The sequence below is a fragment of the Archocentrus centrarchus genome, chromosome 3, assembly GCF_007364275.1.
Source record: "Archocentrus centrarchus isolate MPI-CPG fArcCen1 chromosome 3, fArcCen1, whole genome shotgun sequence".
Taxonomy (NCBI): Eukaryota; Metazoa; Chordata; class Actinopteri; order Cichliformes; family Cichlidae; genus Archocentrus; species Archocentrus centrarchus.
Window position 1 is genome coordinate 259,272 of NC_044348.1, and position 62,950 is coordinate 322,221.

The following is a 62,950-nucleotide window of genomic DNA, read 5'->3' on the forward strand; positions in this document are numbered from 1 at the left end:
TACTGAAACTCATTTAAAATGGACTGTGGCAAAGTGGGAAACTGTTCTGTAGTCAGACAAAATGAAATGTGGGGGGGGGGGGGGGGGAGATAGACCCTGTGGCTTGTTCTCAGTGGTCAGATCAAAAAACCTGCTTGTATGGGGGTGCATTAGTGCCTGTGGAAATTGTCAGCTTATACAGCACTGAAAGGTATATAGAGGTTTTAGAGCTCCCGTCCAGACGTCTTTCTCAGGGAAGTTCCTGCACATTTGCTAAATCACATCCTGCAGCTGTTCCAACAGCACGGCTTCATAGTAGAAGAGTCGGGATGCTGAACTGGCCTGCCTGCGGTCCAGACCTTTCACTATCTGTAACATCTGGTGCATTATGAAATTAAAAATATGACAAAGAAGAATCTTGTAACAGACAAGAATGGGATGACATTCCTCTCCCTGAAGTCCAGCAGCTGCTCTCCTCAGTTCCCAGACGTTTCCAGACTGCTGTTAAAAGAAGAGTGGCTGGGACTCAGTGGTAAACAAGGCCCTGTCCCAGCTTTTTTTTGAGATGTGTTGCTGCCATCAAATTAAAAAAAAAAAAAAAAGATTTTCTTTACTTAAAATGGAACATTTTCTCAGTCTAAGCATTTGATGTGTTTTCTGTGTTCTGTTGTAAATAAGATTTTTTGTTTGTTTTATGAGATCTGTAAACCATTGCATTGTTTTTATTTACATGTTACACGACATCCCAGCGTGTTTGAAGTTGGGTTTGTAAATGTGTCATACTGTAATTTACTCATGAAAGTGTCCTCTTTCATATCTATCTCATTCAACATCCGTTATCAATTCAGAATGATTCTTTTGTAATTATAGGATGAGATATAAGGATCATGAACTACCATATTCAATACATATGAAACATAAATATCAATTATATGTTATGCTTTTTATTTTGCTTATGTGAATGAGGGAAATGGGACAAATTGAACAACTCAGTCTCAGCAGAGTTGCCATCATAATCTTGAATCCAGATCCATCCATCCATGTTTTTTTTCAGTTACTCTGAGCAAGCATTTCCACTTACACCAAACTTCAAAGCTTTCTTTTCTTTCTTTCTTTGTAACTGTGGAAATTGTTCATACATGTTTCAGAGCATGATTTACAGTACTAGTCAAAGGTTTGGGTCACAAGTATGTTTTACTCCAAAAACACATAATTTTACTACAGTTCTACAACAGAAATGTGAACGTTAATTGGGTAGATCATACACTATTTGCATATTTACGAAAACAGAAGTAATTTTCTTGACATACAGATTTATTTCTTCTTGTGGCGCCTGGATGAGGTAAGGTAGGCAGGACGCGGTGACTTTGTCGCCCCCCTGTGGACACCACAGGCATTATCTGCGTTTAACGAGGTAATGTTTTTCTCCCAGTAGTACGAGGATAACAAACCAGCCGATCTGAGTTGCTGTTACTAGCTCTCTCAACCGAGGGCGAATGAGCTAAAACCACGGGCAGCATTTTTTTTGCTGAGAAGACTCCTGGCTTATCAGTGACGAGGAAACATCTTTTTTTTCTGTCGGCGCTGTTTGTTTATCTTCGTGGAGTCGTCGGGCTGGAGTTTGTCTGAGGTCTCTGCTGTCCGTGGATTAACATAAGAGTCGACTCCGAAGCGCTGTCATATCAACTAAAGTGTCAAACTGTGGATTGTGATCCTTGCATCACTTGTGACTATTCAGCGGCTGATTGTTTCCTCGGTTTTTGTTGTTAACAAAGTTGAACTACAGCTAAGTCTATGCAAAACGAGCGGACACTTGTTGAAATACAATTTGGCGAGTAAACCTTTGCTCAACTGCGGGTCAGCTTTACTAGCGGTAGTGGAGAGATTTAGCTAACAAGGCTATCAACTTTCTCTAACCGCAGCTGTAAATATTTGGGTAGAAGGTTCCTTTAAAGGATACTGACAGAGGGCAAATGTCAAGCCGATAAAGTGCATTTGACGGAATTGAGATGGGACTGACAGCAGCTTAGCTAACTAGCTGTCGCCGTTGCTCTCCGTTCACTTCCAGCGTTATGTTAGCAGTGACAGCTAACGCTATGTTAACGATAGATTCAAACAAGTGGTTCGTTGGAACAGTGTCACTGTGAAGTTATATCTTGACTTTAACTTGTTATCACCACGACATTTGCCTCGAAAGTTAAAGCAAATATATACTTTGCAAAGTCTCTATTTGTCCGCATTATATTCACAAGCGAACAACTTTTATTAAAGGGAGCGTTGGACATTAGCCTAGCTGCGTTAGCTGTCCGCTCGTCTTGTAAAAACATTGAAACACTGCAGCCAGCCGAGCTGACTCTGAAAGTAACTTTGGTCAAGCAGTAACGTGGGGTCTGGTTTTAAAATACTGATGGGTTTGCTACAGCGCTTTCTGAGAGACTTTGAAAAATAGACCCCACCAGCACAGTCTTTCACTCCCCCACTCCCCCCCCCCCCAAAACAAGTAGCTGAAGTTGTTGAACTGCGGCCCGCACAATGTCCGGCTCCCCGGGCACAGGTGGCTCGAACCCCAGGAAGTTCAGCGAGAAGATCGCGCTTCACAATCAGAAGCAAGCAGAGGAGACGCGGGCCTTTGAACAGCTGATGACGGACCTCACTGTCTCAAGGGTAAATACACTTCACTTTCAGCTTGTTGACATTTATTATTTGTCTTCTACACGGATGTGGTCACTAATTACGGCCACGTCCCTCATTCACACTGGAGCTGTCAGACTTCATCTGCCCGCTGAGATTTCAGGTTTTCAACCAGCAACTTCTCGTTTCTCCTCTGCAGTGGTAAATCACATCCGCCGAAGACTTGGCTTATGTAATATACTCAAGAGCCAGATATTAAGCTGTAACACAACTGGCGATTTGGAGTGCAGCGCCCGACATGCTGTCTATCAAACTGCAGTCAGCTGTGGGAGAGGAATGGGGAAATTGGCTCCTAATATTTGCACCACCCGCCAAAAACTCATCCTGTTTGTCATGGGCGTTTCCAGGTTTTTTTTTCAATGGGGTTGCACAGGGGAGGGGGACTGCGAATAACAGAGGGGGGCCACTTGCACTATGAGAGCTGGGATAGAAAGAGGATGGATAGTATCAGAGATAAATAAAGTGCACAAAATTGGCATGGAAAACACTGGGCACAGCTTATGAGTAGCCCTGTGTCCTAATACAGATGCTATTATGTGAAAAGTGGAGATTTTGCAGTGCTTGCAGGCAGCAGCATGTTAATGAATGAAGGGCATTTCCCATCGAGCTACTCTCATTAATGACTGTACAAAATTCTCAGTGTGAATCTATTCAAAGTGCCAGCAGCACCAGCATTATAAGTGCAATAGTAGTGATACTGCAGTAAATCCAGTGTTACAGCATAAGTCAAAATGTAAGCACAAAAGTATCCTAGGTGGTGTTTCCCCTAGAACTTCTAAATAAAAGTATAACATAACTGCAAGAATAACACTTTAGTTTAACAGCAACTGAAGTAACCTAATTTCGTAACTCTTCAGCAGCCTATCAATATTGTCTCACAATAATACTGAAATTGACAGATATTTTCTGCCTGGGATGTTTTATGTTGGGTTGAGCTTTTTAACCAGTTGCTTACAGCCCTGTTTTCCACCATGTAATCGCTTCAGTAATTTCCATCCACTGTTTTCTCTTCCTGTCCTATGGAGTGTTAGCTGCATTCCATGTGACAGGAAATGCTCCAGCAATGCTCTGTTGAGTCATTCGTTTACATTTGGGCTGCTCATCACCAGCTGCTAGCATCTTCTTCTCCTTTGTAGCCCGGTTGTGCTCCATGGTGCTTTTGCCTCAAGTGGTGAAACATGTTTGTTTTTTCCACCTTTAGCTGGGACATTTTTCTTGCATATTTTGCAGAGTACTGTGCGTTGTTGGAGGTTGTTGAAATAACTCCCTTTTTACTAAATCATTATCGGAGGCTCTTGCTCTCAGACATTCCGGGGATTGCACTTGAAAATGCAAATGCACATACTTTTATATCATGTAAACATTAATACCAGTCATCACTAAACGTCTTAACATTTGTCGTTAGGCCAGTGGAAGTCAGCAAGCCTGGTGTTGGCTGATGTCTTTGTACATCCCAAATGTGACAGCCTCCTCTTGCATGTGAACATTTGCTAGATTGCTGAAAAGATGATCAGAAAATAACTTGTTGTAACTCAAAAAGTTGAGGGACAGTGATTCTCATGTGATGGCGCAAAAAATAAATGCTGTTATTTCTGGATCGATGCCAGAAGTTAATATTAGATGCTGATAATGGCGCTTGATTGTAGTGATCTTCGGCCAGTTGCTCTGTCTGGAAAATACATTTATATTGGTGCTTATTTAAGAAACATCTTTCAGTCTCAGACTGCCTCTTCTCTGAACCTTTCTCACTGTAAATGCTTAAAGGCAAATGTTGTCTTATATTGTAGTCTTTTTTTGTTTTTAATCCCTTAATTGTAAATAGGTTGTAACTAGCATTGTTTTTAGAGGAGTTATTTCTGTGTTTATTTTCTTCATTTTAAGATAATTTCCAGCCTTCAGATTGGGGGAAAAGATTCTGGGACAATATTCTGTAGACAGAAGTTAAAGTTTTAGCAGAAATGCACAGCTTGCTGTTTGAATGTTAAGTCACTACACACAAACACCAAAACCTCCCAGCTGTGAAGCATGAGGGTTTAGAGTGCTTTGCCACTCTAAGGCCTCCATGCTTTGCAGGAACAAGGAATTCAAAACTGAGATGGTATTTTCTTTTTTTTTATCTTAGACACTGAGGAGATGAAAAGTACAACTGTTTGTGTATTATTTGCTATAGACCCAATGCAGTCCATGTCATAAAAATAGTGTCTCCTGGGATGATATAAAGGCCTTTTCACATTATTCTCATTCCATCGGTTGACAGTGGGCCCTTTTTATGAGAGAGAATCCTGAATGGCCAGTCAAAGAGGATGCGGTTTTGAGGCGAGTTAAGTTTGCCATAAGGTATGAACTGTAAGTGACCTTTGTGACATAGAAAAGGCTTGTCAGTGAGGCTGAAGTTGGCCAGGCCAAAGGACAAACTTAAAGCAAACAGCTGGAATTAGAAATAGCTGCTTCAGCATTTACACCAGCAACCAAAAGACTTACTATAAACCCCAGAGAGGCTCCACAGAACTGTGTGTTTTACTGGAGTACACAAACAGACTCGAGCTTCTTCTCAGTGATTTTTGCTGCAGGGAGTTTGCATTTTCCAAATCCATAAATGTGTGAAGATGTTACATAAAGGCTGACAGACACTCAAATAAGAGAGTGAAATTTTTTTTTTCATATGTCCTACATTGAAAATCAGTGTTACTGAAATTTGGAACTAGAACCCGGTTGCTATAAAATATCAGTTGTTAGGCAGTAAAAAATTAGATTTGCATTGCGACATAATGGTTAGATCTTTGTGTACCAGCTTTTCAGCAATGTGTATCACAGACTTTTTGGCTGCTTCCTACCTATACCTATTTACTCCATGGTCAGCTCTAATGTATGCTGTGCTCCACGTGCTGAATCAGAACAGATTTTTGCCACAGTTACTGAACATAAACTGATACATTTGGTGCTAAAAGATAAGGTTTTTAGGCACATCATGGTCTTAGCTTGTCCCTAATTTCTTGCCAGCTTCACAATTTCTTTGTAAATCTTTTGATACAATCAAATTAGGCCAGTCTTTCAGATTAAAATTTTGCCCTTTCAGTGGTCTAAGGAAGACTTGCCCCTCTGATTTGCCTATCCCTGATCACAGCTAAGGACCGGCTCTGTTTACCTTGGCAGAATAAGCTGCCTTCTGCTTTCTGCGAAGTAATCATTGTGGCATCTTTGTAGTAGGCTGCTAGTGTGGAAGCCAAGCTGCCTATTTCCTAGAATGTGTCCCCTGTGTTCAGTGGATTGCACATATAGTTGCCTTTTAATCAGACTAATTGTTTTTTAATACATTTATGCATTACTCCCATGTCTCTGCTCACTTCTAAAATGCAGTTGGAAAAATCAGAGGGAATAATAAGAGCAATAAGAGCACAGTTGTTCTAAAGCAGCTGGAGTAGCTGCTTGCACTACAATATTGCTTCACAGTGACTGAAAAATATAAATCCATTTTCCTCTAAATCCATTTGAGGAGGCACGCAAAGAAGAAATGAAAAATGCCATTTGAGGAGCAATGACAGTATTACAGCAGTGGCACCCAAGTGACCTTTCAGACGTTCAACGGGAAATTGCAGAAATGGAAGTACAATATGTAGTTTTACTTCTGTTCTTGTAAGAAATAATATGATTAGTTAGCACAAATTTATTTTTCATTCTGAACTTGGTCTCTGTACTTACAAATGCTACATGCCCACACTTTCAAAACTCTCACATTCATTCATTTGTTTTTGTCCCCGTTTTCACCGGCAGGTTCAGTTTCAGAAGATTCAGCAGCTTCGTTTGTCTCAGTCAAGGGCGCAGTACTACGGAGGCTCTCTGCCCAACGTCAATCAAATCGGCAACACCAGCACTGAATTTCAGGTGGGAACTCATCACGATCAGAATATACAGCACCCACACAGTCTGCAAATTCAAAATGTAATAACACCTCTCTTAGACTGTAAGCAAAATGAAATATCTTGGACTTGTTAAGCCTAGCACCAGGCAGTTTTTACAGCTTCAGTAAATAATCAATTCCAAATGTTGTTTGAGTCCAGGGGCAGGCATAAGATCTGTCTGGGAAACCAGCCCATAGATTTTTACAAAAAAAAAAATACTGCTTATTTCAGGGTTAGTGCAGTCACACCCTGTCTCATTTCTTACAGCCTTTTATTTATTTACCGGGTTTCAAACCATTAACTTCAGTGTATTAAATAAATGCAATGTGCTGCTCAGGCATGATGCTGTTGGTAAGAGTAAAATCATAAAATACATTTTAGGAAGGCTTTCATTTTGCCAGAATTTTATAAAACAGATTTTTTTTTTTTTTTCTGGTGCAGGTCTCTGTATTAGCACTCCAGCTGTATCACTGCAGTGTTGCTGTTCAAGCTATTGAGTTTCTTGCAGTGCTAACATCAGTCTGAACATGGTCTTCAGATATACTGGTACAGAAATGGGGAGATTTTAGTTAGTCTGAAGTTAAGCTAAAGAAGATTTGTTGTTTAAAAAAAAAGAGAACTCAGCTTTCCTTGAAATTGCAGTCCAGCGTGTTTGAGGGGTTTTTCAAGGCCAGTTGTTTCTGATGCCCAGGTTTGATGTGTAATTCAACTGCAAAAGCAGCAAGACTGTGTACTGGATCTTTAGAAGTGCAAACAAGCTTCTCTCAAGAGCATTAAATATTCACAAGTATCTGCAGATTGGAAGAAAACTGGAATAAAATATCAATGCATCAGTTCTCAGCACTGCTTCAAGCAGTTCACTGCTGTGTGTGATCTAACAGAGCTTTTCTGTCGCACTGGGCCCTCAGTTCTCCAAGGAGTATGTTGTTCTGAGATACATAAGGTGTCCTTGTTACCTGAAAGAATAGCCTTTTGATGTGGAGCAGTCATTGCAACGCTTTGCCCACACTGATGGATAAAGCCTCCCTCACTCGCTGAGTGCATTCATCTTCTCTACTGGGAACAAAATGCCACAAACTAAATGGGTTCTAGATCTCTCTAGATTATAAGCATTTGTTAGCCCTAATTCAATTAAATGAGTGCGGAGTGCTTAATGTAATGCTCACCAAACCTTACGAAAGGCTTACTTCAGTCAGACATAATTAACCCATGTAATCCCAAATGTTTCCTGAACATGAAAATATTAAGATCATGTGTGATTAGGAAACCACTGAAATAATCAGTAACTTTTTTTTTTTTAATTTAATGGAAAATGGGTGAAAAGATGTTTTGTTGACATGTTACATTACACATATTTCACTGCAGCACTGCATTTGCTTAAAATTGATCCTTAATGGTCTATGACAGTGTTTGTGGACTTTTAAACGGAATCTAATTTCCTTATTTTCTGTCACATGTTACAGTTGTAGGTACAACGTTGGACAAACATGGCTAAAGTGTCAAATAATTAAATCAGTGTGATCCAGAACTAAACTCTGCAAGACAAAAGTTCAAGCTGCAGACTGCTCCAGATGTTCAGTTTCATCAGTTTTTCCTACTCTCATTCATAAGATGTCTTAGAGAGGGGCTGTCCCCAGTTTGGTCATCTCAGGCACACAGTGCACAAACCCCGCCCATCAGGTGCTTAAAACCTTCAGTTTGTGAAGGGCATCCAATCTGAAGAAAGTTGGCTTAAAAGTGGGGAGAAGGGAGATGATGAATCTTTCCATTTAACAGTAATTTTTTCCCCTCCTCTGTACTTCTAGTCTGTCCTATTAAACAAAACACATACTTTTTGTGCCAGACCTTAAAAAACAAAAAAACTTACACAGATCTTTTTTCTATTTCCCTTTTGAGGTAAAAACAGGTTTTAGTAGTCCCATTCAGACTATTTAATTAATTACTGTGATTAGAAACACCTGATGTGAAACAGGTCATTTCAGTTAAACAGCTCCTTTGACCAAGTATCAGAAGCCCTTCCTACCTTTTAGGAAACTGCTGTTTTATGTGTGTGATGTGAACAGTGCTTTTCCTGTCTCCTTTACAGGGTGGCTTCCCTCCAGGCTTGGACTCAGTGAGAGGGACACGCCACCATGGCCTAGTTGAGAGGGTCCACAGGGACCGCAATCGGATCAACTCTCCCCATCGCCGACCCCTTGACAAGCACGGCCGGCAGATATCCTTTCAAGCCTGAACGGCCGGTAGTAGGAGATCTCAGTAGTACATTTCTGTGTGATGCAGATGTTGTCGTCATCATGAAAGGTTAATTGACGATGGGGAAGTGGGTGTTGTGGCTTCCAGGTGGTTAGTCTTCTTGTTTTCCCCCTTTTTTTTTATTGGTTTGTGTTTATGGTGTGCTTTAATGTGACGACGCTTACCAGTGTAGGCAGCTGTTTTGTAGCCTCAGGAACAGAATTAGTCATTATGCTAATTTAAAGTGTGACGCAGAGACAGTGTGCATTGCTTTTGCCTAATGGACATTGACAGTAGGAGATTCTCAGGATAGTCTGAAAGCATGCTGAAGTTGTGTGTATTTTGCATGCATGTGTAGCAGCAGATGAGACTTTTATGAGGAAGATGCAGGAAAATAATTGTTCCAGTGTGAGGACTAGAGCAGTGCGTGCCTGACTCTTAGCGGCACCCTTCATAATCTATTTTCCCAGAGTCTCATCACTCCGTGAGAGGAGAAAAGAAGAGAAATCTTTTTCTTTTATATTTTTGTTGTAATTTTCATGCTCTGCGGTGATATAATTCAGGACATGTAAGATTTGACAATGCACAGCTAATTACTGTTTTTAGCAGTCAGCTAAATGCATGTGTGATGTTTGTCAGGATGTATAACAGCTGCGTAGGCTGTTCATGTATAATATAAACCAGTGGTTGAATTTAACTCATGAATCATTAGCAACCAGTTTAAGGGATCAGAAAATGAAAACCTTCTGTAACTTAGATAGACTGTCCTGAAAATGAATTTGCAGTGCAGGAAAGAAGGGCCCTAATGTCTTTTCACAGGGAGCCTGTGATATGCTGTCACTGTTATAATCTTAGATGCAATCACCCAAAAGCAGTAACATCTTCTAAATGATCATTGGAACAGTTAAATTAGTGGAAACACTTCACATGATTTTCTTGATTTGGATTAATTCATACCCAGTATTTTACATTTACCTTTACATCTATCAGCACGGCCATACCTCAAAGCATTTGAATGAACTGATCTTTTTTTTTTTCTTTCTTTCTTTCTTTCCCTGCCTCTGGACAGATGATTCAGTGACCTGTCACTGTGGTGCATGATAGCTGGAGAGAAACTTGTCCTCTGTCTCAGCATGCGAAGTCTTTAGGATTGCGCACCTGTTGGTGAAAACAAATCCAAAACAAGTGCATATTCATTTACCTTTCATTGATGCTTGTTTGGTTCTATAATTCATGCTCAGCTACATTGCAAAGATGACCCAATACTGTTTTTTTTATCAATACATGTAGATGTTTTCAGTGTTTCCCACACATACGTTTTATTTGGACGGGCCACCCATTTATATTAGCCCAAGCACATTTGGTGAGTTATTTGTATCTGAGAGAACCATGCTATAATAGTTATTGATTTATTAGTAGAAAATGCTCTCATTCTTATTTTGAACCTTTTAGTCAGTGCTAACCAGCTAGCACCAGTCCTTCCCATCCTGTGTTTCTCTACTAGCTGATGAGCAGCTTCTCTAGAAGGTCTCTTCTTTTCCTGTTCTGGACCAAATGATCCACAGTTGTCCATCTGCTCTGGAGTGAGCTGGGCCCTCTGTCCAGAACCTGCAGATGGAGAGCTCATTGTGGCCCCAGTGAGCTCACTGAGGTTGCAGAGCAGAACAAAGACTAGCACTGCCAGACACAGCCCAAGAAGTTATACTTGGAGTCTGCCCACTCACTGGAGAGACAGTTGAAATTTTTTTCCTTGTTTATTGTCACTAAGTAAATATAGCTTAGCTCATAGTTCATTCAAGAAAGCATGTATGCTCTTCCTCTCCCTCTCTCTCACACACCCCATGCACATGCAAGCTTGTTACCCCTGCCTTCTGCCACAAATAGAATCAAATTCTATGAGAAACACAGTGTGGTGTGGGGTGGTGTTACGTTACCCACACAGTGGGTTTCCATCCACTCAACCCGATCCTCGCGTTCCATTTTCCCAAACCTCGCAGTTGTTCACAGGTTCTGTAACATGAAAGAAAAGCTAGCTGGGGCATGACCGTTTACTGTTTGCAGTGTGGTCTCTCTTTCTGTCTCTCCATCTCCTCCACTCTGTAGTATCACAGTGCCGCACATGCACAGAACAAACAGCACTGTTCTTTCTACTTGTGCTGCTGCTATTATTGCTTTTATAAGATCAAATGAGTTGCAAAACCATGTCATAAACAGGTTGAATTGAAGAGTGGAAGCACATCACAGCACCTCAGTGTTTGTTTTTCAGGCATACAGGTGCTGATCATAAAATTAGAATATCATGAAAAAGTTGATTTTATTTCAGTAATTCCATTCAAAAAGTTCAACTTGTATATTATATTCATCCATTACACATAGACTGATATATTTCAAATGTTCATTTCTTTTAATTTTGATGATTATAACTGATAACTAATGAAAACCCCAAATTCAGCATGTCAGAAAATTAGAATATTGTGAAAAGGTTCAATATTGAAGACACCTGGTGCCACACTCTAATCAGCTAATTAACTCATGACACCTGCAAAGGCCTTTAAATGGTCTCTCAGTCTAGTTCTGTAGGCCACACAATCATGGGGAAGACTGCTGACTTGACAGTTGTCCAAAAGACAACCTTTGACACTTTGCACAAGGAGGGCAAGACACAAAAGGTCATTGCTAAAGAGGCTGGCTGTTCACAGAGCTCTGTGTCCAAGCACATTAATAGAGAGGTGAAGGGAAGGAGACGATATGGTAGAAAAAAGTATACAAACAATAGGGATAACTGCACCCTGAAGAGGACTGTGAAACAAAACCCATTCAAAAATGTGGGGGAGATTCACAAAGAGTGGACTGCAGCTGGAGTCAGTGCTTCAAGAACCACCATGCACAGACGTATGCAAGACATGGGTTTGAGCTATTGCAGTCCTTGTGTCAAGCCACTCTTGAACAAGAGACAGCGTCAGAAGTGTCTCGCCTGGGCTAAAGCCAAAAAGGACTGGACTGCTGCTGAGTGCTCCAAAGTTATGTTCTCTGATCAAAGTCAATTTTACATTTCCTTTGGAAATCAAGGTCCCAGAGCCTGGAGGAAGAGAGGAGAGGCACAGAATCCACATTGCTTGTTACCCCTGCCTTCTGCCTTCTGCCACAAAGAGTAAAGTTTCCACAGTCAGTGATGGTTTGGGGTGCCATGTCATCTTCTGGTGTTGGTCCACTGTGTTTTCTGAGGTCCAAGGTCAACGCAGCCGTCTACCAGGAAGTTTTAGAGCACTTCATGCTTCCTGCTGCTGACCAACTTTATGGAGATGCAGATTTCATTTTCCAACAGGACTTGGCACCTGCACACAGTGCCAAAGCTACCAGCACCTGCTTTAAGGACCATGGTATCCCTGTTCTTAAATGTCCAGCAAACTCGCCTGACCTTAACCCCATAGAAAATCTATGGGGAAAGGAAGAGACGATACGCCAGACCCAACAATTCAGAAGAGCTGAAGGCCACTGTCAGAACTATCGACTCCATGCCACGCCGCATTGCTGCAGTAATCCAGGCAAAAGGAGCCCCAACTAAGTATTGAGTGCTGTACATGCTCATACTTTTCATGCTCATACTTTTCAGTTGGTCAACATTTTTAAAAATAATTTTTTTTATTGGTCTTAAGTAATATTCAAATTTTCTGAGATACTGAATTTGGGGTTTTCATTAGTTATCAGTTATAATCATCAAAATTAAAAGAAATGACCATTTGAAATATATCAGTCTGTGTGTAATGAATGAATATAATATACAAGTTTCACTTTTTGAATGGAATTACTGAAATAAATCAACTTTTTCATGATATTCTAATTTTATGACCAGCACCTGTATATTTACAAATGGAAGCAAAGCCTGTGCTTGCTTTTTATTTTGGTTACTTTCGTTTGAATAAAAAATGCTTGTAGCATTGACATAAAACAGTGGTTCACATCATGGAGTAGTAGAATAGGAAATGAGAATATAGACTGCTGAGACTGTACAGTTTCTTTTTGTTCAGATTATATGTATACTGTAATGTAGATCATACTGCATTATATTTAACCTGGGTGGAGGCCCCCTGTCTTGATGTCCAGTCTTGTTAGTGTCAAAACAAAAGCAGTTGTTCCATTTGTTTTCAGGTAGATAGCCTCAGTTTCATAGATGTGTACTGCACATTCATGTGGTCTGTACAGGTCTTGAACAGTGCAAAGGTCAGTACAGAGGTTTTCCTGGCTCAGAATGTGCCGTTCGGGTAATGGGTTGACTATGTACATAAGCACAATTGGTTCATGGACAGTAAGGCAATGAAATTGTATTACTTTGTTTAACAGTATTATATGTGTTTTCCTGTTAATATCTGGCTATTTGAATAGCAAAAACGTATAGGGCAGGGTAGAGAAAACTCCAATCAGCACTGGTCAGAACTGGTGCTTCTTTGGTTCTTTGCCAAAAACAATACTATTGTACATAAAAAAAACAAGTACACTTTGAAAAAATTAGATGGGTGAATTAATATTTTAATTCACCCATCTCTTGTCAGCTGATGTGCATGTGTTTGAGGTGGTGCAGTCTCACTGAGACTAAGAGCTGGGAAAGCAGAATTTAGCGTGACTGTAAATGACAGCAGAATGAATAAAAACTCTAACGCCGAGGCTGGAGCAAAAGGATTAGTTAAACAACATAAAAACATTTTCTCAATATTCACTTATTTATCTTGTCATCTGATGAGCATTTTGTATCAAAGGACACCTGAAGCCAAGATATTTGTATCAGATTGAAACTGGGAAATGTTTAATCAGTGCATCCCTGCTCAGGCTGTTTTTCACTCTGGTTTACTGCAGTGCTATATTTTTAGTTTTATTTTTTGAATGATATTCCTATTTCATGCTCGCCACTCTTGTAGAGTGAGATTGTTCATTAATTTTTGTTTTAAATTTTTTTTTCTTTTCAACATATCAGAAATGAGAGACGTGTGGCATGTACACTCTGGGGTTTGCTCCACCATTGTGGTTGTTAAAAGGTGTTGATCCAGTTTGACTAGATTATGGCCTCTCTTCTCCTGTGTCTGGAGAAACTATAATAGTGTCCTTTCCCCTTTTTAAACATACCCAAACTTGTGTTTGGCTATAGGATAAATAGAAAAAAGGGGATAGGATAACACAGGGCTTGACCTATGTTTTGTGTGAGAATTGATGAATGACAGGAGGTATCCAATTTCTAGTATAAATCTGCCCCACTGCTATTAGTAATTTGTCCAAGGCCCACACAGATAGTTATGGAACAGCAGTCAGCCTTGTGTGGATTTGCTTGAATTTGTTTAAACCCTCCTCCTAAGCAGCTACCCAGTATTTCCAGAGCAGAAAATCTCGACTTGCAAACACTGAAAGAGTAACTGTTGGCAAGACAAAAAACGCCACCCTTCAGAAGTCCTGCCCTCTCACAGACAAAGCCAGGAACTCTGCATCAGCATTCAGTAGTAAATCAAATAATGCTGTCATTGTTTTGTGCTGACCCAATAGTAGAGTTGTTAGGCAGCATGTCACAGCAGGGAGTCATTCCCCTGCTCTCTTTCCCCACTCATGTTGTGTCTACATTACACTACACTATCTGTACAAAGGTAAAAACTCATAAAAGAAAAGACCTTTTTAAAATGTTCCATTGAGTGTCTCTTCTTTCATTCTTTACTGTTGACTGTATGCTTAAAGCTATAGAAAGAACACATCCGTGTCCATTTTTAAGTAAAATCTAATTAGGCAATTTAATTCCAACTAAAAATGTATTGTCGTCTTTTAATTCTGTGTTGATGTGTCTTTCTTTGAGTCGGTCATTTTCTTGACAAAAACCTACGTAGAGAGCTCTCCATATGGAACGGTGTACCTGTCACCACCTCCGGACAACAACTGGAGAAGGTGAGTAGTGCCTCTGAGCTGCTGACAGAATGCTTATTGTCTTCTCTTCTTCCTCTAACTAGATTATTTTACAACAGGAACTGTTTCCTCCTGCCAGTGTATTTCCTGCATCAAGCCTCTCCCTGCTGTTATTGCTGTTATTTTCTTTTAAAATCCAGACCCCAGCTATCTCAATTAAACACAAATCAGAGATGTGAGTAATCGCTGAATGTCTGAGGGAAGCACTGGAGCAGGCTGCTGGGTGGAGTTGTTGGCCTTGACTGTTTCTGCACAAATGTTTCAAGTGTGAAAGTGCTGTGTTGGACCTTAGAAGGCTACGTCTAACTAAAGGTGTTTGACAGATAGCCTTTTGTTTTAAAGGTCATGCCCAGCAGCAGTCATCCTACTGTTAAGGGACTTGTGTTGTCACTGCCCTGTGGTGCAGAATCTCCAACTTAGCTGAAATTCAATCTCAGTATCTGCTGGAAAACTATGCTAGACTGGGTGCCTGTGATCTGAGCTGCAAGATCTTTTTTTCCTGCTCTGATTGAGCCTACGTAGAGCAGTCGATGTGTTGGTAGACAGCTTTTCCTCAGTGTTTACAAGGCAGTGAATTATGGGCCTGTGATAAAAAAGCTCAGCCAAGCTCCTCCCTTCTCACTCTTTCAGTCTTGCTGTGTCTCCACACTTTGTGTTTTGTATGCTTGCTTGGCCAGCTGCCAATCATCCTGCCTAGTTTTCTTCCACAGCGCAGACATTGGCCAGGCTCTGCATTTGAGTGTACTATAACAGCTTGTGCTGAAGAACTGAATAAGGCCCACGCCCTTGCGTCATTGTTGATAGCACAAAACAGGTTGGCTGACAAACGTCCTCACGGAGCAGCCAGACGTCAGTGCACTCGGAGTGGGTGTGTTTCTTAGAGAGCCATGTGGCACGAAGAACTAAAAAGCGACTTTCACATTTAATTGAGGCAACACTGCTTTGTCCCAGACTTCTTCGGGGTGAATGATTGAGCTTCTTAATTTAGTGTATGAGCAAACGTGACAATAAATTTTACTTGATTCAGTTATTGCACCTTCTGTCGTGAAGGCACACACAGAACAAAAGGTGAAGTGATTGGATGGACCTTTCTGTATGACAAACCTGTTTTTCTGTAGCTTTTAAATTGACTGAAGCAATTTTTCATTATTTTTTTTAATACACATTCTCTGTTTTTTTTTAGGTGCACAGTGCTCAGTCTTTTTGATTGCTGCTCTTCTTCAAAATAAATTAAAACTATTTATATGTAAACCTGTGAAATGGCAAAGAATGTCGTCGCTTCCCACATTCCTCATGGCTATTTTTTCCTTTGATCTTCTTTTGTCATTGCCTCTTCATAACCGTGCTGCATATGATTTGCCTCAACTCTGTCAAGTCTCTGCAGGCCAAATTGAGCCTCTTGCTCCAACCTGCAGCAGATTGTTGTCACAGTGTGCAGCAGGGATAAGCTTCCCCCTCAGCAGTGGATTTTGGCCTACTTTACTGTCACAGGCAGAGGAACTGCAAGTACCATAATGCTGGTTTTAGCTCGTAACAAATTTGGAACCACATTGGGCAAATTCTTCTGTCCAGTTTGTCTGAGCAATCAAGAGTTTGAAAGCTCAGAGTACATCCCAGTCATTCTGCTCGATATCGGCATATCCACCTGCCATCAAACAGTTTTATACAAGTGTTAGTTTAAATGTATTTCCATTTCTATTTGAGTAAATTCTAATACTCTGTGATTAGTGATGTGAGGCCACTTTTTGACTAATACTGAGATTTATATCTGGCTTGCTCAGCCAAGACAAACAGTACTGTGTAGCCAAAAAAGCTAATTAGCATCCTGAATTGTACTTATCAACGTTTCCAGATTCTGGATTTTAAAAAAGCTGAGAAGAAGTCATTGTATAAACCTTGACTTAATCCATCAGTGTCCACTGTGGAATTTTAAAATTTCCTCTGCAGCACCCGAAGTACTAACTGAGGTTAAAACACATAATCCCTATTTAAAAACAAAAAAACTGTTCAGAATTTGCAGTGTGATATTATAATAAGAGTGAATTAATTTAAGACAAAAACTCTGAAGACGCTCATCACACCACAACAAAGTGTAGTCCACGTATGACTCAGAATAGAGGTTAATGCAAGAGCTTTTAAGAATTAACCTACAAAGATCCAATTTAAAATCCCTTTAAGGGTCAGGGTCATGGTCATAGACACAGTAGCACAGTGGAATGTGATTGCCACTGTTGAGAAATGAAAAACAGTAACATAATAAGATATTTGGAATTGAAATGAGTTCCTCTCAATGCTTTTTATAATTTAAGATTGAAATACGTGAAATAGAGTAAGTTATTTCTGGTGCTACTCTTCTTGATGACTATGTGATATTAGTGTTTTCATTCAGAGTTAGATTTTTGAAAGCCATAAATGAAGACCATGGGTATGCATTGCACACTCATATTTTTATTTTTTTCTTAATAAAACAAATGTATATTTCTAGTTACATTATGGAGAAATGCTTTTCTTTTTTTGACTGTATAATTCAACAGTGCACAGTGATAATCCATGTTGTTATAGAAGGAATTTGTGTGTGTTAGTGTTTGAGACGCCTCGAAAAGCAACAGAGGTCATCAATTAATGATAATACAGGCATAGCCATTTTACAAATTAGGTCATGGTCGTTGGACTGGCAGCATTTGGCAAGTGTCCTTGTACTGTAAGCTGTCTGTGTGGGCAAAATGAATGAGCAGAACACAATCTCTCTTTTGCACAATCTGTGTTATGTTTTTCTTCTCAGCCTGCTGACGGATCTTGTAGCTTAGATGAAGACATAACACACTGTTGGAGGGGAAATGGGAAATCTGTTTGGGCTGAACTCTTGTCAGATTTGGGAAGCTCTTCTTCGGATAGTCTGCCAGGATGTCCCATTGATGAAAATTCTGTTGTTGCAATCCATTGCAAGAGGCTATTGTTAATATAGTTTATATATTTAAAACCACTCACACTCTCGTCCAAAGAACACATCAGTGGCTAAGGTTAGTAACCATTCAAGGAAATAGTGTGAGGCCTTGTGTTGTTACAGTTAGAAGCAGATCCTCTCGCTTGACTGTCTCAGGGGAGAGTGAGGTGGTAAGTATTTACAGCGCCAGCTACATCTGCACTGCATTACTGTTAGTCAGTTGTGGAGAAGAGCCACTGAATATTTTAACTGTTTCACTGCATTAACTATCTCCGTGTGCTCACTTTTACTTCTTAAATACTCTCTGAACCACTCAGAAATGGCATAGAGCAAACATCTGTAAATTTGCTCAAATCATCTCAGGAGAGCAAGGGAAAGATGTCAAGTAGGCATGCATATTTTAAAAGGCACCATTTGTTAAAGTGTTATGTCATATTTGGCACTGGCCATGTTTTAGTGAATTGAGAAGTTAAGACCATTATCCTTTGTACCTCATCAGTCCCAAATTAATTTTGCATTATGATGACAGGCCCAAACATATTGGCAGAGTAATAAAGAACAATATTTGGGAACAAGAAGAGCAAGAAGTCCATTGAGAGATGATATTATAGACATTCTGCATCTTGGTCCCATCCACATCAAAAGTCAAGATGGTTCTTTTCAGTTCAATTCCAATTCAGGTTTATATATGTAGTCCTAAATAGCAAGAACAGTTGCCTGAAGGTGCTTTATATTGCAAGGTAAAGATACAACAATGAATAATGACTTTATGAATAAGCATTAGGTGACAGTGGGAAGGAAAAACTCTCTTTTAACAGGAAGAAACTTCCAGCAAAACTACACTCAGGGAGGGACTGTGACCTCAACTGGTCAGGGGTGAGGGGAAAGAGAAAAGAAAAAGGACAGCATAGGGAGGCAAAACAAAACAGACTATGGAAGAGGGTAGATGACATTTAATGACATGCTGTGGTTGTAAACACCTGGGGAGTGAAAAGAGGTGTATGGAGACCAAACGAACAGTGTATAACAGGAAGTCCTCCAGCAGTCTGAGCCTATAGCATAACTAAAGAATGATTCAAGGTCACCTGATTCAGCTTTAACTATAAGCTTTATCAAAAAGGAGAGTTTTAAATCTAATCTTAAAACTAGAGAGGGTGATTGTATCCCAAAATGGGTAGAGGTCAGTCAGTCAGAAAAAAATACTATACTGAGGTCTTTAAGATATGATGGAGCCTGGTTATTCTAGACTTTGTATGTGAGGAGAAGAATTTTAAGTTCAATTCTGGATTTAACAGGGAGCCAATATGGGAGAAAAATGATCTCTTTAATGTCCCTCTTTATTGTACTCTCGCTGCAGCATTTTGGATCAGCTGAAGGCTTTTCAGGGAACTCTTAGAGCAATCTGATAATGATTTGCAGTAGTTCAGTGTTCACTGATCTGTGTTGAGCAGATGCCCCCTCGTTCTGGCTTGCTATCAAAAGTTGGCTAAAAGCTCCTTTGTGGTGGGATGTACTGCTAAAAGTCTTAGCAACCTTTTTTAAAAAAAAAAAAAAAAAAAAAAAAAAAGCATAAAACAAACAAACAAAAAAACTTGTATATTAACAAACAGGGACATCAGATTTATCCAGTATCGAAGATGGAGACAGAAACCATAAATGAATGGCTCACATCAGTATGCAAAAGGTCTGTGTTCAACATGTATTTTTTTTTTGGCGGGGGGGGGGATCAGAAAGTCCTCACAAGTTATGTCCAAAGATAGGCCTCTCCCGAAGGCGAGGGAACCTGATATGCTTATCCAGAAACCAGCTGCCATAATGAACAAACAGGCAAAACTGACGATGGTGACACCTTTCATAATTTGAGGAGTGAATCTATTGAAGTGCCAGCAGCAGCATTATAGTGCAATATTAGTGATGCAGCAGAAATCAAATGTAAGCACAAAAGTAGCCTAGATAGTGTTTTCCTGGAAATTTTAAGTAAAAGTATAACACAACTGCTTAACACTTTGACAATAACTAAAGAAACGTAACTTCGTAACTCTACAGGAGTCTGCACAATACTGCTGCATTATAAAACTCAAGAACATTTTCTTCCAGGGATGTTGGGTCTTTAACCTGCTTAAAGCCCTGTTTTTCCACCACTCTGTGCTCCTCCTGTCATATGAAGTGCAGCTAGCGAGTGCTCCATTGATGCTTGGTGGAGTAATTTGTTTACATGTGGGTCGCACGCCCCCAGCTGCAATTCCTCATTTGTAGCCTGGTTGTACTCAACAGTGTGTTTTTGTGTGTTTGTTGAAGTAACTCTCTTTTTAGGTACTAAATTGTCCCTGGAGGCTGACACACTCTTGCTCTCAGACATGCCTGGGCTTGTCTCATTGTTGCGTATAAGTGGAAGAGAATGATGGATGGATGGATCTGTGCTGTTTTATGAGTTCTGGTGGCAAGTTCCCCAAATAAATAACACTAAAATCAATGTTAATCTGTGGGTGATTATTGATCTTATCTCTGTTATTACATCCAACCAGTAAGAAGAATACCTGACAATGTTCAGGTATTTTACTCTGTGGTTGTTTTATTTTTGGAGTTATAAAAGTGTTTTTCCATGAGAATTCCCACCACAATCCTGAGCTTGTGATGGTAGAGATTGTGGAGAGACCTCTATTATCTTAGGTTACATGAAGAAATGGAAGACATTGTAAATCTGCACGTGAACTTTGGCAGGTCTGGAAAAAAGGTGTACCCAGCAGTGTGCACACTTTGTCTAGCCACTGTTATCAATAAAATATTTGAATAAAAACTGCTTTTTATAAAGGTGATTGGAAAATACACATTTGCACACATTAACACATCTGTGAATTTGTAAAAAGATGACTGATATTGAGGTTTACAGGCACTGTTACATAAGCTAAGGGATCGCCAGGCATGAGAGAAATGCAGGGGAACAGAGCTGTTCTCATAGCCTTTAACCGCCCAATGACCAACAGTCTGGCCAGCAGAATATTTTATCATCTCCCTGGATTTATTTATTTATTTATTTTTTGAGGATTTTTTTTTCTTTGAGAAAAAAAGGAGTTGTATCTCAACATGTCCATCTGTAGTGAGTTGAGCCAGGATTATTGATATCAACCATCTGTTCTTCCTACACACTAACACCTTTCTAGACAGTCCAGTGTTAGAAAGGTGTAGTGTTTGTTTATTTATCTCTTTTTCTTTTGACTATATGCTGATGTGTGGGAAGAAGGTTCTTATAGGGAATAAGTTCCTAAAGATGCTTGAGGCATAAAACCTGAGTACAGCTACGGGTCCCTTTGGAGAGACCATCTGCTTCAGGGTCAGAGCCTCAATCCAATCCCACGCTCTCCTTCTCTTCCATTCACCCATCTTTGGCCTGCTGTTCCTGTACCAGCTTCTCTTGGGATGAAATCTCAGCCCAGGCTCCCAGGAGACTGCAATGTAGAAAAGCCTTCCAGAGAAGAGGTCTTAAATTTTTCCACACAGCTTCTTTAGATGATGTTTTGTGATGATTTCTAAGCGATTCTGCCCTCTATTGAGTTGACCTGATGGTATCTTTTTATATGAAAAATCTTATATTTGTATTTGCAAAAAAACAACTATTCTCTCACCATGAATTTGGTGCACCTGCAAATTGTGAACTCCAGGATGCTGCTTAAAACAAAAACATTGGTTGGTATTCAGATATACAAAGCTGCATAAACATAACCAGTCCTGGATAAAATTAGACTGGTCTGCCCTTTTTAACAATCACATGTATTTGTGCGAGTTGAATATTTGTTGTGGGATGGGTGGGTGCCACAACTAATCTGCATTCCATAGCCTATGTCATATCTAAATATAGGTATCAGTACATACTGCAGTAACAAGCATTATCAACCAGGTAATGTTACACATATTGTCGGGCAGGCGAATGGGTGGTTGTCCGGGTGGCATCCAGTGACATGTCCACTCAATAACTCGAGAGCCATTTGATCCACACTTACCAAACTTCATGGGTAGATAGCTTATGACAAAAGCAAGGTTGGGATTGTATATGAGGTCTCTGAGGTCAAGATCAAGGTCACTGTTACTAAAAATAGAAAAACGGTGTCCACTCAATAACTGGGAGACAATGAACAGGGTTAATACAGTGTGACGGACGTATTTTGCCTCGCTGGGTAGTGCTCTTGTTAGTTGTTGGGTTTTTTTGTTTTTTTTTACACTGATCATCAGTTGCATGAAATGACTGTACCATGTCAGATATGCTCCCCTGTGGTATGACTGCAAATTTGCAGGCTTTCAAACTCAGAAAGCGTAATAATAATACTGATCATGTTTATAGTGTGACACCCCCTGTATTATTCTGGGTATTAGTTTTTTGAGAGGCTTCTGTGACTAATAATTCAAGGTTACAGGTCTTAATTTTCAATTTAAATTTTCGATTGTCTTAAATTTCCAGTATTGCTAACATGGATAATTTGGCCTCAGATAACTGTAGGCTAAACATTTGTGGTAAGCTGATTAATGAAATCATGCTTCCGGCTTACATCAATTGCATGAAATGACAATCCCAGGTGAGGTGCAGCCTGGACAAGTTGCCAGACAGTAACAAGCATAGACTGTATATAAAAGGTGGGTGTAGCTTCTGGATCTGAAAAATAAAGACAATGCATTTCTGCAAGTTGCAAAAGGAAGTCTGATCATAGAGAGTCAGTCTCTTGTCTGTGACCTCAGTAAAGACTTCCTGATCAGTTTATGATCTCAGCGCTAGTTTCAAGTCTTACAGAACACATATTAGTGTTCACTGCCTAAGTTATAGCCCCCATTATAGTTGGAAAGGACAGTAAAGCAGGTGTGCCTTACCATGTAATGGGCAAGTCACTAGCCTATGAACATGCAGTGTCACTTCATTTGCTTCCAGTCAAATAGACCCCTGGTTTTTCATGTCCGCTTCATGTCCACAGCAAGATTGCAATGGTGAAAACACTTCACATAAGAGCTTTACTACACATTGAATGTTGTCACAACACTATGTTGTACGGTGGTGCCTTGTAAGAACCAGCCCACATTTTGTCAGGGTTGGGAAATGATAATTATGGAGCCCCACTGGCAGAGGTCGGGGGAATTTCTGTGAGAAGAAAGTCATGGTGGGCACATTCTATAGGCTACATCTGAGAGCCATTGTTGAACTTGATAGCCTGTCCTGTAACAGCTTATGTGTTTCCAGCTTTGAGCCCAGAAATGCATGGATCTTTCTCTGCATTGGTGGGAAAAGGGATAGGAGAGAACCAGGTGCACTCACACAATTTAAAGTTGTCAGTAACCATAACTTGGACTGTAAGAGGAACCTTCAGCACTCAGAGAAAGCCCAGACAGGCTTGGCGAGAACATACAAACTCCACTCAGAAAGAACCTAGCCACCCAGCAGATTCGAACCCAGAACTTGCTGCTTGGCAAATGAGAAAAAGGAAGTTGCAAAATAGGCTCAAGGCTCATTTTTTGCACCATGGGGGCCCTAGCTGGTTAGATCTGCCCTGTTGTCTAACATTGCTGAGAATATAAAATGTTTTTCTCTCTACACAAAAGGGAAGATTTGGCTAAACAGCTTGGGTTTCTTTCCTCATCTGCTTTAATTTTACAGGTAGCATTGAGTTTCTAGATCATGACTGTTGCACGCATCTTTCTTCTTTGACAGTTTGGTTTTCCAAGGAATGGCAGCAGAAAAACTGGAGCATTTCGCTGGTATATACCAATAAAGCATTCTACAAACGTGACTGCCAGCCTGACTGAAAAGATGTTGGTCTAGTTTTTGAAAAGAAGTCTGTTTTATTTCTTTGCATCATAATTTCATATTTTAAGAAGACTAGATGTGCCAGTTAGAGGAAAAACAAACATATTCGATGTACTTTCACTCTAGGGAAGAGTCAAGATTCTCTTTTTTGAAAAACCATCCATCCATCCATCCATCCATCCATCCATCCATCCATCCATTTTTTGAAAAACGCTTCAGAAAAATCCACTTAGTCACTGTTCCCACTCCATTGTTTCAGGCTTGGACAATGACTCTCCACATTAAGTTGTTTACATTGTTTCTCACTGTTTTTGTCAGAGTGTTGCTGAAGTCACACATTTCTCTCTGCATTAGATAGAAGAGAGCAGCTCATAATTCAGCTGCAGGTTTATAAACCTGGCTTGCTTCTTGTTAGCTCTCCTCTGTCTTGATTTTTTTTCCTTCCCCTCAGTCTTCACCCTTTTTTTTAATATATTCTCTTTCCATTTTCCTCAGAAATAAAACACTGTGTTGTGGTGCGTCTTGAGTATTTTCCATGGTCTTTCTTCTTTCCACACGTATGCCAATGCAAACGTCATTTTTTTTACAGGGATATTTTCTCCTCTTCCAGAACTTAAAGGCTGGAGCCAAGGGTTTCTGCTTTTACCCATTAAATTTATCTGTCATGCTTTTCCTCTGTCTGTCTTTGAAGGGAACAACAGCCATGGACTGAGGAAAAGCGGCCGGGGTTTAGATTAATATCACAACTCAACAGGTGACCCCTTGACCCCATCCCTCTCTTTCTCGGTCTCTTTTTTTTTCCTCTGTCTGTCATTACTGCTTTATCCCTTGCTTAGAGTGGCAAACAATTCTGTTCTTTGTATTTTTGCAATCTCTCTTGGCCAGATAACGTCCTGATTTCTGTCTGTTGTAAATCTCTTCCTGATTTGTAACATCTCAATAATCCTCTTCTTTCTTCCTTTGAAGCACTGAGATAGAGGACCACAGAGTCTCAGCTACAGACTCTTATCACTAATTTATTTTTCTCTTTGTAGCTTTTCACTCATGTTTTCTGTCCGTAACATTAATCAGTACTTCTCTTACTAACCCAGCTGTAGGACTCACGGCTTTTTTGCAGTTTAACATCAAGGTTCCTTACTCACATCTTCTTACTTTCAGCCTTTTTACGTCAACCCTGAAATGTTACGTTATTTCTGAAAAAGTTTCTCTTTGGTTTCTCTGATTTTTCTGAAATCAGTGCAAGTCCAGTTTGTATTGGTGGCAGTTGCAGGAAAAGGTTTGTGAACATTTTGGAATTTAAAAAAAAAAAAAGAGTTTTTTACTCATTACTCATAAAATGTGGTCTGATCTTAATCTCAGTGTGGTCACAAATCTGGACAAACAGGATGTGACCACACTGATAACACACAAACAGTTGTACTTTACCTTTTTTATGGAAAACAGTGGTTTCCTTTACAATGTCTTTTTCTTAACACCATTCTTCTTCAGTTTTTTCTTATTGTGGACACAGAAGTGGAGATTTTCGCAAGGTGCAGAGATTTCTGCAGGTGTTACTCTGTTACCCTTGGGCTCATTTCTTTTCACCTCTTTCAAGATTGCACAGTTTGCTCTTAGTTTGGACATCTGCTCCTAGAGAGAGAGAGACAACAGTTTTGTCTATTTGTCAAAAGTGGAAAATCTTTTTTGGTTATCTATAATGATTCTCCCAGGACTTTTCTTTAGAAGAACAGGCTTTATCAGTAACCACATTTTGTATGGCTTTATGTAAAAGGAGGGTTACCTTTACAATATGCACTTCCAGCCGTTTCTTCTTAATTGGAACACCTGAGTGCTTTAAAAAAAAACAAAAAACCCACGGTTTGTGTTATTATTGGTATTTGCATGAAAAAACACTGTGTTCCTCCCAGCTGATCCCCTGAGAATCAGCTGGGGGGTGTTAAAATATAGTAATTTTTGCATATTCATTGAAGTCATACAAAATTCTAGGCTTTCTACTGTTTTTAAGTTCCGTCGCTTCAAAGTATAGGGTGGTTGAAATTTAGTGCACAATCAATTTTATATCAGTTCCAAGTATCACAATCTCTGTTTTTATTCAGCATGATTTTTTTTCCCATAACCAACTTTGAGCATCACCATTTAGGCTAGGTGGTTGAAACTTTACCCAGATGCATGTTTTTGTTTCTTTGTTTGTTTTAAACACTGATCAGAAAACAAATAAAACATCCCGGGTAACAATGCTTGTTTCTGTTACTACTTCAACAACACTAAATTGCTGCAGTGTTGCTATCAAAACTACGGTATATCACATGAGATTGATACTCAAAGCTTTAGTGGGTTTTTAGTACCAGTCTTAGGTTTTACTTTATTTCTAAAACGGAGGGTATTTGTCAAGGGTAGGATTTGAGAAGTTCTGGACAAGTGTTGCAATCATAATACAGTAATGTTACAGTCAGAGAAAAGAGTGATTGGGGACCGTGCACAACCAAAATTATTTGAACTCCGTGTAGCGAACTTGTGATCTTGTTGCCTTTGAAATGGCTGCTCCTAAGATGGGGACGGGGTCAGCGATCAAGCTCAGTTGCTGTCTTCAAAGCGACTTTAGTGCTTTGATGGAGTCAGTTTGCAAGTGAATGGGAGCAAGTTGGCTCTTACATTCAGTCTGTTTGTAATATTATGGCAATTACCTGTGATAAATCAGTGAAAATCACAAATCTGTTGTTTATACAGAACTTCAAACAGAAACTTCACATTAACAACTTGCATACAGAGTCCAGTCAGAACCTCATAGATTTGAAACAAAATCGGAAATTCCTTCACAAATAATGACGTAGTTACGGCAGGACTGTGATTTAACTGCAAAATGATACAACCTCAGCAACCTTGATTTTATATAGGAATATAGCCAGAATACCACCAGTTGGCAACCATTGGAGTTGAGTCCCCTGTTGTAAAAAGACACATCACAGACGGGTTGCGCTCATTGGCACAGACTGACAGATTGATTGCAATGTTTTGCCTCTCATTTACAAACTGCATTCAAGGATGATCGCAGTTAGTTCAAGCCGGACAGCAATTGTTGGGAGACAGGTTGCATCCCATCAGGCAACTTGTGCAGTCGTCCTGCAAATGAAAGTGGTAGTCCACAGGTTGACAGTGTTGCATATTCAACCTTTGGGCAACCGGTTGGTCTGAGCTACTTCCAATTGGTCGCCGAATGTGAAAAAAATTGCAATCACTGAGCAACCATGGTAGCAAGGAGGTTGCCGTCCTGTTGTGACTGAGCTATAAACACAAACCGAAGCCTCCTTGGGATAACTGTCATTAAAAACATGTCCAAAGCTTTTAATGACAGTATGAAACTTAAGACATTTCTTTGATATTTTTATTTTATTTAAGTTTTGCAGGTACAAGACTGCTTCAGTTGTTGCAGTTAGGTTTTGATTTTTCTAAAGTTTAGTAATAACCTCACTTGTGAATGCTCATAAATCTGACTTAAAGAATGGAGACAAGACCACATTTGATGAGTATTTAATGCAGAAGTCTGGATATTTCCAAAGAGTTTACACATGTTCCTGCAATAGGAGAAAAGAATTTGATTATGTCTCAATTTTAAGTGTTTTGATGGTAATTCAAGAGTTTCTTTTCTAAATTGGCACTACAGAATTTTGGGAAATCCACCTGATATGTCTGGATGGAGTTAGACAGCAGTGCCTAAGAGAGGCTAGGCTTGGTTTTGTAAAGCTGTCAACTACGTCTTAAGGCCATAATGATGTGCAGTTACTAGCTCTAAGTGTTTAAAAGAGAAAGCTCTTAAAATGTTTGATTTGTCTGTTTTCCACTTTTGTTTAAAGATTTTTATACTAATTTATAATTTATTACCAGGTGTAATGTGAAATATATACTAAAAATGAAAGTTAGTGATCACTGTAATTGGCACAGTGAAGAAAATGGTCATTTTATTATAACCTTGTTATTAAATCAGTGACCTTTACAGTTAAACTTTGTAAATATAATTGCATTAGCTTCATTTAAATGTGCACAGTGGGATTAATCACATTCATTTTTCCCTAGCCTAATTCTGCTTTCAGTAATGGACGATAAAAAACAGACATGGAATGAAAACTGGTGGCTTGAAAAGCATCAAACTGGATTGAGCACAAGCGTGATTACAACACTTTTCTACATCGTACTTGAAAGAAAGCAGGAGTGATGCACAAAAGAAGCTATTTAGACTCAATTGAGCACACTAAAGAACACTCTCAGCAGAAGTGATGTAAGAATAAGAGTGGTTTGTGTGGGTTGGCCCATACATGTGTATTTTGAGAGCTTGCTACAAGTGAAAGGTGAACATATGTGTATAAAATCACCTTGAATTAGATTCAGGATTTACCACCAAAAAAAGAGCTACTTCAAATCAGATAATCTTATGTCAGATCAAATTTGATTGTTATAAAACTTACAATCTACTGTCCATGACTTGCAGATTAATCTTAACAATTCTGTGGATTTCCCTTTATCTCATGTTTGTATTAACTTCTTTAAGGTGATTATACCATGATATCCTACTAAGGATTTAGCTGAGTGCTGTGAGGGTGTTTATGTGTAAGGTCAGAGGGAGCCTGCAGATGAATGCAGCCCATGTGCAGGCAGAGCGGGAAACAGAATGATTCACTGACCTTACAGCCCTAAGAAACCTTCTGCCTCTGTCCAGGGTGCTGGACTACGCTGCATAATTTCTTCCTCCTCCTCTTCCTCCTACACAGAACCAACTCAGACTCTGCTCTTCATACAAGTGCTATGAACCCAAACCCTCAGGACCCGTTTGGCATGAACCAGCAGATGGGCAGAGGACCTCCGCAGCGCAATGGTGAGAGTATCATACACACTCAATCAGAGCAAAGATGCCTTCAGAGAGAGGATTTACTTTGTGTGCCTCCCTGACAGTGTTTATTTTTTTGTTTTGTGAGTAATATTTCGACTTAAGAAGACCTGTACTTCAGCTCCATCATTAAGATATTTGTTTTTTCATCCACTGCGCAGATGCAACATGCTGTAGGTGCTCATCTGTACAATTTTAAAGTTAGCCATAAATTAGACATTTGAGGTTTTTAACCTTCACTGTGCAGAATGATCCATCTGCCAACTTTAAGGTACATGTAGTCAAGAGGATGTTCTATCTGTTTACACACGTGTGATGTGGACTTAAATCACAGAAATACAGTGCTTAACAAATTTGTTAGACGAGACATTTTTGTAGGTGATCTACTATCAAATCACCAGTTTATGAACAAAGATGCAGCCACCTCATTTCAGTAATGATCAACTCAATCTGCCAAGAGCAGTGCAAATTAAGGGGATGAAAACAAATGGACCTGATGAGTGTGCGAGTAATCTACTGTAATAACAGCATGGCAATTCACAGCAGGGAGAGTGAGCAGAAGGAGAATCGATATGTTTTTGGGTAAAATCTTCTGTCAGCCAGTGAGAAATGCTGTTCTCCAGATTTTGACAGCTCAGATGGAGTGCAGGATTCATCCAGAGAGAGGCTGCTTTATATTACAAACCAGAAGGAGGGACATAAACCTGGAATCTGTCTTTAACAGCTGACCTGTCGGATGTCTAGAAAAACACAGAACATTAGTCAGATTCTGACTGATTGTGCTAATAAAGTAACTGCAGCTGTGTCACAGGGATAAGACTTACCTCACAGAGGCTGTGGCGTGGTCTGCAGCTCTGTCCCTGTGCAGAAATATGGTTAAAACATGAACAACTGAAAATTGCAGCACTCTAAAAAGTACCTTTGCTTGCCTGTATTCTCCTCCTCCTTCAGACCTTTTAAAATCAGCTCTGTTGCATTAAAATGGCAATATTGAGGAGCAGAAATATGCAGGGCTTGGTTCTTAAGATTCAGAGTGAGCACTCATTTAAGAGTGAAGGAATGGATCCAAAGCTTTGGTGCTGCACTCACAGCTCTGAGAAGTCCACCTGCAGTGATAATGCTCTTGTTCTAACAGCTACCACAGTAATGTTAGCCAAACGGTTAAATAGCGCCATAAATAGCAGTAATTACCTCCTGCAAACTTTAGTAACTCACAAAATCAAAGTTGAATTATTTGACTTCTCTCTTCCCAAAATGTTGTCCTATTAAATAAAAAATGGAAAACTCCCAAGAAATATGGAATAAGGCCAGCCGCAATAACTCTGTCCATTCCCTTCCATTGATGACTTGTTTGTGTGCCTCTTCAGTAAATCAGTAAAGTTTTTGGTGCTGAAAGAGGGCTTTATTCTGGCATAAGCCATTAGATAATCAGGCCCTAAATCTTATTTTGGGAACACAAGTCAAACACAGTTATTAAGTGACTTATTGTTTAAAAAAAAAAACTGGGCTACTCATTCAAGCAATCAGAATTTCATGGTATAATTATAAAAACTGATATTATCGTTCTGATTTCCCCCAATTTTAGCTTAAGTGTGCATACCCTTTTTAAATTCTATACTTTAGAAATTGTAGCTAAACCACAACATGCTTGGTCTAGCATGTGCAGCTGATGTGTGAGGCAAACCTGTGTTTTCTCTTTTCTGAGAGAAAGTGTGAATGACCGTGAGGAGCAGAACTAACAGGATCTATCAAAAGAAAGAGTCAGATGAATTAACAGTGTGAAACACACCACCAGCAAGGCCAGGAAATAGTCCAGTGAGACTTATTAGAACCCACTTGTGTATTGAGCCACTGCCTCTAACACTTATCCAGTGCATTATACATGAGAGTAGAAACCTAGATCATTGCAACAGAGAGCTGATGTGTTTTACTCACGCAGAGTATGCAGGCCGCTTCTATATTAGGCCCATGTCCTTGTAATCATGCTAGTTTATGGTGTTTGTGTTTCTGGTCATTTATTAACAGAGAACACAGTCCATCCAGCCAGCTGCATTTCAGGCCACTCTGGGCTCAGTCACACAAACCAACATCAGCCCTTTGTTGGTTTAAAATGGTGTGTTTATATGTCTTTAACTGGGACAAAGAAAAAGATTTAACTCCAAGTCAGAGAACCGACGTTCCTCCCTCTCTTGGCACTCGTCATTCCTTCACTTGTGCTTCTTTGTAATCGTAGTGCTGATGAAGTGTGGAATGGATGAGAGAAGTGCTCCTCCAGTGGATTACTGCTCTCTCTATTTAGCCAACACATTCAAACACCATATTGCCATAAAATCTGACCCAAGAAAGAGTTTCATAAATGCATACAGGGTTGATGTAAATTACAACACTCACTTACAGTGGCTCACCTTATACCATAGACTATATATATAAAAGATAGATGTAACCACTGTGACCCATTAGTTTCTGTATGCATGGCGTATTGCCTGCTGATGAGTGGGTGGAGTACTAAGTTAATAGCTATTGTTAGCATGCTGTATCTATAGTGTGTGTGCATCGCACGGGTACATATGTACACTATGAGTGCCAACTGACAGACTAATAAAATACCACAAAATTGAAGCACAAACTTCTTGGATGCTCTATGCGACACACTAAGCTAAGTAATATTTAGTCCATTAAACGGCCCCAAAATTTACAAACAGCACACATTGTCAAGAGGTTAGCGAGGTGAGGCCTAGCATGCAGCAATGGGCTACAGCTTTGTCAGCCCCCCCTTTATAACACAATCCAAACAGGTGTGTTATGAAGAGGGAAACCATCCATAGAGACCAAAACTAGGCTGTAAATGTGCTTTTTAATGATGTAAAGTGTGGCATTTAAAAATGGGAATCTTTGGATTTGGCTGGCTTTTGGAGCAAACCTCATTAGAGGAACTGCATCTTAAGATTCCTGAAAAGACAGAATTCATAAGTTTTTAGTTTCCCACTGCAGGAAATATTTATTTAAAGATGCTCAAACTGTTTAACGTTGTAGCTATATAAATGAATCTGTAACAGAGATTAGGTTGATTTTTTGTTTTTTTGTTTTTTATTTCCCCAAACATGAAATAAGATGCCTGTGGGGAAATCACATAAATACACAGTGCAGTCTGCTTGCACAGCCAGTTGTAAACGTAAAACACATACTGCACATTGCTCCACAGGCTTTATGTCATTTCCTCTAACAGAGGCCTTGAGATGGAGCAACACTGCGTCATGGCCCCATGCATGAGCGCGGAGAGCTGTGAAGCTCCAGGGCCTCGTTGACACCTCTCAAGGCTTCAGCAGGCTTTGAGTGGTGTTAAGCCCTGGCTGATTAAAGAAGCATCTAACTAGAAATTACGGTGTTGAGTCACACTGGAGGAATAGGTGGAAACACTTTGGGGAGATGAGTTCAGCTACAGTATCTAATTGTGAGATTTCTTTTCTGCCAGTTGTTGTTAGTAGAAAAGGAGCAGCCTCTGCAGCTGACAGCGCTCTGATTGCTGGTATGCTCTAGCAGTAGACAGTAGTATTTTCTTCTTAATCCTGAACAGTTACAACACCCATATTGAGTGCATTGGACAGCTTGATCCCAGCCAGGGACATTAGCCAACCATTTTCCATCCCAGTTGTCCTGTTTCTGTCCTAATTGCAGCAATGAGCCACAGCGACTAGACAACCTTTAAAGGGGAAATGTGATGATGCCAGACTGTTGTCATGTCTCATTGTCCCAATGCTGTGTGCTGTCTCTCAAAATGAATGAACCTCAGAGAGAATGAGAAGGACTGGATGGGCGATGAATCCAACTGGATTTCTGTGGATCCTGAAATTTCTTTGAAAAAATGTCTGAAATGTGATCATCTGAATTTTAGTCATTAAAATGTCCTCAAAGCTATTTAAGATTTAGGTCTTGAAAGTTCAGTGGATTTATACTTCGCACTACTTTTACCTTACATTAATACTACCTGACCAATATGGTCTAAGCCCCATGCCTCAAAACAGTTCTGACCTGTGGAGATGTGTGTGGAACTTCTGGTTCTGTGATGTCTAGCGTGGAATTGATGGCAGTGGGTCCTTTGTGTTCTGTGGGTTTCCAGATGCTGCCTCCATGCATTGGACTTATTCCAGTGTATCCCATTGGAATCTGATGCAGTTTGGAGGCCGGGTCAATGCCTTGAGCTCTTGATTGTGATCCTTGAGCTGTTCCTGAACAGTTGCTCTGGTGTAGTGGGGGGCATAGTTGTGCTGGGGGAGGTCACTTCAATCTGGGAGTACCGTTACCATAGGGAGGTGTGTGTGCCAAAGTAATATCCACATGAATGCTAGTACTCAAGGTTTTCAGCAGAACATTGCATGGTACAGAAAGTTTTATGTTAGTTAATTCACTTGTCAGTGGTTTTAATGTTGTGCCTGATCAATATTTGAAATTGCATTAACTAAATCATTAACACAGAATTTATAAAACTGCAAAAGGAAGCTAACATTATACAAACATCCAGTAATGCAAACTGCGTAGTCTGCATTTATAAGATATGTCTGTGTAGATTCTCAGTCATCCAGGTCATAGTAGTCTCTGGAGCTTGAAAAAGGCAACTGGACTTCTTTTTGTTTCTTGAAGACGTTTCACCTCTCATCCGAAAGGCTTCTTCAGTTCTCAACCAAAAGGTGGAGAGACCCAGGTATTTAAACCCCTGTGGGCGTAGTCCCCTGGAGGTGGTTATGACCCTCTATTGATCATGTGCGTGAACACATGTGCCCAGGTGTGAAGGGGGCGTGGGTCATATTTAATCAGTGGTTTCAGTTGAAACCAATTTAGGACTCCGCTCCATTGTTTCCTGTGGCCTATTGAGGTCATTTATAAGAGCACCACCAGCTAGTGTGTTGTTGGGTGTGAACTATCGTGGTGTCTTCTCTCAAGAAAAAAAAAATATATAAATTTATGTAGGAGTAGAGAACAATGTTTAGTGCTTGGTTGAAAGATGTAGAACATTTGTAACAGTCTGCACCCTGTCAACAAAAAACATGGGGAGCATCACCAAAGTCCGTGCTCAGCACAACACACTGCAGCAACATTAACGTCTATAACTCCAGTCAGTGATCTGTAATTAGCGGCAAAGCTGAAGTACTTTAAGGATTTCACACAGACTTTACTTTGCAAATAATTATGGTGCAATGAATTGTCTTTATGCTCTTCTTAAACTTTTTGCTTGTAAGCCTGTGAAATGGGACTAAAATTGCAGTCATTAAAAAAAAACATCTTAAATTGATCTTGCTAAAATCTGCAGGAACCCAGAGCAGCTCAGCTTAAGTTTGAGCAATGAGGAAATCTGAAGCAGAAGAGAAGAGAAACAAACTATTTTCCTAATAAGCAACAGAAGTGCTTCACAGGAAGTGGTGGTGCTCAAAAGGAGAATTAGGCAGAGAATAGAGAAAAGTTCTGTGAAAAAGACACAGGCATGTGGATCTGGCATTAAGTCTACACAAAGGAGAAATAGAAAGCATCTTTGTGGCATGAGAAAAACAACGGTCCTTTCTGAACCCAACTTTTCTTCTCCCTCTTTGATTAATAACATGATGCCAGATGCCCAGCTGCTGTTTTTGAAGCTGCACAGTAATTGCAGTATGCCAAAGGGCCCGTTACTGTCAAAGGGGATAACAATTGCATGAGGAAAACTGGGATTACTCAAACAGCTGGTTAATATAGAATATCCTCTAATGTTCCTCTGCCTTTGCTTTTTTTTTTTTTGTTTGTTTTTCTGTGTTTCTTCGTTGATCATCCCTCCCCCCTTCTCCATTTCCTGTTTGTTTCTCATGGAGGCTGGCATGCAGCTAGTGTAAATGAGGCAGAGGTGGACAGGTCTGGAGATGGTAAGTTGTACTTTCCTTCAGTAAAGAAATATTATAATTCATGTTAGCTTTACTGCAGGTAACATGTTTAAATGAATGTGAACCTTTCCCTCTGCAGTCTTTTCTTTCCCTACCATCCCTAATGAGGAGAATCTAATAGGTGTCAGTAAGCCCCTACCCAAGCAGCTGTGGGAGGCCAAGAAGGTGAGATGTTTGCTCTCTTTTTACAGTGACTCTGTCTGTGATGTCTACCACGGGGTGTAGAAGTCAGTTATCACTACGGCTGCAAAGATTATTTTGGTAGTTGACTAATCTGTCAGTTATTTTTTTCCAATTAGTCGATCAGTCAACAACTATTTCAGTCCTACCTCACCTGTTCATGCCTGCCCACCTGTGAATGTCACCTTGTTGTCTCTTCTCACAATTCTTGCATATTAAAGTGAATCCAATTTTTATTTTTAAATGAAAATGTAATGTGCAAATAAGTAAATAAAAATGGCCTCTGTCCAAACGTTCAAATAAGGCTTCAAATGAAAAAGTTTTTTCCATCCAAAATACCTGAAAAGTTTACAGATCGTTGAGTTCATGAAGAGGTTTACTATTCAGAATGAACACTAATATTATTGTTAGGGAAAAAAAGGAGACAACGTAACTGATCCTATTACCCCCATATCTTCCTGTGGTGTATTGTAGTTACAAAATCATGTACGTGGTTTTAGAATATGATGCGTCAAAATTAAAATTCCACGTTGGCTAATTTTTGTAGTCGACATCATCGATTATGTCGACGAATCGCTGCAGCCCTAGTTATCACCTGCATATCTTGGCTTCATCTTCTCTTACGTCTGGTTGCGTTGACACCTTGGATTCCTGCCATGACTCATGAGAGACTGCAGGTCAAACCAGTCTGCTCATTCTGGCTGCCAGTGCGCGATCATTAGCAGCTGACACAAATTTGTGGAATTAGAAATGGTGAAAATTACTGCATTCACAGTGCAAACAAGGAACAAGAAATTATTTAAATATACAAACATCAAGATGGTTATTCCAGGCCCTGTAAGGTATTCTCGAAACACAAGCAGTCACCGTTAACACCTGCACAGTAGGTTAGATGAAGCAAATTACATGTAAGACATTTATTTGTGTCCCTATTGTGTTTTAAACCTGAACCTTCAGACAGATATTGGGCTGTCTGATCATAGCATTCTTGAAATCATTTGAGCACCACAGCAGAATCACTCAGTTATTTACCCCCCCCCCCCCCCCCCTTTTTTTTTTTTTTTTTTTGCTCAATTTGTGGAATTTAGGGGGATTTGTGCTCATTACTGGATGAATACACTGGTCTGATACAAAAACCACTCTCAGCAGAGATGCTTACTGTCTTAAGCTTTTGTGCTCTGGTTTTGATGTCCTTGCAATCCCTATTTATAGCATTTTCTCACACTTTGTGTTTATTGAATGAAATCATTTCTATGGAAAATTAACATTTACAGGTGGCCATCTTTTCCAAGCCGCAGTTTATAAACATAGTTCTCCATTGCTGTTCATCAAATGCAGTCTATAAATAGCTGTATTTCACTTTATTTCACGCAGTCTAGAAAAAGGCTGGCAAGTGAACAAGACACAGAAGAGAGATACACCTGAAGTTAGCACATCTTAATATTGCTGCTATTTGTAATAGTAACACTGAGAGGAGACTCAGAGACTTAGAGAGGCGAGCATATCCCCCTTGCTCTCTCATGACCACAGGCAGTTTCACTTCAACCTCTAATTGAAGTTATAAATGCTGTGAAGCTGCTTTGACATGAGGTGGAGGCTCCACTCGTCTCCTCACAGAACTCTGCATTTTGTTTTAACATTTTGTTCTGTAATGTTGCATAATTGCTGATGTTTCACACTCAGTCAGCTTAAGTTGATGATGTGGCTAAGTTTGTGTTAAGGTCAGTGGCTTCTGTCATGTTGCCGTCTTTTTGCCACACTGGGGTTATCTTTGATTGAAGACAATCTGTAACCAACCTTTAAATAATTTTAACATAAAATCAAAATGCAGGATTGTTGTTACTTGGTTTCTGCAAGGAGTATAAATAAATGTTCAAGGTTTTTGTTACTTTTGATGATGTATCAGTTATTTTTTGCATTTATATTTTTTTGTGTTTCTGCTTCAGGTCCAGACTCTGGCATCTAGGCCTAAATCATGTGAAGTGCCTGGAATCAAGTAAGTCTAAGGAGGGTCAATGTATGTTTTTTCTGCTGTTTTCTTATGGTTGTAAATAACTTCCATATCGTCATCCTGTGATGTTTTACAGAGATTTTATAGTCTGTCATTTAAAATAGGCCGCAGGCGTTCCACGGGCAGTGACAACTGCAGCGGATCTAAAGAAACAAAGGAATTCTAGAAATGAAATGCCACACATTCCTGCTGCTTCAAACAGGATGTCCTGTACACCTTTAACCTTTTAAAATAAGAGGAAGAGCATTATTACGACAATCACATGCCATTGACATTGTTCAGCAACATTTTGCTGACACTACTTTCCTTCCACCACAAACCACCTCCGGTGTCATGTCATGAATGGACATCTCCAATATTGCTAGGAATTTATTAGCAGAAGCCATGTTGTACCATGCGGCCAGTAACTGGGACAGATATAGCTTATGTTTTAATGATACAGAATGCAGTAACAGCTTTTGAAGAGCCTTTATAGACTGGGGGGTTCTTGGAAAGATGTCCCTGTTTAACATGGAAATAAGAAAGACAGAACATTGGGTACCAGGTGCCAAGCTGTTCTGTTTATGGAGGCAAGCATTTTTTTTTTTTTTTGTAGTCTGGGGACAGACGAGGCATAGTTGCTGCCCGTATGCTATGAAATAGAGAGTGGGTGGGAAAAGAAGAGACAAGAACAAGTGGAGGCAGTCAAATCGGAATGGTTTCAGATTAACAGTGTTGTTCCTGGTGTCAAATCAGTTTTCTGTCTACCTTTGTTGCAGTATATTCCCATCTCCAGAGCAGAACCCCAGTCTGTCTCACTACCAGGGCCCGTTAAGTACCGGTGGCTCATTGCCTGACCTCAGCAACCTGCAGTTTCCCTCTCCGCTCTCCACCCCGCTGGATCCTGATGACAACAGCGGGTACCCCAACATCAGTGGGGGAAGCAGCACCGGAAACCTGCCAGCTGCCATGATGCACCTAGGCATCAGTAACTCACCAGGTGGGTGGGATTCAGCTTTTATTTGTGTGTGTGTGATTTTAATCTTTACTGAGTTTTCATTTTACTTTTTAGATAATTACTTTTTTTGATTCGATTTGTCTAAGGGCCAGAGCTTTGAAGTTCTAGATCAAGGGTGAAGTTCTTTTGTTGTCTTCTATAAAAGAAAATTGTCTGGCTTTAACAGCATAAAAACCAAACATGGTAAATGGACATGGTAAACATGACAATAAATTAGAAGATGCTTGAAAATCAAGCATCTCACAAGAGCATTATTTAAATTAAAGCTGAAGAATTTTAAGGTGTAACACTCACACATTTTACTCTGTGACTACACTCAATGTGCAGCATATACAGACCAAAGAATGCATCTTTTATGGAACATTTCTTGCATAGTGTAGTGTGAATCACAGAAAAAACAGACTTTAGTTTTGGAGTTGTTTCCCTTGAGCTTTTGAAACCAGCACAGCACTCTGAAGCTTCAGGCTTTTCACGATTCTGAAGTCATTTCTGATGTAGTGGTAGGTGATCTAAAACAAAATGCAAAAGCTTTATTTCTACAGAAAAGGATCCACATACCTTGCATAAAAAAATAACTAAAAGCCTACCAATCTATTTCTGCAATTGTGGAATAGATTCTCTTGGGGCATTCATGCCACTCTTACACTCATTGTAGCCACTTTGTTTACAGTGTAACTGTAATAGCAGCTGAATCAACTGTCCGCATGTGTTATGGACTCATTTGAGCCACGTGGAATGTGCATAAATTCCAAACAAGTACCTCTCACTTTATATGTAACAGACGCAGGATCAGTGAAAACAACCCCACAGATACCTTCTGTTGTTCCTGCAGGAATTGCGCATTATGTTGCCCAGATAGAGGTGTAAAGAAATGTTTATAACTTTCACAGTCTGACCTCCCTGTACCTCCTTTCATCACATGACAGAATCAAAGAGAATCTCATGTGCAACCAACAAAAAAATGTCTCAGAGTGTGCGGCGCGAGGAACGCAGCTGTAAGCTTGACCTGCGACTGAACCAAGGCTAAAGATTTGAGCCTCCAAAATAATTATTCATAAACTTCTTGGTAAAAGCATAATATAAAATTGATTCTGTAGCAGATCTCTCTTAACCCCTTAACTGGCAGCAAATAAAATCACCTGAAACAACTACATAACACCCTCTGGTTATTATTGGCTCTGAACAACCCATTTCATAGCCTATTAATCGGCTGCGTCTGGTCCGCGGGCCGAATGAAGTGCATTTATATGGCAGGCTAGACCCGCTTATTTTGACTGACACCTCATTCGGCCAATAATGTTAAGAAATGGGTTTCCCAGAGCCAATAATACTCAGAGGGCGTCACGTAGCTTTGTCAGGTGATTTGGTGCAGCCAGTTACATGATTGGCCGAATGACGTGTCAATAAAAATGGGAGGGTCTAGCCTGCCATATAAAAGAGACTACAAACGGCCCGTCACCGGGCCCTTGCCAGTTAAGGGGTTAAAAAAAAAAAGAAAAAAAAAAAGATCATGACATTTCTCCAGGCACTACGCAGATAAACATTGCTGCTTTCATTTGTCCTTGCAGCATTTTCATCCTGATTGTGGCATATTTGAAATTAGTAACACATGCTTTTGTTGGATTTTTCTTTCACCTTTGTGACTTAAAACTTGAAGTATTCTGAACTGAAACAATCTAGATGGGTGAATAGCTGTACTGATGAGAGGGAAAATACAGTCAACTGAATACTTTATTTCTGTTTTTGCCACTGTTAGCTGCTGTTTGTGGCTCTAACTGCACTCTGACACTTAGTGAATAAACTCCCATACAATATGAGAATGTAATCAAACTGTTTATCAGAGGGTAAGTGTGATTTTTAGAACACTCTGGCCTAACATTAGCTCACATAATGTTAGCTTATAACCAGCTGTTGTTGTTCAGCTGGCTCGTTGTCAGCTGTCTGGAGGGTTTAATCTGCTGACAATAAGTAATTGTGACAATATCTGGAATAAATAAACATGTTTATGCACATTTTCATGCATTAGAGCCCTGATTTGAGTTCAGAAGTTGAGGCTTGAGGTGATGTTTATTAAGATGCTGGTCACATCTCTTTCCTCACATTTTCTCTGCTTTGGTGAAGGGGAACCCTTTCTCTGATGATAAAACTTCATATCTGGAGTCTGAAGGTGCAGACATGAATTTAAATGTCTCCACAACACACAGATGCCTACCACTTTTCTACGTGGCTGGTCTCTAGCTGCATGCATAAAACACGATTAGTCAGAAGGCAGGTGTCCTTCCTGTCCACTGTATTTAAATATGGCGGGGCAACATTGCGGCTTCCACAAACCAGTGCCCGATCCTGTGTATTTTTAATTCTAAGTTTATGAGAATGCGTCAATTTGTTGGAAGATGTAATAATATCCTGATCTATGTATATTTATGAGGACATTCTTTTTATCCTGCTAAATGACCTCAAAAAAATGACTGACTGCACCTTTAAGTTAAGAACCACAGCTCCAGTGATTTGAGCAAATTCCATCTTTCCCTCTCTGCCAGCCAGCCATACGTTGCTAACTCATTAAAGGATCTCTCTGTCTCCGACTTTCTCACTCTGAACTCTGCTGGCTGATCTGATCTCACCCACTGCTGCTCCCTCTCAGTCTTCCCTGTATGTATGTTGTGTGTGTATGTGTGTGTGTGTGTGTGTGTGTGTGGGCTCCCACGTTAGACACAGTTCAGCTTGGCAGAACACCAAAGTGACAGAGAAACTTTGACCCTCCTTTGGCTTGCTACAATCAGCTCCTTTCTTTTCCATCAGTCCTCTCATTTTCCTCTCCTCCGATCGGCTTCTTTCTCTCTATTTCCCCATTCACACAATAAAGTCTAGTGTTGTGAGTTGGGGACTGGAGAGCATCCTGGAAAAAAGTACACATGCATCACCAGTACCTCATCATCTCCTCATTTACACCCTACTGGGTTTGAAGCTTGTCTGATTTACTAGTCCTTGTGTTGCTGTCTTTACTGTCCCTGCAGGTCTCTCCTCCTCTTTGAGTAATCCCTCAATCCAGGCTTCCCTCAACAACTGCCAGCTGCAGTCTTCACTCAGCAATCCCTCCATCAACTCATCCCTGCGTCTGTCCAGCAACTCCCCGCGGCGAAGGCCAGCTCCTATCAGCCCCCTCACCCTGTCTCCTGGAGCTGAGCAGCGCAGGAGTCTGGCCAAGCAGCTGTCTCCCACCATGTCCCCCTCACTGTCCCCCATCACACAGGTACACTCACCTCACATTCCTCTGACAAACACAAAAATATTAATATTTTTATATAATGGCTGTGCTTAAAGATAAAATAACAAAAAATTATTAATATAATAATTTTTGCTTTGTATGGAACGCTGGTAACTCCACTGTTATTTCAGTGTGTAAACTACTACTGTTAAAAATACTAATATTGGATTCTAAACAAGTAAAATTCAACATAACCATATAAACTATGATAGAACCCAAATTAGTCACTTACAGTGCAAAAAATACACTGGTGCCATTGCTTTTATCCTTGGTGTGGTGGAGCGAGAGCAGTGAGTAATGACACTACAATCAGAATAAATAAACTTCAAGTCTTTATTAGACTTGTAGTTGGTCTTTAGTGACTCCTGCTGGCTCTCCCTGTTCTGCATAGGGAGTCGCTTTGGATACCAGCAATATGCCAAGGGAGCCACCCCCGCCCTATCCACTTTACCAACAATCCCAGCATGCAGTGGACCAGGGCCGACAACGCCAACAGCAGCAGCCACCACAACAACAGCAACAGCAGCCTGTTTCTCCGCTTCAGAGCATTCCACTAGACTTCAACACGAGCCAAGTAAGAGCTGTGAAGAGCGTCTTTGTCAGGGTGTGTGTGCACGAACAGCAGAATGTTCCCTACACACGTTCAGTCATATCACAAAACAACAGTGTTTGTAGTATATTATTGATTTTCATTTTTTTTCATAGTAGCTTTTGAAGAATAGATTCAACATTTAAATTGTAACACAGGCAAAGCTGAGCCTTTACATTTTACTATGGAGTTTGTTTTCCCTGCAAAATAGGCCTAAAAAAGATAAAAATAAAAGTTCCCTCATAACCCTAGAAGGTTATATTAGGATTTGCTCACTATTTTTTTTTTTGCATCAATCAACACTAAATATCCATCTTTTTTTTTTAAATATATTCGGAACCAGAAATACAATCCCTAATTTAATTTTCAAACCATTTTGTCTGGATTAAGGTCAAGTGCTTTCTGCACTGTGAAGTGCAAAGACCTTTGCAGATCTTTGATTAAAATGGTGACAAGGCCCAAATCAAGGATAGAGAACCACATGGTAACCTTTTAGTGTTCACAGGAACACACTGGTCTCAATCATAGTGTCACCAGCAGGGAGGGGTTTGAACAAAAAAGGAAGAATGCAACCAAATACAGGGAGGTCCTTGAAGAAAATGCCTTCCAGGGGCATTAAGACAACTGTTTGACTGTTCTTGAGAGTGGTATAAACTCCACAGAGCACCTGTGGGGAGACCTGAAGATGGCCAAATCACAGAGTATTTTTATCAATCTGCTTTATATACAAGAAGAATGGGCTCAAATTTAAGTATGCTTGCAATGATCATGGACACACCTGGGAAACACCTTCTACTTCAGTGGTTTGTCCATCCATCCATCCATTCTCTTCTGCTTATCCGGGGCCGGTTTGCGAGGGCAGGAGCCTAAGCAGAGAAGCCCAGGCTTCCCTCTCCCCAGCCACCTCCTCCAGCTCATCCGGAGGGACCCCAAGGCGTTCCTAGGCCAGCCAAGAGATATAATCTCCCCTGCGTGTCCTGGGTCTACCACGGGGCCTCCTCCCGGTGGGACATGCCCGGAACACCTCACCCAAGAGGCATGCAGGAGGCATCCTAATCAGATGCCCGAGCCACTTCAACTGGCTCCTTTCGATGTGGAGGAGCAGCAGCTCTACTCTGAGCCCCTCCCGGATGGCCGCACTCCTCACCTTATCTCTAAGGGAGAGGCCAGCCACCCTTCGAAGGAAACTCATTTCTGCCGCTTGTATTCGCGATCTTATTCTTTCGGTCACTACCCAAAGCTCGTGACCATAGGTGAGGGTAGGAACGTAGATCGACCGGTAAATCGAGAGCTTCACTTTTAGACTAAGCTCCCTCTTCACCACGACAGACCGGTGGAGCGTCCGCATCACTGCAGAAGCAGCCCCTATCCGTCTGTTGATCTCCCGCTCCCTTCTCCCATCACTCGTGAACAAGACCCCGAGATACTTGAACTCCTCCACTTGGGGCAAGAACTTGTTCCTGAGCTGGAGATGGCACTCCACCCTTTTCCGGCTGAGGACTATGGCCTCAGACTTAGAGATGCTGATTCTCATGCCAGCCGCTTCACACTCAGCTGTAAACTGTTCCACTGCAAGCTGGAGGCCACCCCCTGATGAAGCCAACAGGACCGCATCATCTGCAAAGAGCAGAGATGAGACTCTGAGGCCACCAAGGAAGAAGCCTTCCACCACCTGGCTACGGCTAGAAATTCTGTCCATAAAAATTATGAACAGAATCGGTGACAACAGCCAGCCCTGACGGAGTCCAACACCCACAGCAAACGAATCCGACTTATTACGGCTATACGGACCAAGCTCTCACTGCAGTTGTACAGAGACTGATTGGCCTGCAACAACAGGCCAGACACCCCATACTCCCGCAGGACCTCCCACAGGATACCCCAAGGGACACGGTCGAATGCCTTCTCCAAGTCCACAAAGCACATGTAGACTGGTTGGGCAAACTACCACGCCCACTCACATATCCTTAAGAGGATAAAGAGCTGGTCCAGCGTTCTGTGACCAGGATGAAAACCGCATTGTTCCTCCTGGATCTGACGTTCGACTAACGGACGGAACCTCCTTTCCAGCACCCTGGCACAGACCTTACCGGGGAGGCTGAGGAGTGTGATCCCCCCTTAAGTTGGAGCACACCCTCCAGTCTCCCTTCTTAAAGATGGGGACCACCACCCCAGTCTGCCAATCCAATGGCACTGCCCCAGATCTCCACGCGATGTTGCAGAGGTGTGTCAACCAAGACAGTCCTACAACATCCAGAGCCTTCAGGAACTCAGGGCGAATCTCGTTTACCCCAGGGGCCCTGCCACCAAGGAGTTGTTTAACTGCCTCAGTGACCTCACCCCCAGTGATGGTCAAGTCATCCCCCTCGTCCCCAGACTCTGCTTTCACTACAGAAGGCGTGTCAGTGGGATTCAGGAGGTCCTCAAAGTATTCGTTCCACCATCTGACTATAGCCTCAGTTGAAGTCAGCAGCACCCCACTCGCACTATAAACCATGTAATTGGAGCACTGCTTTCCCCTCCTGAGTCACCTGACGGTTTGCCAGAATCGCTTCGATGCCGTCCAAAAGTCTTTTTCCATAGCCTCACCGAACTCCTCCCACACCCGAGCTGCAGTCCGCTTGGCCTGCCGATACCTGTCAGCTGCCTCTGGAGTCCCACAGGCTAACCAAGCCTGATAGGACTCTTTCTTAAGGTTGATGGCTCCCTTCACCTCCGGTGACCACCATCTGGTTCGGGGGTTACCACCACAACAGGCACCAAGCACCTTGCAGCCACAGCTTTGAGCACCAGCCTCGACAATGGAGGTGCGGAACATGGTCCATTCGGACTCAATGTCCTCAGCCTACCTCGGAATGCTGTCGAAGTTCTGCCGGAGGTGGGAGTTTAAGATCTCCCGGACTGGGGCTTCTGCCAGGTGTTCCCAGCGCACCCTCACAATACATTTATGTGCGCCAGGTCTGTCCAGCATCTTCCCCCGCCACCTGATCCAACTCACCACCAGGTGGTGATCAGTTGACAGCTCAGCTCCTCTCTTCACCCGAGTGTCCAGAACATACTGCCGCAGATCTGATGATACGATTACAAAATCGATCATCGACCTGCGACCTAGGGTGTCCTGGTGCCGTGTGCACTTATGGACATCCTTATCAGGGCTTTGAAATTATGCTGGTGGCAGGCACATTTTCCACCTACTCCACCACTCTGCGCCGTCTACTTTTTAATTTTCCTAAAAAGAAAATTTTTCCGCTGTCTCCATTTCCAGCGCCATGTGGATGCACGGGGCAATATTTACGTTCTTTCAATCTGAGCCATTTGATTGGTTCACGACTGCCATGTGACTATTCATATCGTCTGCTGTCGTCATGGGTTTGATCTCGTTCAGAAGGCGCCTGCTACTTTGACATGCCCCCCTGCTACTCCAAAACAATTTGAAAGCCCTGCTTATGTTCGAACATGGTCTTTGTTATGGACAAACTGTGGTTTGCACAGAGGTCCAATAACAAAACACCATTCGGGTTCAGATCGGGCAGACCATTCCTCCCAATCACACCCCTCCAGGTCTCACTGTCATTGCCCACGTGAGCTTTAAAGTCTCCCCGCAAGACTATGGAGTCACCAGATGGAGCACTCTCCAGCACCCCACCCAGCAACTCCAAAAAGGGTGGGTACTCTGAACTGTCATTCGGCGCATAAGTGCAAAGAACAGTCAGGACCCGTTCCCCAGCCCGAAGGCGCAGGGAAACAACCCTCTCGTCCACCGGTGAAAACTCCGACGTACGGGCAGCAAGCCGGGGGGATACAAGAATACCCACCCCAGCTCACTGCCTCTCACTGAGGGCAACTCCAGACTGGAACAGAGTCCAGCCCTTCTCCAGCAGACTGGTTCCAGAGCCCAGGCCATGCGTTGAGGTGAGTCCAACTATATCTAGCTGGTATCTCTCAACCTCACGCACTAGCTCAGGTTCCTTCCCCAACAGAGAGGTGACATTCCATGTCCCAATAGCCAGTCTCGATAGCCGGGGATCGGTCCACCGGGGCCTCCGCCCTCAGCCACCTCCCGACACACACTGCACCCGACCCCTACGATGCCTCCTGCGGGTGGTGGGCCTACAGGAGGGCGGGCCCATGTAACCTCTTCGGCCTGCACCTGGCCGAGCACCACGGGCTAATGCCCGGCCACCAGACGCTCTCCCTCAAGCTCCCTCCCCAGGCCTGGCTCCAGGGTGGGGCCCCGGTAACCCTATCCCAGGCAGGGTAAACTGTTCCCTTGTTGTTACAAACATAGGGGTCTTCTGAACCGCTCTTTGTCTGGACCCTCACCCAGGACCAGTTTGCCATGGGAGACCCTACCAGGGGGGCAAGCCCCCAGGCAACATAGCTCCTGGGATCCGTGGGACACACAAACCAAACAATGACTCTCCTCCGTCAAACCCCTCCACCTTATCGTGGTGGAGGGGTTTGATGGAGGAGAGTCATTGTCATTATTTAAAAATTGTTGCATTAATACTAATACTCATCCAAACTATGAAGACGTACATATGGAATTATTTGGTTAACAAAAAAGTGTTAAAAATACCAGAGCAGGTTTTATATTTTAGATTCAGCAAGGTATGTATCTCTTGCTTAGATGACAGCTTTGCACATCTTAGCATTTTCTCACTCAGCTTTATGAGGCAGTCACCTGGAATGGCTTTCAGTTAACAGCTGTGCCTCGTAAAGAGTTAATTTCTTGAAGTTCTTCCCTACTCAATGTGTTTGAGACCAGTTAGAGTCAATATACACTGAATAGCCCTATTTGAGTAATGTTCTAATCCATATTATGGCAAAAACTACTGAACTAAGAAAAGAAAAACGACAGTTTTGATGAAACTGGCTCTCATCAGGACCGCCCCAGGAAAGGAAGACCAAGAGTTCCCTCTGTTGTGCAGGAAGAGTTCTTCAGTGTTACCAGCCTCAGAAACCGCAAGTAGCACACACATCTCAACATCAGCTGTTCAGAGTGGACTGTGTGAATCTGGACTTTATGGTTGAATTGCTGCAAAGAAGCCACTTCTAAGGAAGAACAACAAGAGGAAGAGAATGGCTTGGGCCAAGAAACACAAGGAAAGGACATGAGACCAGTGGAAATCTGTCCTTTGGTCTGATGAGTCCAAATTTGAGATCTTTGGTTCCAAACGCCATGTCTTTGTAAGATGCAAAAAAAAGTGAGCAGATGGTTTCTACATTTGTAGTTCCCACCATGAAGTATGGAGGAGGAAGTGTGATGGTATGGGGGTGCTTTGCTGGTGATATATTCAAAATCGAAGGCACACTTAACCAGCGTGGCTACAACAGCATTCTGCAGTGACACACCATCCCATCTGGTTTGAGCTTAGTGGGACCATCGTTTGACCCTAAAAACATCTCCAGGCTATGTAAGGGCACCATACGTCGTCATGAAAAGAATTGATTCCTTTCTAAATTTTATGTTTTCTCAAATTTTCCCTGACAGCCCAACAATTTGGCAGCTCTCTTCAACGACCCCTTCATGGAGCCACAGTTCTCTAATCGCCAGAACAAGACTATCCCCTATCAGGTGAAGACTATTAAACTTGTAGATGTGCTATGAGCATGTTTAATGTCAAAGTAGAGTGTTTTGACTACAAAGAAACACACTTTTCCTTTCCTTTAGTAATCAATGAGATTCTTGTTGCAGTGCTATAAAGTTTTTATTGTACTGAGAAAACTGCACAACTTGAAGGTATCACATCAAACATTGCCAGGGTGAACATGACACCACTTCAGCTCCTTGATTCTTTGTGTTTTCTCTTTCTTTCCCTTTTTAATTCCACCATCTGCCGGCTAGTTGGATCAGTTCAGTCTGTTGGAAAATACAATGAGCTCCTCAGCAGGGGGGTCTTGCTTCGATCCATCGTCCTCCTCCCTCTATTACTCCCAGGCTGCTCAGTCAGGGATGGGTGGCAGCCACGGCACCCTGCAGGACCACATGCACATGAGGTCCAATATGTTGTACTCCAACTGCAGCGGAGGACTGCCCAATATCATACTGACTGGTGAGTCTGATGGGTCAGTCAGCTGTTGTCATGTCTGGATTTTGAAAACATTAAAACAACCAATATGCATAACAAACGGTCAGTGGTTGCCAGATTGATTGGGCAAAGAGTTTGGTGGTAGAATGTATTAATTACCCAAATTAAAGCTTACAAAATATTTTAAAATTATACAAAGAATGAAACACTACACGACCAAAACTGTAAATCTGCTCTGAGATTTTGTTACTAACAAGCACTCAGTTTGGCACAGGGAGTCATCACCAGGCTGCCCATTCTCCTTTTTGATTGGATGCCACATTTTATTTATTTATTTTTTTTGCATTTTTGGCCACAGCGGCTTTTTATGAGCAGTGGAGGGAGACAGGAAATGGGGGAAAGATACAGGGGAAGACACGCGGGCAAATTGGCGTCAGACCGGGACTCGAACCTGCACCGCCCGCACCGCAACACAGCATATGTATGTGGCCGCCGGCTTCACCACTAAGCCACCCGGGTGGCCATAGTGCCACATTTTGTTGCTACTGTGAATAAACACAGTCAACATCTGGTTCATTCACATTAGCAGAGCTGTGAAGTATAGCTTTGAAATAAACTCTTTCCTTGAGGAAAACACCTGTTAGCTGTGAGTAGCACATTATCTTCCCTTCATGTGGTTCCAGTTGCCTGAGTGCCGTCTGCAGGACAGTCCAGTAAAGATGCAGCACGATCAGAACCGAAGCAAATCAGTCTCTTTTTTTTTTTAATTCTAAACTTCCAAAGGGCAGGCGCAGCTCCTCCATTGGTTATTTTGCTGCATTTCTGGTTTTCCATCTGCCATTATTGTTCTTGAATGTAGCCCAAGGCCCCCCCTCCCTTCTGTTAGCATACTGTTTTGCTAGCTTACATCAGCCTGTGCAATTATTAGTGTTACAAATCATCTGTTTCACAAAATATTGTGTGTCATGAATGTTGAAGAAAGTTAGTCGTGCATAATTTCTTGTTCTGTCTAATCGTGTTTGCTCATGTGGTTGGAACTGTGAGTAAAAAGTGTGCTGCATTAACACAGACTCCCTCTCAGCGTAGCCTCAAACTGATTTGTATTGATTCTACTGAAGACATTTTGCATTTCCTTAAAGTGTACTTAGTAACGCACACAGATGAGACCTTGAATTTTCAGTGTTCACTCTGTATTGTTTCATCAAAATAGGAGTGTTGTGTTGATATTCCTCACTGAAGGAAGATGTTTGAACTTTTTTTTTATCTGTAACGTGTATGTGCTTGTATTTTGTATTTTCTAATGGCTTTCTAAAGCGACCTGTCCTGAGTGAAGCTGACAGCAGTGACAGGGGAAGTGAAGGAAACATTCACCATTATCCGTTTCTCTCTCAGATGACTCCAACCCGAGTCTGTCCAAGGACATCAGCAGTGCGCTCTCCACGGTGCCCGAATGTTTTGACTCAGAGGTAGGCTTCCCGTTGGAGGACGAGCTGCGCATCGAGCCCCTCAGCCTGGATGGACTGAGCATGCTCAGTGATCCCGACATGGTGTTGCCAGACCCATCTGTGGAGGATACTTTCCGCAGTGACAGACTTTGAATGTGAAAAGCACCACACGTGTAAAGAAACACACACATAGACACACACACAGATTTGCAGTGTATAGTGTACAAATCTGAATATGCATGCAAACAGTCTGTATATGGCCACTGTGCATGCATCCACTGCCACTAAGATTGATGAAATGTGAAAGACACAAACATGGTCATCCCCACTTTTAAAGAAGGAGACTTGTGAACAAACACTGTTTACGCCTGCTCTGAGCAAAGTTCCCCTCGTGCACGCTTGAGCTCATCTTCCTCACGTTGTTTGAAATGATGCAGTTTTTGGGATCTGAAGCAGTTCCAGCTCTGAGATCCCCGCACCCCAGCCCCTCCAGACCGCTTCTCCCCTCTCAAACCAAAAGGAAGCCCGAGAGGAGCTCGAGTTCTCCCGCTTCTTTCACTCATCACCAGCTCACAACACCCTCCACCCACCCCACCCCAAGCCATGGCAACATCATCGCCATGGTTACACACCATAGCAACCCCACTGCTGCGCTGAAAGGCAACAGAAATGCCAGCACACGATTTACGTTTCCTAAAATGTATGAGCGAAGCCCAGAGCTGTGATGAAGTCAGTTCTCACAGCTGGAGCAGCAACATCTGCATGATTTTTATTCTGCAGGTAAAGTCAAATCCAGCTGTGCAGTGGCTACTTGAACAATCATGGAAGAAAGGAAGCTTGCAGGGATTTGAGCTTTGCCAGTGTATTTTGTATATGGTGATAGATGATTTTTGAGATGTTTGCCACAGACATACATGCTCACATATATAAGCCTCAGTTTCAGTGTGACTAGAATGTATTTACCAACCTGAGACAAAAAGGGCAAACTGTTTACAAAGAGGACATTTTAATATTACTACTAAAGACTTTAGATTTGTGAATTTTCTAATTGAGAAATCCAGTTCTGAGACGTTTTGTTTGTTTAATTGCAATTTGGATGGATCTCCACTTTTGTCAGTCACACGCGAGTCGGCTGTGATTTTCTTTTTTTTTTTTTTTTTTTTTGTCTGGCACAGTTCAGACAGCACTGGGACAAAGGAACATCAGAGTCTGTTTAAAAGGAACTTCACACATTTTTGGAAAATAATGTACATTCATTGCATATGATTTTATTTTACATTTTGTACTGACCTTGTATCGGCGCTTTGAATCTTGTTTTAAAAAAAAAAAAAAAAAAAAAAGGGCATGCGCTGTGCAACTGTGGATCGATTATGTCCTGGATGTCTTTGCATTCTCTTCTATAGCAGTACATGAACTCCCCTCCCTCCACCAGTGCTCTGTGGCTGAAGCTGCTGAGTGGGTCAAGCAGAGGCCATGTAATCACGTGGGCATCGGACATCATGTAACATTGCACTTAACGTCTTTTGCACTAATTGGTTTTTATTGTGTAAGAAGCCAAAACCCAAAGAAGCAGAATGAAGCCATTACTAAGAAACCTTCTGTGACTAAATCTGTATTTTCACTACACATGCACTTGTTTCAGAAGGGCAGCAGGGGTTTGATTTTGATGTGAGATGGATTTTTTTGTTGTTGTTGTTTCCTGGGCTTTGATCAGGTGGTCCAATGAAAATGTTTTTGTAAAGAGCTCAGATTTACAGATGATTATGTAATGAATAAGTCATTTAGTGCCCTCTAGTGTTTGTTTTAGTAAAGTTAAAAAGCTATTATTTGCAGCCTGCTGTTTTACCTATGCAACTTTTCAAAGAGTAACTGAAACCTGTTGAACAGGTGCAACTTGTACTTTATGCAGTATGACAAGGCTCACTGATTAGCTCAGTGGGCGGGCTCAAGTTTTGCTAGAAGTTGCGATATTACATAAGTCCGGTGTCCACAGTGTGTATTGACTCTCATGAGCATTTGCAGTGACTGATGTAAAGGAACTTGGAGGCGTCGTACCTGCACTGCGTGGACTGGTGGCTTCTTTCCGTGTATCAAAGAGATTCAGTGTCATTATTTGTCAAAATGAAAATGAAGAGGGGTGCTGGGGTTACAATGAGGTTGTTTTCTAAAGAGTTTATATTCAGTTACCTGCTCTCTTGTTAACTGTGTAAAGACAGTGGGTGAGTGATGGAACCACGTAGCAGTTTATTTCCTTTTCATTTGTCTGATCCTTCCCGTGTACCAGCCTGTTTCCTGCTGGCTTAATGCCTTCTGCTGCCTTACTTCCTTACTTTGTTGTATTTCATATTCCAGCAGTAGCGTCCATCAGCTAATCATCCCTTTAGCTTTAGCTCTGTTTGGTACTAACTGCCTGTGGTTCTTTTCCATCACTTAGTCTATTTAATTTGTGTTTTTCGTTTTGGTGTCTTACTTTTTTTTTTTTTAGTTGCGTATGGAAATGTACAGTTCTGTTATTTAAAGAATGTTTTTGTCCACTAGTGTTACTACTTTTTTTGTAATGTCATTTGAGTTTTTGTTTTTCCCTAAGATATAAAAATTTTATTGGTTTGTATCATATGTTATAGTGCTTATCTTTCTGATTTAATATAAACAATAAAACTCTATACTGCCACTAGATGGCAACGGTGTGGTGTCGCTCACATTTACACATCCAGCAAACCACATGACTGAAAAGAATATAACAATACCCACGAATGCTGACAGGTTAGTTAAAGGAATGTCTGGTTTTATTGCTTCTTTCTTTGTACTGAGGCGCTCTGTAAATGCTAAACAAACTAACAGACCACCACTTAAGGAAGTCATGTTTAACCACAGGTTATTTTCAGCTAATTAGTTCAACACCATTTCCTTTTCCTTCCATTTTTTCTGTAAGCTGTTCATCTGCACACATTTTCTAGTCTGTCAGGTTTCCTCACTTTTTTCAAATGCAGATTAATTAATTTCAAGATTCTCTTATGCAGTAATGTGTACAGTTGTGTTCAAAATAATAGCAGTCCAACATGACTAACTAGGTCAATCAATATTTTTGGTAGAAATCATATTACTACATGGCAAATAATTTACCAGTAGGTGTAGTAGAGTCATAGAAAAACCAACAGACCCAACATTCATGATATGCATGCTCCTGAGTCTGTAATTGAATAATTAATTGAAAGGGGCATGTTCAAAATAATAGCAGTGTAGAGTCCAATCAGTGAGGTCATTCATTCTGTTTAAAAACAGGCATCAATCAGGTGGCCCTTATTTAAGGATGACGCCAACACATGTAGATATATTTCTCACTGAAAACTTGAGAAAAATGGGCCGTTCCAGACAGTTTTCAAAAGAAAACTGTTTTTTTAAAATGATGATTGAAAAGGAGAAAACATATAAAGAAATGCAGAATACAATAGGCTGCTTGGCTAAAATGATCTCCAGTGCTCTAAAATGGAAAGCAAACCAGAGAGAAATGGACGAAAATGGAACTACCATTCAAATGGATGGAAGAATAGCCAGGATGGCAAAGACTCAGCCAATGATCAGAGACAGTCTGATGTTACCTGTGAGTACTGTGACAATTAGAAGACGCCTGTGTGAAGCTAATCTGTCGGCAAGAAGCCCCCATAAAGTCCCAGTGTGGAAAAAAAAGGCATGTGCTAAGAGGTTACAGTTTGCCAAAGAACACATCGACTGGCCTGTAGAGAAATGAAGAAACATTTTGTGGACTGATGAAATTAAGATTGTTGGAATACCTGTTCACAGGTGCCAGAAGTTGGTTGGTTGGTTGATCGACTCCATGCAACACAGTTGTGAAGCAGTTCTCAAAAACAGTGGTTATACAACTAAATATTCATTTAGTGATTCACAGGAATGCTAATTCCTAAAGATTTTTCACTTCATAAAGTGAATATTTGAATTTATAAAGAAAAATGCAAACACTGCTATTTTTTTTGAACAGCCCAACATTCATTTTTCTTCATTTCCTGTTAAGTAATTGGAAAGATTATACATTTTTCTTCATGTTTTGATTTAGAATATAATGTGCAGTGTTCCCAATGCCTGGAAATAAAAACATTTTAAGGATTCTGAGCTTTACTCGTGCTTTTAAATGCACTGCTATTATTTTGAACACAACTGTACATTTCTACACATTGTATTGGAGAATTATCTGGACTTTGTGAAGAATATTTTCTTTACAATTTGTATTTTGCTCACTTTTAAAGGGGATATATGATTTTCTGTCATATATGTATATATAGTGCCAAACTGCTCCCCAGCACAGTTTCAAGAGCATGGAGGAGATTCCAGGAGACAGGGAGTTACTCTAGGAGAGCTGGACAGGGCTGTAGAAGGTCCTTAACCCTTCAGCAAGACTGGTGTCTGCTCCTTTTGTCAAGGAGGAACAGGATGAGCAGTGCCAGAGCTACAAAATGACCTTGAGCAGCCCACTGGTGTGAATGTCTCTGAACAAACAATCACAAACAGACTTCACAAGGGTGGCCTGCGGGCTCAACATCCTCTGGTGGGCGCTGTGGAGCTGGATTAACATTTCCCATAGAATTCCAGAATTGGCAGGTCTACCATTAGCACCCTCTGTTTTTCACAGATGAGAGCCGGTTCACCCTGCACACGTGTCAAATGTGAAAAGGTCTGGATAATCTTTGGAGAACGTCATGTTGCCTGTAACTCATTCAGCATGACTGGTTTGGTGGTGGCTCAGTGGTGGTGTGGGGAGGCATATCCATGGAGGGATGCACAGAGCCCTACAGGCAAGACAATGACAATCTGACTGCCATTAGGTATCAGAATGAAATCCTTGGAGTCATTGTTAGAGCCTATGCTGATGCAGTGGGTCCTGGGTTCCTCCTGGTGTATTACAATGCCCAGCCTCATGTGGCGAGAGTATGCAGGCAGTTCCTGAAGGAAGAAGGAACTGATACCACTGACTGCTTCCCACGTTCCCCAGACCTAAATCCAATAGAACACCTCTGGGATATCTTTCTGTCCAGCTGATGCCGTTAGGTTGCACCTCAAACTGTCCAGTGATGTTTACCCTGCCCAGAATAGGGTTACCAGGGCCCCACCCTGGAGCCAACCCTGGGGAGGGAGCTCGAGGGAGAGCATCTGGTAGTTGGGCATTAACCCGTGGTGACCAGCCGTGCGCAACCCGAACAGACAACATAGGCCCGCCCTCCTGTAGACCCACCCCCGCACGACCAACTTGTTTGCCAAATCTTTCTTTTGTGAGGTGCAGCCACCTGAAAGAACTCTAGATTAAAGGAAAGAGAAGGGAGTTCAAACTGCTTGTTTCAGAAACAGGATGCATTGAGGGGCTGCACAAAGGCCCAGCATAAGATAAATTAGGATTATTTTGAACTCTGAATCATGCACAGCTACTCAAGCAAAGGCTAAGAATAAAAATATAAAGCTAGAAATGATAGCAAAACATGTACTTGATGAGAGTATGAGATGAGCTCTGTGGTGTTTCATCGAGACCTTTCAGGTGTATTTATGGTGTTATTGCTCTGTGTTTGTTTGCCAAAGTCCGAACTGAATTAAGATGGTAACAATTTGATGAGTATTTCCCCCCAAGTTTTAGTCAACTCAGTGTTTTCATTCTTTGTGCTTACAGCTGCTGTAAGAAGATGGTAATACTAATTGTTGACTCTGCATTAGAGAACACTGAATTCAGAAATGTGACATGTGTTGCCCTGCAGGAGATAATTACAGTCCCTGCAGTCTCACACAAACAGCATATACTGTACATAGGAGTGTGTTAGGACTGTGTGGGCTCCTGGAAAATAGCCAGACCTCATATATCAAATGCAATCTGGGAGTGAGTTCCCAAAACAAGTGCATGCACACACACAGTGAGGCAGCTGAACAGATAATCACAGTCCTCAGTCAGAGAGCTGGAGTTGCTCCACAGAGTGAGTCTGGGCAGGTCAGGATGCCAGCCTGAAATTCCTCTGAGGATGATGTTAGTTTGACTGGGTGTGTGTGTGTACCGTCCAGTTGGTGGGAACCTGGAGGTGCACTGAACTGAGCTGCCGCCGAATAGCAATTAATGAACTTGGTTAAGCTGCTGGCAGTCCAAGAGTGCAGCAGTTGATTTCTATTTAAACCAGTTAAGAACAAAGTCTGACCTGGAGTCATTAGCTGTTCACATAAAATGCCCTATATTTAATATTTAATACTCCTTTAATACTTTTAACACACACACACACACACACACACACACACACACACACACACACACACACACACACACACACACACACACACACACACACACACACACACACACCTGACTAAAGGGCTGGTACCGGCTTTCCAGGTCTTTCAACTGCACTCTATAAATGGATGAGGTTTGTCATAGAAGTCACTGAGAATATTCCTTACATTATTAATGCTGATACAGTCAAAAGTTTACAGCAGTGTTCTTTCTATCTATCTATCTATCTATCTATCTATCTATCTATCTATCTATCTATCTATCTATCTATCTATCTATCTATCTATCTATCTATCTATCTATCTATCTATCTATCTATCTATCTATCTATCTATCTATCTATCTATCTATCTATCTATCTATCTATCTATCCATCCATCCATTCATTCATTCATTCATTCATTCTCACGCACATCCATCTCAACCATTTGGTATAAACTGGTCATTTGCCTTTATGACATTAAATGCCATCATAAGTTTGTGTATGTTAAGCATTACATGTTTGTACTGGATTATTTCATTAAATAAAACACAATTTCTTGACACAACTTGTGCCATTTTTGCATTTGAAAGTGTGCATTTGCAAGTGCCATTTGCACTCAGGGTCATTTAATGTCTTATGTTTATGTAGATGTTTGCTTTATGTTCCATATTATGACCCAGAGCAAACCAGAAGTGCTGCACGCAAAGTTAACTCAATTACTAAACCGCATAATTTCCTGCTATATAAACACTACATTCTGTTCTGTATCTGTGGCATTTAAATTCACTCCGGCTGGTTTTTTATTTATTTATTTTTTTTCAGTATTCTTATTGTTTTGTTTTTTTTTTTCCTTTTGCTTGAATCTGACAGTTGCTTCTTTTACTGTTAGCAGTAAGAAAGCATTCGTGACTTTCACTGGTCTGATTTTGTGTTATTACCACATGTTTTGCCGATGTTTACGTGGCTCAGTGGGTCCCGCTCTTCCCCAGCTAATTCCACCCAGACCCCTCAGAGAAAAATGATAAGCTGCGACTGAAACGTCTCTGGACTGAATTGCTTCAGGTGGTTGTAATATTGATAAAAAAGAGGAGATAGAAATGTGTTTTAAACATGTCTTCCTGATTTCCTTTTAAGGCAGCACTTTAAAAAAAATGCTGGTGGCCCACATGCTCTGATGGACCGAATACTTCTTCACTGCACAATGAAAGAGTCACCACAGAGGGTGTATTGAGGCACAAAGCATACAGTGAACCTATTAAGCTCATTTCCAGATCCATGCTTTTATTCTCGGGCTGTACCGAGACGCTTTGTATTATTCAGAATCACAGTTCAGAATCATTTGTGCTCATTTTATATTCATATCCATTTTCTTCTGCTAATGTAATTAAGAGTTGCAGGGCAGGTGGAGCCCATTCCAGCTGTCACAGGGCTAACACGCAGAGACAGAAAACCATTTATGCTCACATTCATGCCTATGGACAATTTAGAATTAACCTAACATGTATGTCTTTGGACTGTGGGAGGAAGCTGGAGTACCCAGAGAGAACCCATGTAGGCACAGGGAGAACATGCAGACCCCACAGCTTCAAACCCAGGACCTTCTTGTGAGGCAACTCTGCTAACCACTGCAAACCCTGGACACCCTGTTCAACTTATACTAGGCCTTTATGCAGCCTTTCATATTATCCACTCACTGATACAAGCTGTTTTAGCTCCTCTCCTATAAGGCCACCATCCCTTTAAGCCAGCTTTCTTCTGATTGGCTGCCCCTCACAGACAGATGCTGGTAGGTGTGGATTCTGTGTTCGAGTTTATAAATGAATTCAGGAAAAGGTGACCTATGCACATTTATGCAGGTTACTTTGACAAGCAAAATGCAGAAAAGAAGCCTGACATCAGACGCAATTGTCAACTTTCTACATCTGTACCTGGCACATCCTATTATTATATTATTATTTTTTTCCTTCATAACTTCTCAAGTATGTGAACTTCAAAACATGTCTTTTTATAGGGCTGAAATTTTTTAAGAGTTAAGCTCTGTTAAAATCTACAACCAAATCAATTTCATACCCATTAACAAAAACTAAGCTTAACACAGTATGTGTAAGAAACAGTATGTGAAAAACTTGGAGCACCTTAAGCAGCAAAAACATCATTTTCTGTATGATTTTATCAGTCTCTCACATCATTGTGGAGGAATTTTGGCCCACTTTAGATTTTGTGCTTGCAATCATTGGGCTGTTGTGTGACGCACTTTGGGCCAACCTTTAGCTGTCAGACAGATGGCCTCACATTTGACTCTAGAATACTTTGGTATACAGAGGAGCTCGCGGTCAACCCAAAGACTGCAAAGTGCTCGGGTCCCATGGTTGCAAAACAAGCCAAAATCATCACCCCTCCACCACCATGCTGACAGTTGGTATGCGGTGTTTTTGTGCTGATATGCTGTGTTTGGTTTCCTCCAAATATGAAGCTGTGCATTATGACTAAACATCTCCACTTTCGTCTCATCTGTCCGAAGGACATCGTTCCAGAGGTCTCGTGGTTTGTTCAGACGCACCTTTGGAAACCTAAGCTGTGCTACCACGTTCCTTTTAGAGGGATGTGGCTGTCTCCTAGCAGCCTTACCAAACACGCCATACTTGTTCAATGTAAAATGACATGTTTTTGATGCTACATGGAGAGTTGGGAGATCATGAACTTAAATGTCTACTGTACATGAAACAGTCTCTTTACTTTCTCATCCTAAAGATATTTTTTTAGTTTCTTCTTTCTGGAGGAGACCTGGTCATTGCAGCAACTAGTAAACTCTTCAGTTCCCATCCAGCCTGAATGCTTGTGTTCTGCATTTTTCAGTTTCTTGTGGCCTCGGGTGCCAGGACAGCCACACCTCTGGTATTGTGTGTTGTGAGTGACTGAAATAGACTAATCCCACACAACAGGAGCAGGATCCTGGCTGAACAGACTCAAGTAAACCTCATTCCCAGAAGTGGAGGAGGAGAGGCAGCATCGGCCCAATCTCCAACCTGCCTCGTGGCGGAAGCTTTAGATGTGGGTTTTGTTTACATGCTTTTATTTAGTTATTCTCAGCCACGAAGCACATTTCTGCTCAGTGGGAACATCTGACAGCAATAAGCTGATCATGGATGACTTTGTTTACTGTGCGTTTGTGAAGTTATTTTACATACACACATGAGTGGACTCCCTCCTGCAGCTGTGTTTTGGGGGCCTATAGATGTTTGTTTTGAGACACCGAGATGTGTTTCTTACACTACCGTGTTGTTAGCATAAATACAACTTCTCCACTGCATCTGCAACCTCAGCTCAAGAAGAACTGTGTTTATCTATGTGTTTATGACCGATACTGTCAGTGAGACAGCAGATGTTTCCGATCTAAACACCTTATTTTATACCAACACTGAGAGGTTAATGACTTGTCTGAATTTACATTGGAAAGACACAGTGTTTACTATCTCACTGAACATGTATCCCCAAATATCAATCATGCCGCAGGTGAGTACATTCTTTTGAGATGTAGCTCTTGGGTTTTTTGAAGTGCCTCTGAATGTTGCACGGTCTGACCTTGAGCTGAAATTGCTGGGATGTGCACTCCTGGGAAAATTGTGGCATTGTGTTAACACACAAGTTAATGCTCCGGACCAGCAAACTGCCAAAACTTCTGCTTTTATAGAGGAGCTCACACTTAGTGATGGCCACTTAATCAAGTGCATTCAAATAGCAGCACCAGGCTGCTAATTACACTCTTAATTCCTATGGAAACAATAAGGATGTGCTTAATTTTTTACAGGTTCTGTGAAATTTTTCTGTCCTCACAAGAAATTATATTTGGGGAATGTTGCCACAGCAAATGCCTGAAATCCCAGAAAGCAACGCTGTAGGTTGATTGTGCAAGTTCCTGTCATGATTTATGGTTATGTTTTGAAGGTTGAGTGACAGTTTATGACCATGTGAATAAGTGCAGAAAAATGTGCACTTGTGTTGTCACCCCGCTAACACAGAAAACGGGGAGAGCAACCAGCAACAGTGAAAATGAAATTAAACAGCGAGTGTGAGCGAAACGTGAAAAATGCCGGTCAGGGAACGAGAGTCCAGCATTTTGGTGGAACGTTGGATGCGCTGTATGGTTTGGTTTCATGATCAGCATTCCTTATATACAACATATAAACAGTAATATGTACAGCTGTTATATTTGCACTTTTTCCACTGCATGTTTCAGATAGTGTGAGTTCAGATTACCTGCAGACCACAACAGCCATCTTCTTGTTGCACACACTTGCCCCCAGTATTTCCAACCATCACACCAGCTACTGTTTTGTTTTCTAGCCTGCATCCAGTTTCAGCACGAGGTGTTCATGATGCTGTTCCCAAAATATTCATATATAGTCTAAACTAAAGAATGCAGTTTTTATTTCTGAAGGCATATGCTGGTGTTTTTGCACATGTACATTATTTGTTGAGTTAAGAGCAGCATGTGGTTTGTCTGGTTTCTGTATATAAACTCCTGTTGCAGATGTTGAGCCTGTTTTAGAGCGTTCAAGTGGCCCAGTAAACTGAGCAGGCGTATTTACTCATGGCTTTAAGTGGCTTTCTGCATGTGTTATTTTCTCTTATGGGAAAGCGGTTTGTTAAATCACCGTGATGGCTGCATGTAAGAGTTCTTATTATGATGAGATGGTTGATGAACACGCTCGGCTGTGCACTCAGTGTCTGCACTGTTACAGACTGTGTAGGTCTCGCCTACCTCTTCCTGCCAGGCTAAATCAAAGTGGTTGATTCCTCTGTTCCACCTCCCTTGTTTGTGAACTTTATTAACCCCAAACATTAAAACTTCACCACCTCAAAGTATCTACTCACCACATAATTCTGCTACAGCCATTAAGCCAGCGCCACATCCATAACATGTCATAACATCACGTGCCTGTATATGCCAGTGTGTTGCTCAGGTGACTCACGACAGCTCGAGGTGAAAGCAGGAAGCCCGTGCAGGGTCTCCTGAATACTTTTATATTCTTAAAATATAAGGCCTGTCATGTTATCCAGTGGGCACAGCTACCTCCACTTTACTTCAAATACCACCCATGATGCAGGCTGGGATGGTGGGATGTTGCTTCATATGCTGACAACCTGAGATTTCTCATCCTCTATTTCATGCCCATTAACTCATTTATCTTTTTTGGTTTAACAAGTGGAATAAAGTGAATTCAATCAATCTCCTTTAAAAAAGTCTCTTTGTTGTTCTTTCACTCCATTTATTTGATGGAGCGGTACCCCATGCTCTCGTGTTGCCTTAATTCACAAATATGGGGGGCTTTAATTTTTTTCCCCAAACACTTGCCTGCGCCCGCCTGCCTGCTTTCATCAGGCCTGCATGTTGTCCTGCAGTATGGACACGGTTTAGTCTGCTGGGTAAACACACAAAGAACGCTTAAAGCACAGAACACATGCATCTGTCAAGGTTGCACGAAAAGAGCATTGTAGTGTCTGCATCAGAAATTACTGGATAAATAGCTCTTTCTAGAATATATATTTTAAATGATGAAAAGTGGCATAGGTCCATAATTTATTAGCAACAAGACAAAAACTTCTGCAAACATAAAGCTAAAAGAAAAATTGTAGCACTGAACTCTACAGTGAGGGGTTTGCTAGTTTTGTTATGGTGTTTGGGGTGTGATGCTGCCATAGTTTAGGTCTGTGGTTAAGGTTACTTTATTGTCTCCTGTAGGAGTAAATTGTCCTGGATTGGGAAACTGCTGCATCAAACAAGGCAATACCAAACATTGCTAACACAAAAATAAAATATTGACCTGAAATTGATTTTAAAAAAAGGGTAGACCTGCAGTTACATCAAAACCTACAGTGGGGAAATACTTATTTGAAATTGAAAGTTTGCTCACTTACAGAGAAATGAACAGTCTCTAATTTTTTATTGTATTTTCATTTTAATGGAAAGAAGCAAAGAAAAATCCAGAAAAAAAAAACCACATTACATAAAATTTATAAATTGATTTGAATGCTAGTGAGGGAAATAAGTACTTGATCTTCCACGACCCAGCCAGAATACAATCAATCAATTATAGATACTCCTGATCTCAACCCATTATATGTTTAAAGCACACCTGTCCACAGAGTCCGTTTCTTCCATTCCAACCTCTCCACCACCACGGGCAATACCAAAAAGCTGTCAAAGAACATCAGGGACAAGGAAATGGAAGAAATATAAAATGCCCATCAATCACCCTCGGTCTGGAGAAAGATCTTGCCTCATGGGGTTAGAATGATCATGAAAAAGGTGGCGGATCAGCTTAAAGCTATGTGGGAGGATATTGTTAATGATCTGAAGGCAACTGGGACCACATTCACCAAGAAGACACTACTCTCTAATGGACTGAAAACTTGCAGCACACACGATACTTCTGCTCAAGGAGGCACATGTACCGGCCCGTCTTAAGTTTGCTGGAGAACATCTAAATGATTCAGAGAAAAAAATGCTGTGGTCAGATTAAAATGGAGCTCTTTGGCATCAACTCAACCTGCCATGTTTGGAGGAAGAGAAATGCTGAGTATGAAAGAACACCATCCACACAGATGGAAACATTATGCTTTGGGGCTGTTTTCTGCTAGCAGTACAGACATTGAGGGACCAATGGATGGGGCGATGTACTGTAAAATCATGGCTGAGAACCTCCTTCCATCAGCCAGATCACTGAAGACGAGGAGGGAGCTGAAGCTTCGAGTTGTCAAGCGGCAGCCAAGAAAGATAGAGGATTTAGTGAGTTTCTGTAAAGAGGAGTGGATCAAAATCTCTCCTGATATATGTGCAATCCTGGAGACCATCTTACCACTGAACTTGGCAACAAGGGTTTCTTTATCAAATACAAAGTCATGGGGATCAAATACTTATTTCACTCAGTGACATGCAAGTAAATTTATAACTTTTATGTAACTTTTATGCAAGTTTTTCTAGATTTTGGTTGATATTCTGCCTCCCTCCAGTAGAACAAAACTACCATAAAAATTAGACTGTTTATTTCTTTAGAAGTAGTGTGAGTTCAACACACAGAAAAAGTCAGCTAATGTCCCGTTGGCTTGCTGAACAGTAAAGATGTCTTGGGGAGAGGTAGTTGTAATTGTTCACGTAATTCAGAGTGATCACTTTTACCTGGTCTTTTCCAGGATGATCCCATTAACAGGGCACAAGGTTTCACTCACTGGTTTAATGAAGATGAAAATGATCTGAGTTAGATGCTATGACCTCCACTGTTACCAGATCTCAACCCAACCAAACACCTACAGGAGATTCTGGACTGGTATGTTGGGTGGCACTCTCCACCACAATCATGAACACTCCAAAACCAGGAATTTCATTTGGCTTAATCATGTTCCATCCATGCAGTACTGTTCTAAAACCTTGGAGGACTGATGCTAAAATAAACGACTGACAGCTGGTGGATAGTGACCTGTGCTGACTTCCAGTTTAGCATGGAACATAGTGTTATTATTGCCTTTAAATAAGGGAAAGAATGTTCCAATCATGAATATATTTTAAAATCTGCTTGTAAACAGGACTTCAATCAGATCACAAAACCTAACCTATTTAAAACCACTTGCCAAAACAAGTGTAACCTATTGAGGCATGGAGAAGGGACCTCTGAGATGGCACAGGGATGCTGGCAGCACATCCTTTGGGTCCTACGGGCTGTATTGTGGGGGTTCATGAATCAGGCTTGTTCTGGTGCATTCCACAGATGCTGATCCGATTGCTGTGTGGGGTGTCTGTCAGGCAGGTCAGCAAATTGGGACATCAAGTCCCAATTTGCAAGTTCCTTGAGCTGGGGAGGCTGTCAGTGAGTTTTGTAGCCATGTTGACGATAATGCTTGGTGAATGAACATAGGCGGCA

At 41.3% G+C, this 62,950-nt stretch overlaps 1 protein-coding gene across 2 annotated transcripts; it reads left to right on the plus strand.

The window, feature by feature from the left end:
* Nucleotides 1–1,396: 1,396 nt before the first annotated feature.
* crtc3 (CREB regulated transcription coactivator 3) lies at nucleotides 1,397–51,397 on the plus strand. 2 transcript variants are annotated; one of them, XM_030720957.1, is made up of 15 exons: nucleotides 1,397–2,643; nucleotides 6,442–6,552; nucleotides 8,656–8,784; nucleotides 14,659–14,720; nucleotides 24,159–24,221; nucleotides 28,231–28,334; nucleotides 34,196–34,234; nucleotides 34,332–34,417; nucleotides 36,379–36,428; nucleotides 37,202–37,422; nucleotides 40,458–40,693; nucleotides 41,100–41,282; nucleotides 46,792–46,875; nucleotides 47,146–47,353; nucleotides 48,722–51,397. In XM_030720957.1, the coding sequence occupies exons 1-15, from the start codon at nucleotides 2,512–2,514 to the stop codon at nucleotides 48,925–48,927; spliced, it is 1,914 nt and encodes a 637-aa protein (XP_030576817.1). In that variant the 5' UTR covers nucleotides 1,397–2,511; the 3' UTR covers nucleotides 48,928–51,397. The 2 variants fall into 2 exon arrangements, with proteins under 2 accessions (XP_030576817.1, XP_030576824.1); XM_030720964.1 differs by lacking the exon at nucleotides 24,159–24,221 and having other exon boundaries at nucleotides 1,398–2,643.
* The last annotated feature ends 11,553 nt before the right edge of the window (nucleotides 51,398–62,950 follow it).

Bases quoted from the DNA above. Each gene is read 5' to 3' on its own strand.
- crtc3 (XM_030720957.1), top strand. From the start codon at position 2,512: ATGTCCGGCTCCCCGGGCACAGGTGGCTCGAACCCCAGGAAGTTCAGC. The intron at 28,335-34,195 runs GTGAGAGTATCA...GCTGGCATGCAG, and splicing joins AGGACCTCCGCAGCGCAATG to CTAGTGTAAATGAGGCAGAG. The intron at 47,354-48,721 runs GTGAGTCTGATG...TTTCTCTCTCAG, and splicing joins GCCCAATATCATACTGACTG to ATGACTCCAACCCGAGTCTG.